The following is a 70,238-nucleotide window of genomic DNA, read 5'->3' on the forward strand; positions in this document are numbered from 1 at the left end:
AGATGCTTCACAGAGATAAGTAAGGAACTCATCTGCAAAGTTAGAAGAAAGAACAAAGAGAGAAAAAGAAAATAAAAGCAGCCCAGGCAAAGGGGTATATGTTTTTAAATGAGGTTTAACAATAGAGAGCTAATGAATTGGAGAAACATAGGAAAAATGTTCCAGAATGCTGCAGAAGACAGGAAGAAGAATCCAACCTGGAACTCTCCTCCAGTTAACAACCCATCTCCCAGAGTTACTATTTTTATGGTGCTATGTCTTAAGATCGTGTCAGTCCTAGAACGATATTCCAGAACTTTTGAATATGAGAACAAAGCCCTTGAGCCCAAGAGAACCAAGATTTTGCCCTCCCACTTCAGGACCACTATGACGGGCCTCATCTGGCATGCCAGAAAAGACAGAAGAGCAAATTCTACAGCCTGCAAAGCACAGGAGGCATCTAGTACCCCACAGGCCAGTGGCTGCATGTTTTTTCATGCACAAAATGCACCATGAGTATCAATCACTGTATGGTGACATTCTTTTATTAGCAGTAATGGCTATTAAAATCAGTAGTTAAGCAGATACTGATCTTCCTGCAAGAGAAAAAGAAAAAACAAGAGAGAAACCGAGGGATTTGATTACTAAGTGAAAACCTACATCAGTTGTTCACACGCAGATTCAACTGTTCCTGGCACTGAATTCAGCTACCTGAATCCCCAAATTAAAGGTGTGCATCAAAAAGATATCTGGCTTGACCTACCTTAGTAGAAGTCTTTTATATTTTACAACATCAAAATATTACTTGACAAAATATATAATATCTAATATATAATATTGCACAGCAGGGACCAAACCATGATCTCTCGGCTTCTGATCTGTAGGACTGTAAGTTTACAGCTGGGAAGGACAGAAGGATCTGTTGTCAGCTAAAGTTCTGTAATAAAGACATCACACCCCTCAATTTCCCTTGGGCCCTCAAACACACTGGCTTAAATCATTTGGAAATTATTGATAATCAAATACGTATGTACTGACATGAGCTACACAAGCATACGACAAATGGCATGATTTCTTAACTATTATTAATACATGTTATTATCTTCAATTCACAGTTTCCTGGTATTGCAGTAACTGTCGACCTAAAGAAGTCAGGAGCGGGAGGGGAGAAAGCAGACTTCTGCTTTGTTTGCCGTTGGCATTTTAACCAAGAGCTCGCTTTGCACCGTCAATAATGGAATTGTACTTACCAAGAGCATAACAGCCGACTCTCTGGTATGACACGAATGTGCACTTCTTGTTGACAAAGCCTTGTCACAACATACCAAAGCTGTGTCACTTTCGGGTTACAAAGGCTCAGGAAGATTAATGTTACTCTAAAACTAAGCAAATGTTTAGTTCCCTTGGTTATCCCTTTTCAAAGCAACTCAGAAAATTAATGCCTCTTGTACAACCAGGTCACACCGTGCCAGTAAGAGGAGTTGCCAGTTGTAGGTAAGACCATTCTGAACCTCCATGCTCTTTACGAATAGGCATGTGCCTTCTTTCAAATTAAGACTTAGGGCCTCTAATTCAGTCCCTTAGTCTATAAATAGTATATAGAGCTCAATACTGGTAAAGAAGTCAGCTGCATCCACAAATGGATTCTTGAGGAAAAAAATCAGAATACTCCTATGCCCTGTAAAAATATGTCCGTAATTACATTAAAAATCATAATTCAGCATAATTTGGCAAGTCATTTCCATGTTAAATCTTTCTTTCAGGACAGAGCTGCAAACTCTGAAACTATATAAGGACAGATTAATGGCCAAGAACTCTCCTGTCCACGTTTTTTTTTTTTACACTTTATTCAGGATCAGCAGTAAGTCAGCCATACCAGAATTTGAGAGTAATCAGTTTCTTTTGCTTCTGCAAATTTGCTTTTCCTAATATCCAGTAAAATAAAAAGAGATAAAGTGGAAACTTGGTAAACTAGCAAAGTTGTCACTTATGAATTTGAATTACACAAGCTGAAAGGAAAGATGCTTTTAATGAAGGAATGCATGAAGACTGCTGAGACCGCTCATTAAACTTGACTGTGAAGATGCAGTCACAGCTCTTATCAGCAAGCTAGAGCTATCAGTCATCGCTATCTCCAGTTCAGTACTGCATAAATAAGGTTTGCTGGTTGAAGTGTTAAAGCTACCGTAACAAATCCTGCTCCCTGAACTCACTTTGGGACTCTCACCGATTTCAACTCATTTCTTACAGACCATAAGGACAAAGCATCAAATGCTCTTTAGCCTTGCTCACATGAGGATACGAATTGGAAGCAACTCCTCATGTTGTGCATTGGCAGATCATTAAGGATGATTACCTGGAACTGAAACTGTCCTTGAAAACATTTAATATGCTTACTTCTGCCCTTGGCCTTAACACATTTAAAAAACAAACTCCATTTTCCCATCTTCTCACAGAACCAAGAAGCACCCGCAGACACCACAGAGAAGAAATAATTGTAATTGTTGCTGTAATTGCACCTTTATCTACTGCTCTGGTCTCTATCACCAAGAAACCTCCTGTTTTTTCCTCTCTTCTCCATGTCTCATAGCAAAAGCAGTTGTTCAGAGCATCTGCCAATCTTTTAGGAGAAATAAAAATCTTCCATTATCATAGTATATAATTTATGACGTCCTCTTCCTACACCAAGATCAAGCTGCAAAGAGCACTTGATCACACAGGAGGAGAAAATATCATGCTGTGACCTCAGTGGTACGCTTGCTTCTATAGCTATTTGCAACTCTTCTCCAAATTGCATTACTTTACCCACAATATTCTTCTAAACAGGGAATAATAAAGAACACATTAACACATAAGCAAGCATGAATAACAAGTTTTTTATTGAATGAGCAATGCTGATGACATTCAACCTTAGCTGCTAATTTTAAGAGTTGAAATTTAAGAGGCCCTTCATGCATTCTTTCTTGAATGAGATGTATTATGCACACAATAATACAAAAATGATCTATAGAGATGTTGATTATATTTTGAAAGAAACCTTTCAGTTGCAGGAAGGTAAACAAATTTTCCTAATCCTTCTGTGTCATGGGTGCAGCAGTATGCCTAATCTACACTTTAGTATGATTTATGCAAACAGCATCATAGCTACTAATGTACCCCTGAAAGACAAAGGCAGAGCCCGATTAGAAAAAAGGTACGTCCGCCTCCATGCTGGTGGAGCAGTGGTCACGATCAGCATTGCCAGCCCAAGGGGACTGCAAGCCACAGCTAGCCTGCTGTTTGCTTTGTTGAAAACGCAGGTCACAGTACCAAGTTGACAGTAACGCTACCAAGCAGGCGTTGGGCTCCGGTCACCCGAAAACTCGAAAGAAGAGGGAGTATCCTCATTCCTTCACGTTAGCTGGTGACATGTTAGAAAGCTGCTCTCCTCAAGCTCATGGAGGGAGCCTAGAGCACTCTTGGGGGCCACGTTAGAGCACCCAGACCGAGGCCTTGCCGAGGACGGCCCTCACCCTTGCCCAGCACGGATGCTTCGCCTCCGGGAGACACCGCAGCCCGCAGCGCGGCCCAGCCAGCGCCACCGCCGCGGCCCCGCACGCCCCCCGCCAGCCGCCTCGGCGAGGGGCCAGCCGAGCCACCGCCACCGCCCCCCCTCGCAGCCGAGATGCGGCCACCCGGCCGTTACCGCGGGCGCTTGCCCTCCAGCCCCTCGCTCCGCAGGGCCGGCTGCCGCCCCACACGGCCCGCGAAGAGAGGGCACCCGGGACCCTCCCGCAGGGCCGACAGGTGCGGAACGAGGGCGGGGGCAGCCGCTCCCGCTCCCGCCGCCCTGCCGCGGCCAGCGCCCCGCTCCGCTCCGCTCCGCTCCCCGCCGCCGCCGCAGGCGCGCGTGCGCACGCCGCCTCCTCCCGCCGACCCGGCACCGCCCCCCGGAAACGCGGGCGCCGCGCCGTGACGTCACGCGCTAATGGCGGCGCCCGCAAGCGCACGAGGCGGGCGGCGGCGTTAGCGGTGGCGGCTGCCGGGGCCCCGCGGTCGCTCCCTGTCCCGCGGCTGCAGAGCGCGGTAAGCGCCGGGGGGAGCCCCTCGCCCCGGGGACGGCAGGCCGGAGGGGCCCCTCGGGCCTCCTGCCGCTCCCGGCAGGTGCCCGGAGCTCCCCGGAGTTGCCGTGTGCGGCGGCGGAGGCCGTGTTGGGCCTTGGGCGGGTGGCAGCCGGGGTAGGCAGGGGCGGGAGCGCTTCGCGGCCTGCGGGGGCTTATTCCGGCGATTTTAGTTTTATCCCCGGAGCTGCTGGAGGAGCGAGGCTGTAGGCCTGGCCTGCTGTCGTTATATTTAAGGCCATTCATGTTATTTCCCCCAAAGGAAGAGAATTATGCCTTGCGTTCCCGCCTGTTTGAATATCAGCAATGTAACCCTCGTTCTTTTGATCTGACATCCTGTTTTTTTACCCCCCATTCTTTTTAGGTAAAAATGAAGGCCAAAAAAGGAGGGAGATTTAAGTCTTCCTTTAAACTGAAACAAAAAGGTATTGAAGTAATAGGAAAATGGAAAACTGTACAAATCGACCCCAATCTATTTGCTGATGAGGAGTTTGGAGATATAGTGTGCTTGGAGGAACTTACGGAGTACAAACTGGTAAGTTCCTCCAAAGTGGGGAAAGTAAAAGAGAAAAAGAGAAAAGCTGAGAGTGTTTCAGAAGAAGGCCATGAGGAGGAGGAAGAACCTGTCGTCCCTCCCAAAAAGAAAAAGAGAAAAAAAGATTTGAGAAGCAAAACAGATAAAAGCGGTGGTCCTAATGCAACAGAAATTGATGTGCTGGTTGATAAAGAGGCAAAGTGTAACAAAATAATTGAAGCGGCAGATTGTGAGGACCATGGACATGTGGCTGAGAGCACTTCAAGCATAAAAGATGCTCCAAAGAAAAAGAAAAAGAAAGTACCTAAAAATAAGACTTCTCAAGGTCAAGAACCTCTTCCATCAGTAACTACTTCTAAAAAAGTTAAAAACTGGACAACAGAAGTTTTATCTTCATCAGCGGATCACAAAGCTGATGTGTCTGCGTGGAAAGACCTGTTTGTACCCGAACCAGTGTTGCGGGCCTTGAGCTACCTGGGGTTTAGTGCTCCAACTCCTATTCAGGCCTTAGCCTTGCCTTCTGCCATCCGGGATAATATGGATGTTCTTGGTGCTGCAGAAACAGGTACAAATCTGTTAAACTGGTTGTATATGCTGGGAGCTTCCCCTCTTTAAATGCAGCTTATTGTTCTGAGGTTTTGTATGTAGCAGAAGAAGCATTTATATCGAGAAGAGCTTCTATTTTCTGCATATCCAATATATTAGTAATGATTCATTGTGAAGTGTTAAAACTTTGTAACTTACAAACACAGGACATTCCATCTTTACAAAGTACAGTGTGCAAAGCTTTGAAGTCTCAATGAGTTTTTATGCTTTTGACAAGTCTCTTTTTCTGTTGTTTCTCAAATTGTTTCCTATTTTGGGAACGGTAAGGTGATATGCAATAAAGGGCAGAATTATTGAAACAGAGTCATGTTCCAACAGCCTAACTTCCATGGGTGTCCCTGTGCCAAGGCAAAGCAGAGAACTACGTTCCTCTGAAGATGATTCAGTACTAGCTTGGAGTGGTAAATAAGTACTAGGCAAAGTGTTGGGCATTGTGAGTATGGCCTAGGCCTTTATTGTAGCAAAACAGGCCTACGCTGTGCCCTGTCTCTGGGCTTGTCCTGTATGTTGTCACCAGCCCTTCTCACTGCTTGTGCTTGAAGTATTATGTTGATCCATTAACTGGAGAGGTACCGTCTCTTCTTTAGCTTGTGATCAGCTCATGCCTTTGTCTTTGAGCATTGCTACCCTTTGTGAAATCTGTTATATCTTCCTTTACTTAAACAATGATGTGAAGTCTCAGAGCATTACTTTCCCTCTAACTTTTTTTGCTCCTCATACCTTTGAAGTTTTGTCTTCTCTAGCAGTGAAGCATTTTTTCCCCCATAAAAACTAAAAATAGGAAGCACAATTGGAAGCTGTGTTGGTTTAAAGGCTTCCATTGCATTCATTTCATCTGTTCCAGTTGCCTTATCTCACTGCTTGTGTTTAAAGCCATTTACTGCTCTCAAGCATAAAGGTATAGTAACTAATAAGATATGCAGTCATTTGCATTTTTGTTTTAATTAGAAGCTAGGCTGTTGCTATTAGCTTTAATAAGATTAGAAAACCCTGCAGGGAGTGTTTTTGAAAATGGAACTGAAAATTTAAATGGTGTTTTTCTGCTGCAAAAAAAGTGCCATTTTGGCAGTGCTGGAAAGCAGATCCCTCTCTAGCTGCAGAATGGAAAGCAGGGTTGGTGGCAGGTTGTGTTGTTGCTGTCTAATTTTGCATAATCCTGAGGTAGTAGAACTGTATTTTGCTCATTTATTTTCTTCTTTATGAAAGAAAGCCAGGTTCTCTCAGAGAGCCCAGTGGCTCATCAGTGTTCCTGTAGAAACTTGAGAGAGGAGGTGGACAATTGTCTGTTAGGAAGTGCTGCAGCTGGGAGAGGCTGAAACTCTCCAGTTCTTTTTTCTACGTCCTACAGCTTCCCATAGCATTGGGCCTGAGGGAAGGAAGGTGACAGGTGAAACAACTTGTGGTGGGTTGACCCTGGCTGGATGCCAGGTACCCACCAAAGCTGCTCTATCACTCCCCTCCTCAGCTGGGCAGGGGAGAGAAAATATAAAGAAAGGCTTGTGGGTCGAGATAAGGGCAGGGAGAGATCACTCACCAATTACTGTCATGGGCAAAACAGACTCAATTTGGGGAAATTAGTTTAATTTATTACCAATCAAATCAGAGTAGGATAATGAGAAATAAAACCAAATCTTAAAACACCTTCCCCCCACCCTTCCCTTCTTCCCAGGCTTAACTTCAGTCCTGATTTCTCTGCCTCCTCCCCCTCAGTGCCGCAGGGGTACAGGGAATGGGGGTTGTGGTCAGTTCATCAGATATTGTCTCTGCCACTCCTTTCTCCTCAGGGGAGGACTCCTCACACTCTTCCCCTGCTCCAGCGTGGGGTCCCTCCCATGGGAGACAGTCCTCCACGAACTTCTCCAACATGAGCTCCTCCCACAGACTGCAGTTGTTCACAAACTGCTCCAGCATGGGTCCCTTCCATGGGGTGCAGTCCTTCAGGAGCAGACTGCTCCAGTGTGGGTCCCCTTTGGGGTCACAAGTTCTGCTAGCAAACCTGCTCCAGTGTGGGCTTCTCTCTCCACGGGTCCTGCCAGGAGCCTGCTGCAGTGTGGGCTCACAGCCTCCTTCAGGCATCCACCTGCTCTGGCATGGAGTCCTCCATGGGCTGCAGGTGGGTTATCTGCTCCACCGTTACCCTTCATGGGCTGCAGGGGGACAGCCTGCCCTCATCATTGTCTTCACCATGAGCTGCAGGGGAATCTGCTCCTGTGCCTGGAGCACCTCCTCCCCGCCTTCTTCACCAACCTTGGCATCTGCAAGGTTGTTCCTTTTACATATTCTCACTCCTCTCTCTGGCTGCAGTTGCACAGGTTTTTTTCCCCCTTCTTAAATATGTTATCCCTGAGGCGCTACCATGGTCACTGATGGGCTTGGCCTTGGCCAGCACTGGGTCCATTTTGGAGCTGGCTGACATTGGCTCTATCAGACACAGGGGAAGCTTCTAGCAGCTTCTCGCAGAAGCCACCCCTGTAGCCCCTCCGCTTCCAAAACCTTGCCACAGAAACCCAATACACAACTATTCATCTTCCCTTTTTGGTAGCAACATAGGGGAGAATGGTAAGATTTTGGTATGGCAGTAGATCCCTGTGGAGATCAGATGCAGAGAATGTTAAGGCTTGTTGTTTTTGCAGTGGATCTAACAAGTTCTGTTAATTACCATGTAGAACTAGTGAAGTTAAGGAACCAAATTTTATCTCTGTAAAATCTAAAACTTTAAAAGAGCATGAATTAGCTTGAGCTGTAGTATGTGGGGGTACCAAGATACACTTTTCTCCTGGTTTTGCAGGCCTGGCTATGGTATATGATCTGTGTGTTGTGAAGATAACGTGCCCTGTGAGGTGATTATTTGTTTAATTTGTGAGTGAATCTAGTGCCTGCAGAATAGTCCTGGTTATCACAGACATAATCTAGCTGGGTGCAGTACTGACATTTGCACCAGCCAAACTGCATTACATTTAATTCAAGATCAGCAGTGTTCACCTTAAAAACAGATGTTCTGGTAATACAGAATCTTATTGTATAAGTGCTCTGCAAATGCAGATTATAACGTTTTCTGCTTCAAGTGCAGAAGTCAGAAGAGACCTCCCAGACATGCAGAAAGGTGGGGAAGTGGATACGAGGAGACTTTGCAGCTGTATGGGTCAGGATACTGAGGTTAGCTGTTTATTAACTAATATTAAGATTCTCCCCTAAATAGGCAAAATTCTGTGTTACTGAATTTGGCAAACCATTACGGGTTTGTGATATGGAGAAACGATGCTCAAGGAATTGAGATGAGATTTCCAGAGGACTGCTTCCCAGCTGTGGCATATTACAGGAATGGTGTAATAGGGTTTTGTGCTCTGGATGCTGCTTTTGTGATCAATGAACTGATATTTATGAGAACCTCAACTGGGGCGGCTGTGCTACCAGTCTTCTCCTAGTATCTTCATTAGTGACAGATAGTTCCAAAGGGAATATGTGGCAGGGATGTGACTTGCAGTTTGGTACAGTGAACCCCTGAAATTAAAGTTAGGGGAGCATTTTTGTATTTGACAATCACCTCTCCAAAGTGGATTATCTGTTCTAAATCAGATTTATGTGTTTTGATTATAAAAATGTGAGCTGGTGATAGATCAGGAAATTAGACAGCGGACTACTTCAAAATACAGTTTCATAGAAAGTTGTAAACACAGTACTGTAAATTGAAGCTGGAAGTGAATCCTTCAAGTACATTCCAGTTTGTCCTTGGCCTCATTTGCTATTCCCTTATTTGGAGAACATTGATCAGAACTGTCAATTAGGGCATGGTATTCTCCTTACGGGCATACAGTTCTTTAAAAATATCTTGGCTGCAACTGCAGCTTTTAAAAACCACTTTCAGAGCAAGTGAATCTGCCTGACCTGCTAGAGATTGGAAAAATACCTGTTCCCCAGGAAGTATGCTATTGGTGATGTCAAGGAGATGTGTAAAGGGAACAGGAGAAAAGATGCTATTGCTGCAAGTTTCTGGTCTTCTAAAGATCACGAGTTTGTGTCTGTTACAACTGTATGTTTTAAGAACGATGTGTGATTGGCTGTTGCTTTTCTCATCTTTTAAAATAAATGACTTGTCGGTCTGTATTCTTGTTTGTTTTTTTAGGAAGCGGCAAAACGCTGGCATTTGCAATTCCAATGATTCACTCTGTGCTGCAGTGGCAAAAATCAAATAGCTCAACAACCAGAAATGACAGTGTTTCTAAAGAGTCCCATCAGCATCGTGATGAAACAAGATGGGAAAATGAGGATGAAGCAGAAAAACTAACCCATCAGCAGGCTGAAGATAGTGGAGATGAAGATGATGCATCTTTCACAACAGGCTGTGTGAAGGTGCTGGAAGAATTTGAATTTGATTCCAGTGACGAGACACATACTGTTGGCTCCCATAAAAAGAAACCTCTTTTAGGACTGGTCCTTACTCCCACAAGAGAATTAGCTGTACAAGTAAAACACCACATTGATGCAGTTGCAAAGTTTACGGGTAGGTAGACCCCTCGGGCCATGTTCCAGATTATGCTGGGTTTGGATCTTGACATTGGTGTTGAGCCAGAATGTGTGCCACAGTTTCTTCTGCATCATAAAATTGGGGTGACTTTTGAAGGGTTGGGGTTTGTAGTCACTAATATTTGAGAAATGCATTAAGATTCTTCATTGAGATCCATGTGGAACTAAACAGTTAATGTGGGATATTTTGCTTTAAAATGTTTCTTCCTTCAAATAGCTATTGACTCGTGCTTTAGCAACACAGAATCAGTACTAGATACCCAGCCACAGCTAACTTTGTCCTGGTTTTGGATGATGTAGGTAATACATAAAGAATAATTTCATTATATATATATATATAGTTATACATATATTTCATAGTTTCTTTTTTTGACAGACATATCAATCAATATAGATAACATATATATATATCTATATATATAATTTTGGTCTATCTATCAAAAAAAATAGGGCCATAAATTTTAAGGGTAGAAGGCATCGCTGGATTCTCTGACTTACCTCTTACAGTAGTCAGGCCACAGCATATTGCTGGGTAACATGCATGATGAAAGCAATTCTATCCTGTTCCTTCCTCTTCCAAACAAGAGGTCAGCACATCTGTTGAGTGAATGATTGAGGATGTGAAACTGTTGAAGATGGGGAGAATTGGGAAACTACTCCCCACTTCTCCAATAGTAGTAATTGTTTATTTATTGAAGACGATATGTAGTGCAGTGAACTGCTTTTAAGCACATCTTCCTTTTGTGTCTATATGTCCTGCTGTGCTCGTCAGTCGACAGCTGATTACAAGGCTAATTTTAACTCCTAGCCTGAAATAATCAATTTATATCAGTACGGTTCTGATAGGAGCAGTGCTATTTGGGTGTAAAAATCTGCTGCCCAAGTGATGTATAGTTGCTGCAGCAGGAAAGAAAACATGTTTTGATGTGGGCTTTCTTTATTGTCTCAAACTCACTTTGAAAAAAATCCCCACCTGGAAGCATGCGGTTCCACAAGTAGGGAAGAGAGACCTGTGGTAGCTTGAATACTGGAGGAATCTTGCACAGTAGCATTGAGTTTGTCACGGGCCAGTGTATTCTTTGAAGAAGTAGGGTGAAATAAGCCATATGTGGAGTCTGTGCTTCCAAAGCTAAATTCCTTTTAGTACCTGAGCAAATTGCTTAAAGCTAACATAGGGTCTCTGCGCTACTGTGCAGTCCAGAGAACCATTCATTGGGAGGGAGCATTCTTGTTAGGATTATTGTATAGCAAATGAGCAGTTATTAGCAAGACAAGCATTTCTGAGTCTTATTTTTGGAGGAGCCTTCTGGTTACTCGTAACAGGAACGTGCTTGTTCATGCAGATACAATTGACAAAACATGAGATTCTGAAGTACAGGTAAACAAAGCTAACAGCTATGGGGGACATACATGATTCTTCCTGCTATTGGAAGACAGGTGTACTAAAAGAAAGACTACTTTATTTTTGGCATCTAACTATAATGAGGATTTTTCTGCAAAATTGAGGGCATTGCTGCATGTTCGATGTTATATAAAACCCCTGAAGTTTCCTTGCTGAAAGTTGTGGTATAGACTTTTTGTAATACTTCTTTGAGTGGATGCATGTAAAGACATTCACTGATAAATTAGTGAGATAAAAACTATTATTTATATGTTCTAGGCATTAAGACTGCAATTCTAGTTGGAGGCATGGCTGCACAGAAGCAAGAACGTGTACTGAATCGAAAGCCAGAAATTGTAATTGCAACCCCAGGCCGTCTGTGGGAGTTAGTTAAAGAGAGACACCCACATCTTTCAAATCTTCGGCAGCTCAGGTAAAGGTGCCTTTTAGACTAACTGCTGGATACTGACCTGGGTGTCACTGCATACTGATTAAGTTTACTAACTGAGTAAATAATTTAGACTATGTAAGATCACTTATTTTTTTTGCCAGAGTGTTTTATGGAAATGCACAATAGTTATATTGATGGAAGGAAATGTCAAGTAAAGCCAGTAGCAAAACCCTCATTCTTCCTCTAGAAACTTGATTTTTCAAAAAGAAATGTGGAAGACTGCTGTAGCTACCCCAGCATAGCTGGTGTTCCTTTGGGTTTTACATGCAGAACTTCCCTTATGTGTTTAGCAGGAAAAGTTCTTTTGAAGTGTATCAGATTTGTATTTATCTGCACAAGTGTATTTTTACTGTCTGTTTTCTATTTGACAGGTGCCTTGTGATTGATGAAGCAGATCGAATGGTTGAGAAAGGTCACTTCTTAGAGCTGTCTCAGTTGCTGGAAATCTTAAATGATTCACAGTATAACCCTCAACGACAGACTTTTGTGTTTTCTGCCACTTTGACTTTAGTCCATCAGACTCCCACAAGAGTTTTACAGAAAAAGAATGCTAAAAAGATGGACAAGAAGACCAAACTAGAATTGTTAATGGAAAAAGTAGGAATAAAGGGCAAACCCAAGGTGATAGACTTAACAAGGAAAGAGGCTACTGTTGAGACTCTGACAGAAACCAGAATCCACTGTAATACAAATGAGAAGGACTATTATCTCTACTACTTTCTTCTCCAGTATCCAGGAAGAACCATGGTCTTTGCAAACAGCATAGACTGTGTAAAGCGCCTCAGTTCTCTCCTCACAATCTTAAATTGCGATCCTCTTCCTTTGCATGCCAACATGCACCAAAAGCAAAGGCTGAAAAACCTAGAAAGGTTTGCTGAGCGAGAGAGGTGAGTTGATTTTCTGCTTCTTAGTAGAGAAGAAAAGAAATGGTGTAAAGGGTAGTGAGGAGAGGAAACAGCTCTGTTAGAGTAGGAGCAGGTTGGGGGAGTTAGCTGGGGATGCAAGTGCCCCATTCGTGAGCCCAGGTTATTAATGATTAAGGATGAGGTTTCAGAGGATGGTTGAGGTGGTCAACTGGAGCAAGTTCAGTGGAAGGCCACCAAGATGGTCAAGAAGCACTTGCTCTGCAAGGGGAGAAGTTGAGGGTACTGGGTTTATATCACCTGGGAAAAAGACTTTGTGGGGACCTAATGGCAGCCTTCCAATATCTTAAAAGAAGGTTATCAAGAAGATGGAGCCAGGCTCTTCACAGTGGTGTGTGGTAGGTGTTTGAGGGCTAACAGGTGCAAGCTGAAATGAGAGATTGAGGCTGGATATAAGAAGGAAGTTTTTCTCTGTGAGGACAGTCAGGCATTGGAACAGGCTGCTTGTTCTTGGAGGTTTTTGAGGCTCAGTTGGATAAAGCCCTGAGCAACCTGGTCCAACCTTATAGCTAATCCTGCTTTGAGGAGGAGGTTGGACTAGAGACCTCCTGAGGTCCCTTGGAGCCTGAATTATCCTGTGGTCTGGCAGCTCATTGCTGCTGAAGGGGCTTTCACTTGCCCTGTTTTCAGCCATATGCTTTTATAACCATCCTGCACACCTCTCTGCCCCTGTGCCCTGGCTCTGCAGCTCATTTGATCCTTCTGTAAGTTGGTTCATCTCACTAAGCCATCAGAAAACTAACCACTTTTTGCTGGGTTAGGGTTTTGCGGGTTTAGTTAGATGAATTAGCTTCCTGATGGTAAAGGTGTCCTAGAGCAATGCAAGAGAAGGGGCAGTTGTGCCTTTCAGCAGTAGTGGGCAGTCAGGTTTACTAAGGCAGGCCTGTCCTGCCATTTTAAGAATTATTGTCTCCTGCTGGCTTTGGGATGGCCTTTGGGAGGAGGTTGGTGGTCTCAGTGCTTCCATAATCCAGAAGCCTCACAGTTTAGTCCTGCTGTGAAGTGCTGCGTGCTGTCTGACTGCATGGAAATTTGTACCTTGGTAATAGACTCAGGCAGGGAGAACAGAGGGTGAATTGCTGTGATAGATCTGCGGTATCCCTTGGCAAAATGTAGTATCGATAGCATTGGCCTAGGCCAGACGGGGCACTTTCAGAGACTGCAGATTTTCAAAGCAAGAAGAAATCTATGAGACCATCTATCACGGCCTCCTGCAGATTGCAAACCGTAGAATTTTCTCTGTTTATTTCTGCTTTGAACCTTGTAACAATAGAGTGTGCAGTCAGATGCCATAAAATCTTAACAAATTCCTATTACCTACAAGTAACTCGTTTCAGTTGCTGGGAGATTTTAAAACTAATTGTTCCATACCCTAGGGAAACTTTCATCTCTGTAGTAAACTGTTTATATAAAAGAATGACTTGTTTGAGTAGTTCTTCATTTCTAGGGGTAAGGAGAAATACTAATTGTCAGAACAGAATCTCTCCTCTTTATATTTCTAGCTTTTAATTTACTGAGAGAACTTATTTGAGTGCAACTTGGTAGAAGGTATTTCAGCCCCAAAAAGCTGCTAATTAAATCTGTAATGTTAATAATGTGATTTTTCTCAACTGGTGAAACTTGTAATAACCTTTCTGTCCTGCCAAAAGATCAACTGTGTTGTTAATGGTATGGTCCTATCTAGCTAACGATATTTTTAAACCCAGCCTGGGCAGAGCACTGAGAAATGTGATGAAGGGGAGCATACCCCCTTGCCAAGTGGTTGGATTAGGTCATTGAATAGCGATTGGCACTAGCATTCCTGTGAATTGGGAGAGAATAAAAGCGTAGGAAAACAGGATCCAGCAAGGTAGTGAATTTCTTTATTGGGAACAGAATAGACCTGCTGAAGGTAACATTTGCATTTTTTTCTTTTACTTTAAGAATTGCTGTTTCAAGACTGTCTCTGATGTAATATTTGGTATTGTTTTCTGCAAGGGCAAACAAATAGCATATTTCCAGCAGATGATATAGTAAAAGTCTGTTCCTTAAATTGCTGTGGTAGAATTCTAGGTCGCTGTATTTTATGTTCATTGGCAGATGGTTTACTCTTCAATTTTATGTTTATTAATTGTTATCACTTTCTCAGCTGTGTCCTCCTGACAACAGATGTTGCAGCTCGTGGTCTTGATATTCCCAATGTGCAGCATGTCATCCACTACCAGGTTAAATATTTTTAATGTTTTTGCTTTTAATGTTTTGGTTTTTAAATAAGCTTTTGCTGATCCAAACCCTGAACACTATAAAGCTGTAATTCTTAGTCCTGTGTCTAGTATAGTCCCAAGTATAGAGATTTAATCATTATTAATGTAACTGTCCTGTAGTGCTTTGTACTTAAGGATCTCATTGCTGCAGTGCCTGACTGTGGTAGGTAGCACTGCATGAATGTGTGATTATATATGAGAAATGACAACAGATATGATTCTCCTTGCTTTTTGCTTAACTTTGATATCCAAAGTTGTCACATGACTCAGCCTTATAACTCTTCCTTGAGGACAGATACAATTTTTTCCTTGTTTGCAAATGAAATGGCAGAGGGTCAGAAGTTAGGAGAGACTCGCAAAAGATTATGGAAGGAAGAATACTGGACAGAGAACAAGAAGTGTCTCTAGACATGATCTTTTACTTTACCTTCAGCTGTATTACATGCAATGTACCATGTGTACATAAAAAACAATATTCTCTGGCAACCTCTCAGCGAAAGCATGACAGGCTGCTGCTAGCTTTCCATGGCCAGCTTCATGGTTTTTCTGAATATTTGCAGGTCCCTCGAACTTCTGAGTTGTACGTACACAGAAGTGGCAGAACAGCCCGAGCTGCCAATGAAGGCCTTAGTCTATTGCTGATCGGCCCTGATGACTTGATCAATTTTAGGAAAATCTATAAAACGTTGGAGAAGAGTGAAGAGCTGCCATTTTTCCCTGTTGAAACCAAGTGCATGACTTCTATCAAGGTAAAGAAACAACAATCTTTTCAGCCTGAGTAGTTGCTTGCATACTTATATTACTGCATTACTCATCACATTCTTTCCACATTTCAGATTAAATTTACCCTTCAGGATGTGGATTTGAAAATGAAGTTAATCACACTTTATCTTTTTTTAAGCAATATTTGTGATGTCTCCTCAATAACTGGCCCAAGAAGGGTGTTGAAACATAAACATTACTTACATTTTTCTTGCACGTTGTTATGTAGAGTTTCTCATGACTAGATTCCCCAAAACAGTGCAGGGAAGTGAGTATGTTTTGTGACTGGGGAGCTGGGATGGCTTTGTTAAGTACATTGCTTAAAGCCTCTTGTGTTAGGACTAGAGAACAGTAGCAGGTCCAGGGATCTTCACTGGTCTTCATCTGCCTCTTCTCAGTTGAAATAATGAGTTGTCTGCTTTTCTAAAAGTTCCTATACTGTGAGGCCACAGCTGCCACTGAACCCTGTCAAACCAGGTATGTTTCCTTTTTCTAGGTTATTGCCCATTTTAAGGAGAATTCAGTCATTCACTAACTCACAAGACAGCCACTGGTTAGGATTTACAAAATGATATATTTTAGAAAGCATCTAGTCACCACAGTACTTCTCAAATAAGAGGCCATTTCATGTCTTAGCATTCTCTTAACAGTTTGTGTGACATCAGCCATGTACAAATGGGACATATTTAAATACTGCATTTGAAAGGAATCCAGCTGGGGTTGGAGTGTCTGTATGCTGCACAGTCATTGAGAACAGGAGAAAAATGCAAGCAGTCAGATAATGCAACAGATACCTTCCTTAAGGTATTCTGGTTTGTGCTTATCCAGTTGGCTTGGACTGAGCCCAGGGTTTACCCCAGTGGCAACAGCAGTATCCTCACCTTACAAATGTCAGCAAGTTTCAAAGCCCAGGCTTGCTGCAAATGGGGTATTTAGTGTGAGTCTTTCAGGAGATGCAGCTTTCTGGAAGAGGGAGAAAATCTAAGAAATGCTTCCACAGACTCATTTTTCTCCTCTTGGTAGTAACAAAGAGAATTTGATTTTTCCCTCCCCCCCCCACATCTTTCCCCCCGCCCCCCTCCACCCGCCAAATGTTTCTGGTTACTGAAAGAAATCTGTTGTTTTTAGAGTGTTTCTTCAGAGGTCCCTTCTGTGTTTCTTGATGAGTAGTTCTTGGCTCTTATCATGCTCTGTCAATTAATGGGCAAATAAATATTGTTTACACACTTAAATTTTCCTGCCATCATCTCACGATCTTCTTTCCTATCCGTAATAGTGCTCCTCCCTCCAGAAAATGTATCTTTGTAATTGTAATTACAGAACTCCAGCCTCCTAGGCCCTTCACATGGTCAGGTCTTATTTACGCTTTGCCCTGGGCTTAATCACAAAGCTGTTGTAGTTCGGACTAATAGTGCTGCTGGTTCTGTATCTGTCCCTTTGGCACGCTCCTTCCCTGGTTCTGCATGCCTTCATTCAAGTTCAGGAAAAGTCTGAAGGTATTTCACACTTGGGAGGAATAGAATTGGTGAACCAGGGTAGAGAAGAGACCAAAAGAGGACTCAAGTTTTACAAAGATGGAAAAACTATTTAAAATTTCTTCTAATGATTTAGGGAGAAGTGACTGACTTGGTTGTTTTAGTCAGCTACAAGTTTAATTTCGTGTCTCTCTGTGTTTTAATTATCCTGGCAGTTCTGGCTGGTGCTGTTACTGTGTAGCAGCAGACTATTCTGTTGGGGTGGTAGGGTGTCAAGCACTGGGTTTGTTTTGTGCAACCACAGGCACATTCCAAACAGCAGAACTTGCTGCTGGGTTCATTTTATTATTTACTGTCAGTGCAGATTTTCTTTCCATAATGAATTAGGTATTTAAGACAGCTTGACGCAGCTGGAAGGCTGCAGGTCAGGTTAGGTTTGCTGGACATCTTCGTTCCACCTGTGTGTGGCTGGGAAGAAGGACAGGACATTTTGTCCTGTGCCTAAACAAGATCAGGTGCACTTCTGAAAACATGAGTAGCTCCTTCCACATGGCTTGCAGGAGCTTAGTTCTTCATAGTTGGACAAAGCTAGCAGGTGCCCCTTATTGCTGAGAGTAGTAACTTTAAGATCCAGCTGTACTGCGTAAATATGTGACTTGGAAATAATTGGTATCTGAATCATGATTTGTCCTTGATGTCTCCAAAGTGTTTGTAATGATTTGTTTAAAGAATGAGGAGTTAACATTCAGGCATGTTTAGTAGTTGAGATGTTTTAGAAGTCAGATTCTGTCATGGATCTGAAGAAGGAAAACACTTTAGCAAACAGTGACATGTCTTTATTACATGGGGCATCTGCTGGGACAGCAGTAGGGAACAAAAGCATGTCTGCGCCTCAGTTGCATTGTAATGCATGCTCTCAAACACTGATTCTGCTAAAGTGCCCCACATTTAAACCTGATCACGTCTAAAATGTTCTTTTGTTGCAGGAGCGGATGAATTTGGCACGGCAGATTGAGAAAGCAGAATTTTTCAACAGCCGGGCAAAGCAACACAACTCCTGGCTCCAGCAAGCTGCAGAGGCGCTTGAGATTGATCTTGATGATGACATGTTAATGGGCAAGTAGAAGTGCTTGTTTATGGGTATGCTCAGCTGGTCCCATAGCAGTGGTGTCCAGAAGAAGCCCCACCATTACAGAGGAACTCTTAAAACCTGTAGGGCAGAAGGAGAAGGAAAGGAGTGTCGTTACTTAGTACGGTGTGTTGCTGGTGTTTTCAGGATGATTGTGCAGTAGATAGTGCTGGAGCTTAGGGATTGAGGTGTGGCAATTCTGGCAAGTCGCAGACAAGTCCACATGTCATAGGACAAGAACTGTTTAGCTTCTGGCAAACGTTTTAGGGTAATCTAACAGGCCAGTACGTCCTGCTTGAGTCTTGTCCCCTCTGTGTCAAAGTAAAAACTGTTTCTCCACTTCTGCCTCTCTCTCTTATGCCCCTGTAGTCAGGCAGCAGGACAGGAGCCTGACAGCTCTGTGTGGGAACACCCAGGAAACACTAGCAAACACCAAAAATTATGTGAGCCTTATGTAGGTTGAGTTGTGTGGGCTAAATGGCCAATACTTGTTGCTGAGGTTTGTGGTGGTATGTTAGAAGTAAGTAATTTCTTCTATTTTTAAAATTAAATGTTCTGCAGGCTGTGCCTGAGAGAACATGTAGGGCCATGCAACTACAGATGCCTATTAGTTCAATGCCATGAAGCTTTGCACTGCTTAGATGCACTGCAAAATGCCACATTTTGTTCAAATTTTAGGAGCTGAAGGTATGATTTCCTACCAGTTCTTTGAAGGCATGCTGAATAGGGGTGCTGCCTGGGTCACTTCAGCTGTCTCTAACCTGTTAGCTGCTAAATATGCAGATGCCTTAATTTCGAAGCATGTTCAGATTAATGTTTTTTCTTTTCTTTATTCATGACTGGACTAGCTTGTTCTCAACCACTTTGCAAGCAAGCACTAATCGTCTCTGTCCAAACTGTTCAGGAGAGCTCTCAGATAATTAGCACTCTGCTGTCTTGTTTTGACATAATCTGAGTATGCTGTGCTTTGAAATGAATTTCAAAACAGCACATCCAGTCCAAGTAAGTTGTGGCTCCCGAGTGAAGCACTTTGTAATTGCCACCCAGAATCTTTCCAGATTCATGCTTTAAAATGTATTCACTCTCTGATTTCTTCTGTAGCTTATTGGAGACCAATTAAAATCTCAGTCATTCCTCCCATACATGAAATTCCTCTTGCACTGTTACAAAGGATTTAGTAATGTCCTTTCAATTTACATTACAGCAACCTTGATTTCATTTATTCTCCCCAGTTCAGGCCTCTGACCATATTAACTATCTCCAGTCTTTTCTATGCCCTTCTTTCTCCTGTGTTATTAAATCTGAGCATCTCATTGGTTTTTATGTATAAGGAGGAAAGGGCTTCTTGTTTTACAGATGCTGAAATGAGGCATGCATAAAGTAACGAAATACACAGAAGAAGATTCTGCCTGAGCTAGGAGCCCTGGGTTACCTTATCCTGGGCCCTCTTTCCTCTTGTTCGAGTTTGTTCTGGGTTGAGAGCCAACTGAATGATTTAGCAGAATGATACCTGGGGCATAGTTACTCAATAATCAGGATTCTTCTTGATCTTGTTATCTGGGTGATCTGGAAGACTGTATGGGAGTTGAGTGACCTTGTTAGAAAGACGAGATTAGCATCTGCCCCTAGCACTACAAAAGCCTGGTGACAGAGGTCAATGCAAGTTCTTATCTTGTTGTAACATTCTGTATCTTTGATTTCTGCCCCAAGGAAGAAAAGCTAGTGAGGAAGAAGAAAGCCAGAAGCAAAAGATGCTGAAGGGGATGAAAAAGCAGCTAAAACATATGTTGTCCCAGCCACTGTTTAAAGTCCTTATGAAAACTAAGTACCCAACACAGTCTGGAAAACTACTGCTGCCTCAGCCATCAGTGGGTATTTCAGAATCTGCTCTGGGTACCGTGTCCAAACAACAAGCCAAGAAGAAGAAATCAATAAAATTAAATTAGATAACTGAGCAAGATCACTCAGTGCGACAGCAGCAAGGACAATCCTTATCAAGGCTGTCAGTGTTTATGGAGGAACTCAGCTAGAAGACACGTAGTATCAGAGGATGTTGCCTGTGTCTTGGTTGTGCAGGCACAAAGCAAAATGTTGATTTAAAGGGCTCTGTTAACACGCGTTTAGTTACTGTTGAATCTTGCCTTGGATCTTGTTTCCTTATGTTCTTACTTATTTTTTCTTAGTCTCTGTATTAATAGAAGTTAATTAATTTTGAAATAGTTCTGTTTATTACTCCTTTTTGTGAGATGGGTAAAAGTTATTGGGTAAAATTCACTGTGGGTGTACTCTAATGATAAAACTTGATTTGAATTTTAGTGTCCTTAAAGGAACAGGGAAGGTAGGCTGTATACAGTCTGAGTACAATCTGAGCTGGTGGTAACGGGAGATTTGGCTTTTATGGGAGCCAGCTCAGTGAGAAGGGCAGCAAATATAGCTAGTGCTACCAGCAGATCTCCAATTCTGGTTATGGAAATCTCTCCCAGTTTTCTTTCTCCTCTGATAATATTTCTCTTTTCTGTTCTCCACTGGGTCCAATTCCCTTAGTCCTGTGTTAATATGTTTTAGAACGTGCAAAAAAAGTGAAGGTGGCAATGGGCCAGGACTGATCTTTGGAGATGTGTAGATTTTTGAGGAATAAGTGTTGCTACTCAGTGTTTTCTTAATTCATATTTGGCGTTAAGTTTGTATTTGAAAACATGTTAGAACCATGACCTTTGCTTTAATGGAAAAGATGATGATGATGTTGTGAAATGTCACTTTTGAAGAGTGCTTCCTGATAATTATGCTTTTAAATCATTTTAACCTGACTTGGGCAAATAATTTTTAAAACTATTTTTAAAGATATGTCAGAAAAATATATTTTGAATTTTTGTTAAATTATATCTGCTATAAAACCCAAAGCCTGTGTCCGTTTTCAATCACTTGAGATTTCTAAATTCCTCATAGCTGATGCCCTTTGCACTTAACATGCGAGGAGGGGGGAAAAGCACCCAAAAGGTAAGACATAGCAGTGGGATCTGTATTGTTGGGAGCACAAGGAACGTTCACCTGCCGGCTCTAGATTGTGCTGAGGTTTTGTGTCTCATACAGTATAGAATCAGTGTCACGGCAGTGACAGGAAGCATCGGTTTACTCAGCTAGTCAAAGAGAAATCTCTCTATGGAGTTGAATGCCCCCTCCAACCACTTGCTGGTTGTGTGAGAATTGCAAACTCTTTGATCTGTGTAAATAATTGAAGGCCTCCCCTACTCCCCCATCTCTGGAGGGCTTTTCCCTTGCTTCCTTGCATTACTGAAGAAGAGCTGTGACAATTTGATCATAAGCATACAGAGCTTATCAATTACATATGAAGCATTCCTTGCAACGCACTGTTTGTCTCATGCCCTTTGGTGTAGAGGGGGGAAGTTTTGGGGAGGAAGAGATGGTAAGGTGCTGCTTCCTCACGGATGTGAGAACACGACACATCTTTGGAGTTAATGTGACATCTGAAAAAGAAAAACAAGAATTTAAAGAAAGTTCCTTGTAAGGAAAGCTGAAAAAAGGACCTGAGCAAAGGCAAGCATGCCCTCTTTCCTTTTCTGTGCTATTTTAATCACATTCTTACATTATGAAAAGGAAACTTGCATTGATTTTGCATCCCTGAAGGGACTGAAGACCAGGTGGGCCTTTTCTGCATCTTGTGATGTATTTCTGCTTAGAATTCATCAGCAAAATCGAGGCTGGATCCTGACACTAGAGCTCTGCATCTCCTCCCTTGTCTGAAAACCTGCATGAGGTAGGACAGTTTTGGCAATTTCTAATTCCATGTGATCGTGAGGAGAACTGAATTAGGGGACTGAAGAGTATTGTTGTTTCCTCTGCATCATTGCTGTGAAGTTTTTCAGCTGCTTCTGTTTCCCTGTGTTTAACAGTCTAGTTCTCACACTCCCACCCCACTATCTTGCTAAGTCTCCCAAAGATGGAGCATGACAGTTCTGCCCTCCTCCTCGCCTTCTTCATGCTCGCCTGTGGCATGCTCTGCTGCTGGTTTTCTCCTGCAGCCTCTGATGTGCTCAGCATGAGCTCTCAATGCTTAATCTACTGATGCTGCACCCCCACAGGAGCTCAAGCTGAGCCTGGACCCTAAAAATATCTCAATGTCTTAAAAAGAATACTTGTCTAGCGCTCTCAAAGCTCTCTTGTGGCTGCCTGCTTTGCCTTGTCTTTCCCTTACCAGGATACCCTGAATCTTCTACCTGGAGGAAAAGCCTTATGCTTGTTTTAGCTAATTTAAATGAATTATTATGCAGTAACTGGAAAATATTACCACTTAGCTGCCCTCCTCCAATGTGAACTAGGTTACTGCAGGAAAAGAGGAAGGCAAAGGATGTTGTTTTCTCCAGCTCTGATTATTTGCATGTGTATCACTGGTGCAAATTGGACATGAAGAGTTTTACATCAAGTGCATATGGGCAATTTAATTTTAGTATTTAATGAAATATGTAGTATCGAATGGTTTCTGTAATGCTCTACTGGCACAGCAGTTACACTGAGGCCTCAAACAAGTAATCTTGTGTTTTGTGGCAGCTTATGTCTGCTAAAGTACCCATTAATTAAAGGACTAATTAAGTCTATTTTGGCTGTAACAGCAACTTCTAAGTAGATTAATAAAAGCATGAGTTCAGCAGAGTGTTGGTAGGAGCTAAGTTGCTACAGAGCAACCAGTACTACATAACAGAGAACTGAAACCCTAATAGCTACTGAGCCTTCATTTTTATTTTGTGAACACGTGGGGCCAGTTGACCTTATCCTTGCCACAGAGTTCCTGAACTGTCATATGCCTATCAAGAGAAGAAAGAAGCCCTGTAGTTTAAGACATCTGCTGAGGAGATAGTTTGGACAGGATCTCACATATTGGACAACAAAGTTTCCTGACATTCCCCTAGCCATTTCTTTCTCTCCTCCCCTGCACGTTAATAAAACAGCAAGTTAGCAAAGCAGAAGCTGGAGCGCTGCCTTGCCACATGCCCGCAGCCCGGGCACACGGCTGGCCATGTGGCACAGGGGAGGTAATTTGCACCTAACGCACGCTTACTGCAGTCAGTCCGTGTATCCAGGTCCATAAAGGGGAAAGAGGGAAGGAAAAGCACGCTTTCTGATAATCTCACCTCATACTGCCTGATCCCAGGGGGAAAATCTGGTAAGAAACACTGCTTTCTTGGGTGTTAAAACACCCGCTGCTTTGTCCTGTGCTAGCAGGGTGTGTTTTGAGTGCCTGAGCGATTACAGATTGTTTGATGAATGGCTTGGTGAAGGAAGGAGCTCAGAAGACCATGAGTTGAGTGACCAGTAACAGACTGATAATGTAGCAAGCAACAATATGTAAGTGATATCCAATAGTCCTTTCAGAAAAGTGGGATGTTGTCAGAGGTCATAGGACTGGGGAGAAGGGAGGCACCAGACAGAAAGGCTCTCTTTTCGGAAAGGGCCCTGATCCTGTAACCCTCTATAGATCCCTTCCACGCCCCCTTCTCATACTCAGGCAGATGTTGTCTGATATTTTTCTGGCCCGTGTGAGATTTCCTATTCCAGCTGCCTTTTGTGAAAGGTACTTCAGGGCTTCGGTGTTTTCTCAAGTCAATCAAAAGCTCCTCATGGGGTTGGCCTCACAGAGTGGATAAGAAAGAGGAAAATAATCTGTGACTCCTGAGGCAAGTTCATCGGCCTGGGGAAGCAAGTGAACAAATAGAGCTGCTACACTTGTTTGTCTTGGAGTTCAGCAGCTCTTGCTGTGAAGCTGGAAGAAATTGTAGCCTGTTTCCAGAGCAACCAACTTTAGAAGGTACAAATTGCCAAATTTCTGTACGTGAGCGCTGCAGTAACAGAACACAGACCCAAATCCTGGGTTGGAAAAGGAGAAAGGGCACTGCGAAGTACACACAGGCTTTGGTACTACTGGGCTAATTAGAGGTCTGATGTTCTTGTATTATTGATGTAATTATATCAGTCTAATCAGTAGTGTGGATGCTTTTACAGGAGTAGAGTTTATTTTCCTTTCCTCATGGGAATACTTACACGAGTATAAGCAATTTTAGTACTGAGAGGTGTTACAGATTTATGTCTGCCAGCCACCATAACAGGGCCTGACCCTGGGATCCCGCTGATTAATGTGAAGTCCGAGTGAAGGTTTCCAATTCCGCTTTTCATAGAATCATAGAATACCAGGTTGGAAGGGACCTCGAGGATCATCTGGTCCAACCTTTCTAGCACAGTCTAGATGAGATGGCCCAGCACCATGTCCAGCTGAGTATTAAACGTGTTCAGCATAGCGGAGTCAACCACTTCCCTGGGGGGATTATTCCAATGATTGACTGTTCTCGTTGTGAAAAATTTACTTCTCGTGTCCCATCGGAATCTCCCTGGGAGTAACTTGTACGTGTTACCCCTTGTCCTCACCATGTGACTTCTTGTAAAAAGGGAGTCCCCATCTTCTTTGTAACTACCCTTTAAGTACTGGGACATGGTGATGAGATCACCTTTTCTTCTTTTATTAGTTCTCATTGTACAGCTCGAGCTGGGTGCCTCTGGAGAGGGACCCCTACCCCAGATCACGCCCTTCCATTATACCCATTCCACCCATCACCCGATCCCCAAGTCCAGTCACTTAATTCTGGTCAGTGGTCTCTTGATTTCTTATTGGTTTTCACTGTGGCTGGGCTGGCCTTCTTCTGAAGGTACCTCATTCTCTTGGGATTGTTTCCCTGGTCCTTACCTTCTTCATTCCACTCGTACCTGCCTGATTCAGCTAGTTCTGTGTTAGCAGCATTAGTTTTATCAAAAAGTTTACTCTCCGTTAGCTCTTGCGGCCTAAGGCTTCAACTACTTTAGCTGCTAGTGCTAAGCTACTAATGCTAAACGAGGCTATCCAGAGAGAAGATAATAGTTAATCAAATTTCTTCTATAACAGTCCTCCTTTTGGTTTTGGTTTTTTTTTGTTTTTTTTTCTCCAGGCATACCTGCCCATCTATAGTCGGTCTTGAATGTGGACTCTTCGATACCCTTGTACAGATTTCATAAGCATATTCTGTAAACAATTCTGAATACAAGAAAAGCTCAGCAGGCTGTCAGAAGCATAACCACAGGTAAAAGACTATTTAGCAATGAACTAAACAAACTACTAAACCATGGTAATAATCCCCATCCAGGGAACAAGTTTTGTAACCAGTCACTTTCAGGGGGGTTGTATGCACTTTGGGCTCCTTTGCGGGCATGTGTCACTTCCTTGAAATGCCAGGAGATTACCTAAGGCTAACCTATTTTGGAGGGAAAAGATTCTTACTTGCTGCATCTCCTTGCTGAGTGATTCAATGGCTGTTACTAGATCATTGATAGAGTCTTCAAGTTCTAAAGCAACCTTTTCTGAGACCATTTGTAGACTGATGGTATATCGGTCTACACAAGCAACGGCAGGGCTAGTCACTGACAGAATTATTCCTGAAATGGAACACCCTATGAGTTTTCCCTCTGTTAGTGGATTTCTCCATGTGCTATCTAGTGCCCTTTCTAGTCTTTAAAGAGTTTGTTCTCAAGTTTCAGTGAGGGAAGTTTCTCTGATGTTTCTAATTGTTCCCTGAGGTAATTTAGAAGCAATGTGAAAATATGGCACCCCACAGGCTATATAACAACTGTCTGTCCAGTTGGTCAGTAGTATTTTATAAGCTTTTCGGCCACGGACAAAATAATGGCCTTCTAAGGCCCAAAATGGGGAGTAATGTCTACATGTTAGTACACTGGTATGTAAGATTAAAATCCCACATCTTCCCAATGGAAGGTCAAAACCGTCTTCACCCTCAGATACCCGAGTTCCATTTAGACTACATTGTCCTTTACCTTTCCACCACTGGTGGAATCGATCATTCTGGTGTCATATGCTGAGATGTTACTGCAATTATTCCTCTGTGGCCTGAAGCTTCCAGTTTCAAAAAACGGGATTTGACCTTTACAGAAAGTACAGGTGTTCTTTAAACCAGTAACCATCTCTCCACTAGTTTATGAGGCATGAGCATGGGTAGGTATATTGGTCAGATTGGTTACGAGTAAAACAGAAAGTTCCTTCTGTTAACACGGTGGTTGTATATTCCCAATCCTGATGTTTGGTCTGAGTTAAGAGTCTTATTCCAGATAGGTGAATTGGAGAGGTTATTATAAGTATAGTTCTCTGTCGCTTCCAATTCAACTAAAGTCAAAGGAATCATGATAAGAGGTATACCTGTTCTGGGAGTTAATGGGGTATGGGTGCGTCCCCAACAGTCTGGTTAGTTAGGTTGGCCACATGATGGGCCAACGACACAAAGGAATTGTGTTCCTTATAACTAAGAGGAGGGGGTGTTAGTAAAAGCAGTAAAGAAAGGTATTGTGCTAACACAGTTTTGGGAATAACCCTCATAGAATGGAGTTGTCAATGCATGGCTGAGCCCGTTTTGGTGATGGCTTGTCCATTGTTTTCAATCAAATATACAAAAGAAAAAGAGCCAAAACATCTATACAAAGAAGGGTTAATACCACAACTAGGGTAACCACTCTACTCCTATCTTAAGGTATAGAAGATAATCTAATAATGAAACATTGAGTCTCGTGGCTAACTCTTCTTCACTGGGTGGTTGGTGCCACCTGCATACACAGCACCATTTTATGTACCCAGCTGCGCCTCTTCTGGTTGTACTTCCCCAGCTCCAGTTATCCTTTTCTCCAACCTTTACAGGAAAGTAAGAGGTTAATAACACAGTATACAGACCCTCCATTTAGGATCCAACTTTGTTTTGCAAGAGTGGACTTCTATCATTACTGCATCTCTAGACTGGGTATCATGTACTTGCATTCCAGCTGGTACTGGTTGAAACCATCTGGCTTGTGCCTTGTTTTCTTGTAGATGTTTTTTTTATCCCCAATACAAATTTGGTAACTCGTTCATCTCCATCTAAGAGGCTGGTCCTAGCGGGGACAAAGGTCCCAGGTACAGCTAAGTGCCTGCCAAACACTGTTTTTGCTGGTGACAACCCTAGAGGTTGGTGAGGAGTATTTCTCCCATAGCACTATTCCTAAAACTTCAGGCCACTTCAAACCTACCTGACTACAAGTTCAAGCAATTTTATTTTTGAGAGTCCTGTTCATTCTTTCCACCTGTCCTGAAGACTGTGGATGATATGGGACATGTAGTTGTCACTGTATTCCTAAACATTTATAGATATTGTTTAGTATTCCTGCTGAAAAATGAGAACCCCGATTGGATTCTATGGTTTCAGGTATTTTGTACCTGGAATGATTTCCCACAAGAGTGCTTTGACCACTCCTGCAGTATCAGCTTTCCTGGTGGGAAGATCTTCTACCCATCCTGAGAGTTGATCCATGATTACCACCAGGTGCTTAAATTTGCTCTCAGGAGACATGTCAGCATAATCAATCTGAAGTCTGTGGAATGGGAAGCATGCTCATGGTCATCCTCCAACCTTCCAACATTTGGGACAAGAACTCACAATCCTTTTTACTGCCATAGGTGTTCTGAGGACTGCCCACATTTTTTCAATCTGGTTAACAATTGCTGTCATCCCTCCATGTGTTTTATCATGAAACCACCTAGACAAAGTCATTCAATATTTTCTTGGTAAAACAGGTTTTCCCCCAATAGTCCAAATTCCAGTTTCATCTTTCACAGCCTCCCAACTTACCCATCGAGCCCATTCTTCCTGATTAACTTCTGCATATATTTGGGCTGAATTATTGATCTCTGGCCAGTCATCATCAGAGGGAGTTGTTACAGTGGTACATTCATATATAGGTGGGTGGGCAGCAGCTTTAGCTGCTTTATCTGCCAATTCATTATTTCTTTCAATTTTGGTGGATCCTTTGGTATGAGCTGGACAGCGTACTACAGCAATTTCCCTTGGAAGCTTAAAAGCTTCCAACAGCATTCAAATTTCAGTTCCATTAGAAATATTCTTTCCTGCTGAGGTAAGGAACCCTTGTTCTTTCCATGGCGTACCTGTTGCACGACATGCTCCAAAAGTGTATTTAGAATCAGTATAAATAGTTACCCGCTGATTACATCCCCACCAGGCTGCTCTTGCTAATGCAGCTAATTCAGCCCCTTGGGCACTCACCGAGGGTTGTAGAGGTTCTGCTTCAAGTACCTTTAAGTTTCTCACCACTGCATAACCCGTGTGTCATTTTCCATTCACGTAGTATGAAGATCCATTGGTGAAAAGGGGTTAGATCTGAGTTCTTTAGAGGTCAGTCCTGCAGATCTTCCCATAGGCAGCTGGAGTGAAACACTACCTTAGCACAATCATGATGCGGCTCACCGTCAGAGGGAACAGGCAGTAAAGTTGCTGGGTTCAAAACGTTACATCTTTTTAAAGTAATATTATCCGCATTTAAAATCGTTAATTCATAACGATGCACTCTTTGTGGGGACAATGCTTGTGTAGGATGTTGCTTAAGAATCAATTCTACTTCATGCGGGACGTACACGGTTGTGGAGTGACCCAGGACTAATGGTCGGCTTCTGTCCATGAGAGTCGCCGTGGCTGCTGCCGCTGTCACGCAGGGATTGCTCCCTGCCGCTGCGGGATCCAGCCGAGTGGAGTAATGAGCCACAGGGCGGCGGTGTGGACCCAGCTTTTGAGTAAGGACTCCGCTGGCTACTCCTTTCTTCTCATGCACAAATAGTTCAAAGGGCTTGAAGTAGTCCAGCAATCCGAGTGCCAGAGCAGAAGCTAAAGCTCCTTTTACAGCTTGGAAAGCCTTTTCTCTCTCTGGACCCCAAAGTATAGGCTCCCCTTCCTCTGCCTTGGTAGCTTCTGTCAACGGCTCACTTAACTCCCCCAGCCCTGGTATCCAGGGTCTGCAGTATCCTACTGTGCCTAAAAATCCTCACAATTGTTTCTGTTACTGGACGAGGTGTTTCTACAATAGCCTGGACCTGTTCTGGGTCTACTAATCTTTGTCCTTCTTTTAATATAAATCCTAAATATTTTACTTCCTGCTGACACAGCTGAAGCTTAGAAAGAGATGCACAGTGACCTTTTTCTGCTAAAGCAGTACATAGACAAATAGTATCTTTCAAGCAATCTTCATATGTCTTACTGGCAAGTAACAAATCATCTACATATTGTACAAGTATAGAATGTCCAGGTAATATAATATCTTTCAAGTCATCTTTAAGCAAACAGGAGAATATCATAGGAGACCCAGTGAACCCTTGGGGCAAGCGGGTCCACGTTAGTTGTTGGCCTTTCCATGTAAATGCAAATAGATGCTGGCTGTCTCCTGCTATAGGAATACTAAAAAAATGCAGCTGTTAAATCAATAACAGTAAAGTATTTTGCCTAAGGTGGAATTTGTAATAATATTGTTGATGGGTCCGGAACCACCGGATGACGTACAATCACATGTTGATTTATTGCTCTGAGATCCTGTACAAACCAATATTCTGGATCTCCTCCTTTGTCTAACCTATTTTTGCTGACAGGTAAAATAGGGGTATTACATGGGGAACTGCATTATCATAAAACCCACTTTTTTCAGATATTGGTCGATTTGTTTCTGAATACTTTTTTCTGTTTCCCTGGGAATTTGGTACTGCTTAATTGCTACAGGCTTTCCTCCCTTTGTTTTTATGGAGACCAATGTGCTGATTTCAATAAAATCACATCCATTCCGGAGAGCTTCACAATTTTGAAGGTATTTTAGTAAGTTCAGGTGGAACCCCAGGAATTTTGAGCAAGTTTTCAGCAATGAGAGAGCCCCCTGCTACTATAAGTAAGTTCTACCCTTTCTGGGGACAGACAAATCTGGGCATTTAGGGATTGTAATAGGTCTCATCCCAACAAACACATAGGTGATTCTTCTGCAATCACAAATCTTCCCCGTATCCCCGGCCACCTATCCATAGCAACACTGGCTGGCTAAGCAATTGTTCCTTTTTTCCTGTGACTCTTTGAACCAATATTCTGTTGGTTGAGCCCCTTAGGCTTGAAATTCAAAAGTGATATAGTGGCTCCTGTGTCCACTAGGAACGGTATTTCGTTGTCTTCTATTTTTCTCACAATTTGACCCTTATTATTCAGTTTAGTACTCCAAATCCCATTTATACCCTGAGATTTGCCTGAGTTTCCCTCCTCCTGTCATTGCTGTCATTGCTGCACATCTCCCAGGTGGGGTCAAATGCCCATAGTATTCCCTTCATGACTTGTAATACTTTCTCTGCGTCCTCTTTAAGTTTGCAAGTCTGTTGACTCCAAGCAATCAAACCCTGGGGACGCCAAGGTCAGTAGACCCTTGTATTGGCTACCTGGGGCGTCCCACCTGGACCAGGCGAAGCTGTCCCTGGTACTGGCACCACCGGTAAGGGGGTCTGGAAAATAGGAGTAGATGAGAGCGGGGGGGATAGAGAAGCCAAAGTACAGAGCGGAGCATAGGGTGGAGCAGATTCCACATGCATTTTAGCAGATGATAATACTTGTGGTATTTCTAAAGGAACTTTTTCCACTTTTTCTTGGCTTTTCTTTTTGCCTAGCGAATACCCAATTATCCCACACATACCAATAATCCATTTGTCCAGGGAACCTGTCCTCCAAATGTTGATATAGGAAGGTTAATTTCTGTTGGTCAAAGGTTCCCTGTGGTGACCACCTTTTGCTGGATTGCCCTCTTGTGTAAGGAGTAGCCAGTCCTCTTGGTATAATGTTACTAACCTCTTTCCCTGTTCCTTTGGTACCATTGATTTTACCCCAGTTTTCCAGTACTTCGTCTAAGGGCATCCCCTTTTCTATGCTAAAAGTGTTTCCCATTCTAAAATTCTGTGTCTTATGCTAATCAGCCCACACAATTTTTCTTGAGTGCACTCTTTTACCAGAATTTAAAATTTTGAGGCAAGAATTTAAGACTGACCAGGTTCGGTGCCTCCCGGCACCAAAGATGCCAGTTGAACTCACCCATTGGCACCGATTGGACGTTTGGAGATGAGAGGTTCTGACAGTGGTCACCTAGTGTCCCATCTGGGTCACCAGACTGTTACGGATTTATGCATGCTGGCTACCATAACAGGGGCTGACCCTAGGATGCCACTGATTAATGTAAAGTCTGAGTGAAGGTTTCCAGTTCCTTTTTTATTATTTCTCAGGTTACAACTCGAGCTGGGTGCCTCTGGAGAGGGACCCCCTACCCCAGATCACGCCCTTCCATTATACGCACCACCCATCACCTGATCCCAAGTCCAGTCACTTAATTCTGGTCAGTGGTCTCTTGATTTCTTATTGGTTTTCACTGTGGCTGGGCTGGCCTTCTTCTGAAGGTACCTCATTCTCTTGGGATTGTTTCCCTGGTCCTTACCTTCTTCATTCCACTCGTACCTGCCCGATTCAGCTAGTTCTGTGTTAGCAGCATTAGTTTTATCAAAAAGTTTACTCTCAGTCAGCGATTGTGGCGTAAGGCTTCGACTACTTTAGCTACTAGTACTAAGCTACTAATGCAAAACAAGGCTATCCAGAGAGAAGATAATAGTTAATCAAATTTCTTCCATAACACAGGAATATAACCCTATTACATTTCTGTACCAGTATTGGTAATAAGAGAGCTGTAAGGTGCAAGGTATAAGGTGCAGTCATTTCAGACTGTTTTTTATAGTGTTACTTCTAAGCTGGCTCAAGTGAGGTAATTTCCATCCTCTCAGTTCTGAGATGACCTCACAGTGTGGTTTTCCTGGCAAGTTAAAAAATTCGTGAGAATTAAATTTGCTGAAATATTTCTCACTATTTTTCTTCTTAGTTTTCCTAGGTTCTCAAAATCTCCTAAGTTCCATCTGGGAAAACAGTTTATTCTTGCACATATATACGTGTATAAACATGATTGGAAAGTATGTCCCTTTCATCATAGAAGGTTTCAAAAGCCTCTTTTCTAGTACATCATTCAATTATATATGTGTATACACCTACACACAATGTGACCTAGCTTTTAGCTAATATAACTATATATTTTTATATAAGAACAAAATACTGTCATTTGCTCCCCTGCCAGCAGTTGTTTGTCTCATTCATTAAAGAAATTAAGTATACATTTACCAAATGATAAATAAATGCAAGCTGGAAAAAATGTTGTCAGCACACATTTGAAAAGAAACAGCAAAATCTCAGCCAAAAAAATGCACCTTCGTTTAAGCCCTGAAACAGGATACCTGATACTGACTTATCTTTCTTCTTCCTATTTCCACCCAAGGACAACAAAAATGACATTGGTTCATTGGCAAAAAAAGGAAAAGAAGGGAATCAAGACCTGATATTTGGAGCATAAAAACGAGGACAGCTTTATCAAGTTGAAATTCCATGTTGTTTTCTCCTATTTAAAATATGATCAATGACAGCACAAAAATAAACCTTGAGAAACATTTGTCAGGAACTGTTTTATTAGAAAAGGGTACCATCATTTATCCCAGCACTTTTCTGTATGCAAAAGTCTGGGTGTTACCAATAGCCACGGGCAGCTTTCTGCTTGCAATGAAGAAAATGTTTGCATTTCGTTATACTGCAATGCCTTATTATTAAAAAAAACAGACAAACAAACAAAAAAAAACAAAAAACAAAACCAAGCCAAAAACCTAGACTGGGAAAACTGCCTCTTGTAAGGCATCAGTGACTGAGAAAGGTTTATCTACTGTATGTCAATGGAAGCTGGTTTTGTTATTCCTGCATTTTAATTAAACTGTTCCTCATATACAGAGGGTGAAACCAGAATTCAGTTCACGATGAATTACAGCCTCCCAGATCTGGGTTACGGGTGCAAGAACAAACAGCCATAAGACACTGGTTCCACCACTGGGCAAACAATGCCATAAATAAACATTCCTGCTCTTTAGCGTACTTATATTTATGACCATTTTATATGCTCTGAAAAGCAAGTCAGGCTCCTGAATATATGGCATCGTTTCCCCAACAGAGGACTAATGCACAGGTACATGCAGGGTTGGTAAATGTGCTTTGCTCTAGCAAACTGCCAAAGCGGAGGAGTTAGGGAGGAGGGAGTTCAAGAAAAAAATGTTCTGTGACCTTGCAGTTGCTAAAACTACATGTTCTCCCTCTCTGTTTTTAAGCTATCAGCATAACTTTGCAGATGAGTTAATGTGAAAAGTAAACACTCATTTAGGAAAATTGATTAAATGAAATACCTTAGAGTGTTTGGGGCGGGGGGGAACTGGATTCAAGTGACAGCTTTACAAGTGGTGCTTGCCAATTCCTGACAGCTCTCATTAGTTAGTGATCTAATACTATTAATATAGCCAGAACTGCCAGGTGCAGACCGGGCTCCTGTGTGCTGGTTGCTTAACAAGGATTGAGCAAAAGATTGCCCAAGTCCCATAAGCCTGAGCCCATTTGGGTGTCAAATCATTTGTCATTTTAAAACCGAGAGTTCAGCAGGCTGCGTTGTGTCTGGGGGATAGACAGGCATCCTTCGCAATTAAAACATTAAAAGATTCTGGCTTTATCTGGTGAATGGTGAATATCAGGGATTGTATTTGTGTGCCCCTTGCACAAAAAATTCCATGATCATTCAAAACTTTTCTCAGGTTCTGGAAGGAAACCTTCAAATTCAAAAGGCTGCTGCTGTTGTGAGAAGTAAAAAGGTTTTCTCTCTGCTTTAGTCATTGGTTTATCCACCCTGGCAAATCTGATAGTACGTTTTTCCCTAGCCAGCACTGAATTTTAAGTAAATAAATTTACTTTGTTGTTGGATTATAAAGTGCACGGCACGTTACAGCCGTGGATACATTGAGGGATAAGCTGGTACAGTGATAACCTCCACTATTAGTTTCACGCAGAGGCCTCTTATGGAGATACTGTTTTTTCCCATGTACAAAACTTAACCAGAGCGATGCTGCTGCACGAGCAGTGGTTATTCTCCTGTGGAATCCTACCTGCTCCTTGCGAGAGGGAAATAAAATACAGTAAGATGAAAGGAAGAGCCTTGCTCTCCTCTCAATTCTGCTTCAGCATCTTACACCTCAAAGTCGCTCACCACTAGCTGTAGTTACCACCCCACCTTTCTGCCCTGCTTCTCTAGGCATTATTACAATAACAGAGCATGAGTTGTTACTCTGTCTCTTGTTGGCTCTTAGCACGGCTGAATAGAAATCCCTATCAATCCCTCTCTTCTTTTTACATTTGCAGCTTTCCCCATATTTATTTGTTCAGCTATTGCACCAAAACCAACTCTTGCCAGGTGTAGTTGCATTGCAGTGATTGAGAAGACAAGGAGCTAAAAGATGATAAATACTTGTCGTAACTACATTCCTGATAATTCATGTTGTGAATAACAGAGCAAACATCTAAGTTGTTAAAATGTCTCTTGTTAATATGATTTAGTTAAAAAGATTCACAATAGGACAGTGCTGTTTGAATTTAAGCCACTAAAGCTAGGGGATTCCTAGTCTGGGTGATGCATTTCCCTTCAGTGTCTTCCTCTTCCAAGTAAAATCCTCTGTACCTGCCTGTCAGCTCGTCTCTGGAAAGAGCCTCTTGAATGGCCCGTTTCCCAAGCACATAGGAGCATGTTAAGGGGAGTTAAGAGAAGCCCTAAGCTTAGCCTTTCTTCCTGTTAATCCGGCGTTAACGCAATAGCTGTTTATATTGATGAAACCTGCCACATTTCTTCCCCTGTAGAGCTAGCATACCTTGCTGCTGAGTGGAGCAAGACTCCGATGGTAGCTCCCGTCACCCTCCTGCTGGCAATAGCTGTGTGTCTGAGCTGGCCTCCGCACTGGTGGCTGCTGGCCTCTGCCGGCACCCACTCCACCTCACCCGCGGGGAAGAGGGTCAGAACTGGGGGAAGACTTGGGACAGACCAAAACATTAACAGAAGAAGAGAGAGGAGGGGCTTTTCTGGGACGCTTGGGTTTGTTTCAGCTCCGTATCGTGCTCCACTGGCCACAGTTGTAGTATAAGCAGGAAAGTTTCCTGGAGTCTTGCTGATTTCTGCCCCTAAACCAGCTGCAGCATCGCCTGGAGGCGCATCAGGCAGAGGGCTCATCTTCAGCACCTCTGCTGCACGCTACTCACTGCCTCAAAGACACATTCAGCTGCTCTGTCCCTAAACACAGCAGCCTGGCTGTGCTGTCTGGTGGCTTTTTCAGCCATACTAAAAGTATCACGTGGCATTAAAGATGTTTCAGGCTGTTGCATGTAGCGGCTTTGATATGCTTTTTAGGTTCCCATCAAAATGTCAGTGCTGTTTCCAGGAGTTTTACTTTAGCAAGTGACTCTTCTGTTCTGCGTACGCCAGGCAGAGCTCAAGGACAGCTTGTCTGGCCAGATCAAAGGCCCGCCTAGGTCAGTACCCTGTCTCCTGCAGGAGACAGCAGGCCCCGTATTTGAGAGCGTACTGATCTTCTGCAAAGATATATCATCCTTAAGCCTTTTTGTGTCTTCTGAAGCAGTACAGATCCAATCTCAGATAAAATACTATTATTCCCATTGGCTTGGAAAAAAATTTCAAGAATCTGCTGTCTGTCTTAAACACAGTAAAATTCAGGCTAGCCATAATTGGTGGGTTTGGGGGGTTATTTAGTTTTTTGGGGGTTTTTTTTGCCTTCCTCTGTGTTGTGGAGTGCGGTGACTTCTAGATGAAAACATCTAGATGACCCTTACAAAATTCTCTGCTACAGCAGGAACCACCAACACCGAAGATGCCTTATTTCCTTTGCTCTTTTCTGGTCACGTGTAGTTTTGGCATCTTGTACTGAAGATCTTAAGTTTGCTGCAAATATGACAGTAATGGGTTTGTGGTCTCTGATAAGCAGAGACCATCTTGCTCTTCCAGACCTGTCTGAATAGAGGCTTACAAAAGCTGTGATTAAGTAGGGGCATATTAATTAGAGAGACAGCAAACACAATATTAAGGCATTTCATGCTTGATTTACCTCTGGAAAAACAACTCCGTTTTAATGCATCTTTGTGTTTTCTCTCCAGAGGGAAATATCCAAATGCTTTGAAGCGCTTAAAAAGACATTGAGGGAGTTTTGAACGCCTTCTGAGTTGAATTTCATTGCGTAGTTCCCAGAGGGCAAAACTGCAGCACTTTCTTCTTCACAGGTACCAGGAAAAGAGATGGGCAGAATAACTTACCTGTGTTCATCTCTCCTTGGTGTTTAATGACTCGACGATTGTGTGCCTATGGATGCAACAGAGTTTGTGCGTCTTCTGTCTCAGGTATATCTTTACCCACCTGAAGTTATTAGCAATTAGCCAACTAATTACTTTCCAGAATGTCTTTATCACAGCAGTAGGCTGCTCCAAGTAGGACATTTTGGTAGTGAGGCAGAAGAGACGCTAGATGGCACAGATGCACTCGCAAAGGAGGAGGAAGGCCGGGCTGGGCTGGGCTGGGCTGGGCTGGGCTGGGCTGGGCTGGGCTGAGCTGGGCTGGACTGAGCCTCGGGCATCCTCCCCTCTCCCGCCGGCCAAACCTGGGCCTCTGCAGCGAAAGCACCTGGGTGGGAAACATAAGGGACTGTGACCAGAGTTAATTATGAACCGCCAGTGCAAGACACTCTGCTTCCTTAGCCTCGGCATGAGGTGTCACAGGCCAAGTTTATATATCTGTAAACATTCCTGTTTGTGGCTTGTGAGTGAAATTATGAGAACTGGATATTTGCATTGCCCCTTTTATTTGCCCAAACTTACCTTTTTTTGGTAACTCATTTATATCTCAGCAACAGAGAACATGAAGCAGACTAGACGTTAGCCTCACTTAAATCCTCAGCATTTTGCGTCCATTTTGTTCTTGTGCACTCACGTTGATCTGTGCATGTTTAGTCCCGGAGATGAAGGTGATCACAGTTGTCCTTTAAGTCTACCCTAGCAAGGCAGGGCAAAGGAAGCTGGAAAACTTCTAGACAAAATGGTAGTGTGAAGCAAGTGGATGGATGTGGGTCTTGACAGCGAGGACCGGCGTTTGTAATCAGATGAACAAACCCCTGTTACTGTTCCACAGCTGTCTGGACGCAGCAGTTCAGGATTGTTTTTTCCATGTGCCTCCTGCCTGAAACAAGGATATTTTGACTCTCCACACTTTTGTTGGTAAATGGCCTCAGCAGACATCTCTTGTGGGTTTCTCTTTAGGGGAATTCTTGCTCAGATGCTTCACTCATTGGTACTTTCACTCTATAGACCCCTAAGTGCGGTGGTCACACAGGCTGAGGCCAGGTCTCCATTTATGCTGGTTAGCTGCCTGCAGATCTTGCATGGGGCAGCAGTAGGGCCATGCGAGTTTGGGTGCATGCAATGGGGCTGTTTGCCAAGCACATCTTGGGGGTGGACATCCACAGGCACAACCCAGAGCTGACATTGCTACCCTCTGTTGGGCTTCCCTCAAGAAGCTGGAGCAGCTGGATCCCAGTTTGCTCAAGTTCTGTTGGTGCCTGCAAAAGTACAAACCCAGGGAAAAGTCATAGGGATGGGCTCTCCAGCCATGCCCCCATGTCCCTCTGGGGCATTGGGCACAGCCATGAAAGACAGCAGGGGATGCTGCCCACAGCACCTGCCCTCTCCTGGCTTTAGTTTCTTGCCCTAAACGCCGATGGTAAAGAAACCCAATCCAGAAGCCAGACTATAAAAAGCATGAAACAAATGGAGCAAGTACAGCGTCTGCTTGCACCTGGTAAATCCTCCCATTTTTCAGCAAACAATGATTTAGGGATTCCCACTTCTTCACTTATTCTCACATTGCAATCCTGGAAAGCCTGTTCAAGAGTTGCAAAAACCCTTTTGTGGGATGACTGAGCCAAAGCAAGGTTGCAGAAATATGGGAGTCTACTAGATTCAAATCATGACTGTTACAAATATGGGGGATATTAAATTTAAGAGGAATCTACCAGTCACTTGGTCTTAATTTTTACTTTTGAGCTTCATAGGTTTTTATACAGTCAGTGTTCATACTCAGTTTTATGTACTTCTGTTGCCTGAGAGTAAGTCAGTCAGTACTTTTTTACTGTCAGTATTCAATGTTTTCAGTAATTTTCCCAGTTCTTAGGGCAGAAGCCCTACTTAAAGTTTACAATTCCTCCTCAGGTTCCTATGAAGGAGGGAGAGTATGAATCAAAAGTAGGCTGGATTTAATTCAATCCATAACATCAAACACTATCCAGATTTAATTCTCTCTAACACTGAGAGCGAGACATTAACTGACTGACAGTCAAGTAACACAAAGATGCTTCTTCAGCTAGGAAAGTGAACTGAACTACGATTGTGCATGTTTAATCCTATAATGTTGATGGGCCAAGTATCTTGTTTTAATGAGATACGCATGTACCAATTCTGTAGCTGCTGAGGGCATGCAGACGTTTGGCAATAGGCTGATTTGTGAAATGTAGGGATTGCCATTGTGGATTGCAGCAGCAGACCAGCTTCCATCTCTGACAGCAGTCAGAAGCAGCTGTTGAGAAGAAATATTGCAAAAAAACCAACAACTGGCGACAGGCAGATGTGGGTTAATCAGTCCTCCGTAGAGGTCTCGTACTGATCCCAGAAATTAGAGATTGGAGTAATCTTTGAAACACAACATTCTTAGCATCTGGTGTACTTCATGAGAGAGTGATTTTTATCCTATTCTCTTCCCATTCTTTTCCTTCTCTTTCCCTTTTCCCTGGAGAATATGTTTTGGGTGGACAGGATATGGCTGTTCTACACAGAACACGGTATGTGATGGGAAAAATCTCTCTTGAGTATGACGATCTTACTTCATGAATACGACCTTTTTGTTTTAAAGCAGATAGGTTTGGAAATAGGTACAGCTCCATCAGATTGCTATCCCACCAGTTGATGCCTTTTTATTAGTGTAAAAATAAAACACAGTCTTCTTGCTGCCTTTTCCATTAAATAGTTAAATTGATAGACACTATTCAAAATCTCGTTTAGGATTTTAATATTCTTGATGGCTTCTTATATTCATATAACAAAATCAGTCTTGCTTAAAAAGTATAAAACTTCAGGTGTTTGACCCCATTGCTCTGAGTGAGCTTCAGATAAAGTTTCAAAAGTATAAAACAAGATTTGAATTGCTCGGTTTGAGGCAAATCTGTATTTGTCCCTGTCTTGGATCTTGGGCTTGGTATTCTGTATATTATTGTATGCCTTTGACCTCTCTCCAGGGTAGGGTCCCTGCATGAAGCATGATGCGTGCAGGTAGTAAGCAGAACCAACCAAAAAGTCAAAGATCATGGGAAATTTTTGGATTTTTTTTAAAAAGCTGGTTTTGATCCAAATTGGGTGGAAACCAACATTTTTCTGAATTTCCAGCAAACCAAAACCTCCGCAGTCCGTGGCATGGCTGTCTGGAACTGATACACTTGTAGTTCCACTGCTAACAGCATCTGTCAGTGCCCCAAGCAGCTGCAGGAGGCTCCTGAAATCCCCACGCTGCGGCAGATCCGCTGGCACGTCGGGGTCCATCAGCCCCAGAGTGGGTGTCAGGAGCACCTATGCTGCGGCCGCAACCTGTCAAACTGCCTCAGCTTCAGGAAAAATTTACCGATTAGAACATTGCCTCTATTGCCAGTAAACGCATTATTTTGTTCTGCCTTAATCTGGCTGATCTGAAGTTAACTGAAGTTCCTGTCCAGGCTTTCTAGTCCTCTAGCAATACAGTCCTTAGAACCATGGTATTTGCTGTTCTCATCGTCTCGCTGCTATTCTCCGGGATATCCAAAAAGCACACCACCTGGCTATTCTGGGCACCTTGGAAGCTGGCGATGCCACCACCTGTGTGGAGGAGTCCTCTTCCTGCGACCAGTTTTACTAAGCAGGCAGGCTTCTGAGGCAGTGGTGTGAACTTACCATTACTAGCAGTCTGGTTACTCCAAGTGTCTTAACTGCAAAGCTTCTGCAGTTTTTCAGAAGGGTGGATTAGCCTTAGTACCATTAATATTCTTTTACACTTTTTCCTTTTGTGCTGTTGCTGTGACCACTTAATGTCTTTGAACATAAGATTTTTTTTAACTTGTAGTTGTTATTCAGTTTGTGCAACAGTTTAAATATGACCAGAGTCGATTAGCTCTCTAAATCAGCAGCTTTAGGTCAGCACAATTGCTTCCACTGTATTAGGCAGTAAGTACATTCTGTTGAAATATGGATACCTATGTGATTTAAGAAGTACTTTGTAAGTAACACACCTGCTTTGTGTTTCTGTATAATGCATTTTTATCCCAATGTATTCCAAGTCACCAATATGTCCTAAACTGAACCATGCAAGCTATTGTTCTTAAGGAAGGGAAGACCACATCTTTTGTCATGGCAATCATCTTGACTTTTGGGGGAAAGAGTCAGTTCAAAGCATCCATCCAGCTGTAACCCATCTGGAATGGTATTGATGCCCAATTAAATCCCCATTTCACTGAACTAGTAAAGCTAGCATTCAAACAGTGGTTTCTTAATAGCATCGTTAAACACTTCTCCGATTCAGAAGTGTATTGATTCCTGTGTATCAACTTGGAACGTAGCTACCGTTCATTGTAAAACATGGTTAATTCTGGAAATAGGCTCGGTAGCAGTGGCATGGAAGGGAACCTACACGACATTAGAGCACCTGAAGAGCAGCACAAAGGAATTCCAGCCACTCCAGCCAGTCAGCTTCATCAGGGGCCCAACTTAAATGCCTTATGGAAACGCACGTAGCACCGGGAATAAACAAGAGGAGTTAGAGATGTGTGCACGCCTGCAGGGCTATGATCTCATTGGCATCATGGAGACATGGTGGGATGGCTCCTATGACTGGAGTGTTGGAATGGAAGGGTACAGGCTCTTTAGGAAGGACGCCTGTACGGAGATGAGGAGGAGGTGTCGCCCTCTATGTCAATGACCAGCTGGCGTGCATGGAGCTCTGCCTGGGGATGGATGAGGAGATGACCGAGAGTTTATGGGTCAGGATTAAGGGAGGGCAGGGACAGGTGACATTATAGTGAGGGTCTGCTACAAGCCACCCAACCAAGAAGACTGAGCGGATGAGACCCTTTATAGACAGATAGGAGCAGCCTTACATTCACAAGCCCTGGTCCTCATGGGGGACTTCAACCACACCGATATCTGTTGGAGGGACAGCACAGCAGAGCATAAGCAATCCAGGAGATTCCTGGAATGCTTTGATGATAATTTCCTTCCTCAAGTGAAGGAGGAGCCAACAAGGAGAGGTGCTATGCTGGACCTTTTTCTCACCAACAAGGAGGAACTGGTGGGGAATGTGAAGCTCAAGGACAGTCTTGGCTGCAGTGACCATGAAAGCAAGCTCACTACCCTAGACTTCAGGAGAGCAGACCTTGGCCTCTTCAGGGATCTGCTTGGTAGAATACCATCGGATAAAGCCCTGGAGGGAAGAGGGGCCCAAGAAAGCTGGTTAATATTCAAGGATCACCTCCTCCAAGCTCAGGAGCAATGCATCCCAACAAAGAGGAAGTCAGGCAAAAATGCCAGGAGGCCTGCATGAATGAACAAGGAGCTCCTCACCAAAGTCAAACACAAAAAGGAAGCCTACAGAGGGTAGAAGCAAGGACAGGTAGCCTGGGAGGAATACAGAGAAATTGTCTGAGCAGCCAGGGATCAGGTTAGGAAAGCTAAAGCCCTGATTGATAGAGTTAAATCTGGCCAGGGACATCAAGGGCAGCAAGAAAAGCTTCTATAGGTATGTTGGTGATAAAAGGAAGACTAGGGAAAATGTGAGCCCTCTCTGGAAGGAAACGGGAGACCTGGTTACCCAGGATGTGGAGAAGGCTGAGGTACTCAATGACTTTTTTGCCTCAGTCTTCAGCAGCAAGTGCTCAAGCCACACCACCCAAGTTGCAGAAGGCAAAGGCAGGGACTGGGAGAATGAAGAACCTCCCACTGTAGGAGAAGATCAGGTTTGAGACCATCTAAGGAACCTGAAGGTGCACAAGTCTATGGGACCTAATGAGATGCATCCACGGGTCCTGAGGGAACTGGCGGGTGAAGTTGCTAAGCTACCACCCATCATATTTGAGAAGTTGTGGCAATCTGGTGAAGTTCCCACTGACTGGAAAAAGGGGAAACATAACCCATATTTTTAAAAAGGAAAAAAAGGAAGACCTGGGGAACTACAGGCCAGTCAGTCTCACCTCTGTGCCCAGAAAGATCATGGAGCAGATCCTCCTGGAAACTATGCTAAGGCACATGGAAAATAAGAAGGTGATTGGTGACAGCCAGTGTGGCTTCACTAAGGGCAAATCATGCCTGATAGATTTTGTGGCCTCCTACAATGGGGTTACTGCATTGGTGGATAAAGGAAGAGCAACTGATGTCATCTACCTGGACTTGTGCAAAGCATTTGACACTGTCCCGCACAACATCCTTGTCTCTAAATTGGAGAGACATGGACCACTCAGTGGATAAGGAATTGGCTGGATGGTTGCACGCAAAGAGTTGCAGTCAATGACTTGATGTCCAAGTGGAGACCAGTGATGAGTGGCGTTCCTCAGGGGTCAGTATTGGGACTGGCAGCTGTTTAACATCTTTGTTGATGACATGGACAGTAGGACTGAGTGCATCTTCAGCAAGTTTGCCGACAATGCCAAGCTGTGTGGTGCGGTCAACATGCTGGAGGGTAGGGATGCCATCCAGAGGGACCTTGACAGGCTAAAGAGGTGGGCCCGTGTGAGCCTCATGAAGTTCAACAAGGCTAAGTGCAAGGTCCTGCACATGGGTTGGGGCAATCCCAAGCACAAATACAGGTTGGGCAGAGAATGGATTGAAAGCTGCCCTGAGGAGAAGGACTTGGGGGTATTGGTTGATGAGAAGCTCAACATGACCTGGCAATGTGCACTTACAGCCCAGAAAGCCAATCGTATCCTGGGCTGCATCAAAAGAAGCGTGACCAGCAGGTCGAGGGAGGTGATTCTGCCCCTCTACTCTGCTCTTGTGAGATCCTACTTGGAGTACTGTGTCCAGCTGTCGGGCCCCCAATATAAGAAGGACATGGACCTGTTGGAGCAAGTCCAGAGGAGGGCCACAAAGACGATCAGGGGCTTGGAGCACCTCTCCTATGAGGACAGGCTGAGAGAGTTGGGGTTGTTCAGCCTGGAGAAGAGAAGGCTCCCGGGAGACCTTATAGCAGCCTTCCAGTACCTGAAGGGGGCCTACAAGAAAGCTGGAGAGGGACTTTTTACAAGGGCTTGCAGTGATAGGACAAGGCGTAATGGCTTTAAAATGAAAGAGAGTAGATTTAGATTAGATACAAGGAAGAAATTCTTCACTATGAGGGTGGTGAGGCACTGGAACAGGTTGCCCAGAGAAGTTGTGGATGCCCCATCCCTGGAAGTGTTCAAGGCCAGGCTGGATGGGGCTTTGAGCAACCTGGTCTAGTGGAAGGTGCCCCTGCCCATGGCAGGGGGGTGGAACCAGATGATCTTTAAGGTCCCTTCTAACCCAAACCATTCTATGATTCTATGATTAACACAAGCTTTCTACAAATAACCTTGCCATTCTCCTGAGGCCCACACTGAAAACAAACAAACAGCTTTGCCAGAGCCCGGAAAAGTCTGATTCTTCTTTTAACTTGTGTGTTTTCACATCATAAAGCAGTCTGGAGATTTCAGGCCTACCAGCTTCTGCTAATAATCCATTAAAGGAGAAACAGCCCCTTTGTGTAGAAAGCAGAAAATGAGCTGTTGCTTGCACAATGTTGTTTCGGGGAATGAAGATCAAAATGATGTGGCATAATCAGTCAGATAAACTTAGCTGCCCAAGCTTTGGTTACTGCTTTCTTCCATTGCCTGAGATGTGAAATTTTGATACTGAGAAAGGTCTTTTCTGAGTTCCCAGCAAAGCTGTTTGTTCCCTGTAGAGAGGCCAGTCATAAGTTCAGGATCCAGATGGTCCTGCTCTCCCCATCCCTCTCTCATCCTTCCTCCTTTCTTCTTATCAAGTCAACAACAAAAAGCCTCAGTAGGGTCACCTTTACTGTCTCTCTACAGATTCTGGCTGGCTGCTGGAGAAAAACTATGGCTCTAAACTGACTGTAACCAATGATAAATCAAGTAGTGTGTCTTCTTTTCAGTTGTGCTGAATGTGCTTTGAATTACTCCAGTGGCAAATGCACCTGCTGTATGTCCTTTCTGAGAGGGGTTTTCCATGATGGGTAGAGCTGCAGAACCACCTCTCCCGCTGGGGGATGCCTGGTGGGGAAGGGGAGCAGAGGGCTGGGAGTCTGGTCATCCCTCTTCAGTACAGATGAGCTGGGCTAGGATCCATGGCATGTCCATGCAGCAGGCAACGATGAGCAGCTGAAGGCAGAAGACTCCATGGGAGCTGGAAGAAGATGGTGGGGAACTGCAAGTAAGGAATAGCAGTGCTTGGTTGCTGTTGGCCTGCACACAGAGCTGCTTGGGACCAGTGCAATTTGGTTGCATTTTACTCTCTGAACAGGTCAAACAAAGGTGCAAAGAGGAGGAATGAGGCATTTCCAAGTTTTGTCCATATAATTGTCAGGACTTTTGATTTATGCCAGAGGAACCAAGTCCAGCCTGGCCACCATTCTGCCCTCATAGCCCTGTCACGGAAACAAAGACCACAGTAACTCCAAACATTTGGTTTTCTTATAGAAAAGGGACTTAGGGTCGCCTAAAGAAAATAATAAGGAAACAAAAATGATACGCAGCAGTTTACAGTTTTGGTTGAAATCCTTTGAAGCATTTTGGTAGGAGAGGGGAAGCAAGGGAAATTGTTGCTGAAATGGAAATGTTTCATTTAGTGGAAAATTCTGACTTAATTTTCAAAAACATAAAAGACTGCAGCCAAAACAGGAGCTGTAATGCCTCTTAAAAGTTGCATTTTACATTTGCAGCTGTCATTCTCATCTCAAGGCTGGGATTCCAAGATGACCCCTCAGCCTTCTCGCCGTGGGAGACCCTGGCCTCACTCCCTGGGGGCAGAGGGAGTGATCCTGGCCTCTACAAAACCTGAAGGATAGAGGGAGCAAAGTGCAAGTCTAAAGACCCCATGACTTTCATTTTTCAGGTATTTACATATCTGTTGTAGTATCTCAAAGGGCAGTTACATTGTCTATCAAAAAACATGTTTTTGAAAAGTCTTGTTTTCATTCAGAAGCAGTTTCAGCATTAGCAGTGACTATTGGCAGTGGTTCTGTTAATGAAATTCGCTCCAGGACTGGTGCACGACAGCCTTCTCTGTGTGACTGGTGCTTTGTCCTTTCACCTGCACGAAGCTGGCTTTGTCCACAGTGATAAATACGGGAGGTGAGACCCATGCAGCAGTCTTGGGCAAGGACACTCGGAGAAGAGAGAGGGCACCAGGAGATGGGCAGAGGCAACCAGAATGAGTAGGATGTATCCACTCACCTCTAAATCCTAGTTTTCAAGTCCCAGTGAAGCTGATCACATAAGATACTACCCACGGTAAGTTAAACCTTGTGGAGCTCTGCGGTGCTGACTGTCCCTTCCGTCGGCAGAGCATGCTGCCCTCAGCTGACTGACCTGGACAGAGTTACTGGGATCATGTTTTCACACACATAAACTGTTCTTCGATCATTTCTCTTAACACATCAGCAACAAAAACACTTGCCTTCCTCAGGCCTTTAAATGCATTCTTATTTTCTTCTTTATCTTACTTACAACTTAGTTTGCTGTCGGTTGTTTTCTGACTTTGTCCTGGGTTGGTTGTACAGTAGTTCATTGAAAAGGGGATGTCTTTTAAAGGTTTCTAAGCTGTGAACTGAGCTTTGATAATTCCTGTTTATCAAACAGTATCAGCTTCCAAATACTATTGAATTGAGCCTTCAACACCAGAGGAAAATCCATGTCCTTCTTCAAATGTGAACACAGGTGGGGTGGTTTTCGTGGGTTTGTTTTGGGTTTTTTAAATATCTATACAGCCCACAGGGGTACTGGTTCATTCTGGGTCTTTAACTATACAGCAGCACTATCAGTAGCAACTATAGTATCAGAAAATCATTAGAAAATCTGAAATGTGGAACTTAGCAGAATCTGGGGTGACTGAGTCAGTGAACTGTTACATCACACTTTTCTGAAAGAAGAAGCAATTGCTATTTGTTTTCCAATGGACTGACTGGACATGGGGCTGTGGTACCAGCTGGAGAAAAGGTCTTTCTCTCATCCTCTGTGTGATCAGAAGGCAATTTTCATACATAACATCAGTGAGCTGCCCAGTCCTATCCAGCCCACTGTCCCGTGCTTTCGGTGAAGAGCTATCACTACCTAACCCTCACTGGAGAGCATGGGGCAACCAGCGACAAGCCTCTCACCAGCAAGTGCCTACCCAGGTACTTGGCACCATGGGGCCCCATATCCATGTGACTTTCAGGGACAGTCACATTGATATGAAGGTGGGATTATGCTGTTTTGGGCAATGGTATTGCTTTGCTCCCTGCTAGTGGCTTTTCAAGTTGAGAGGGGTTTTCAAATGCATGTGATGATACAGTGCCTTCTGTGAGAGGAACTGAGAAATGCAGGTTCAAGTCCCCGATGTCCCAAGTCAGCTATTTAGCACTATTTAGCAAAAAAAAAAAGAAAAGGCCTGGGAAGTGGGACACAATCCCAGACCTGGATATTTACTTCCCTTTGCTCAAAAACCCCACACTCACTGTAAGGCATTACCTAAAGATTGCTGCTAGGGATATTATGGAAAGAGTTCCCTTACCTTCCTGTAGCTTTGGCGGCGGATTTGGGATTCAAGGGATGTGGTGTTTCCACCAAGGAGCCAGGGCCACCGGTGCCCAGCCCTGCATGCAGCCTGCCCCAGAACAGAGCAGCAGCACTGATTTTTTTTAAAGCACTGCAGCACAGGGACAGTGTTCATCTCTTATCAATGGCACGGTGATTAGAAATGAATTTGAGGCTCTTTCCCTGTCCTCAGGTTGAGACGTCCAAATTACATCTCATGGCAGTGCCTGGGCAAGAGCGAGGTGGAGGGAGTACCAAGCCCTGCTTCGGCAGCTGCCCAGGGTGCAGCTTGGGATTCACAAGACGAGAAAGGAGCAGGATCTGCAGCACAGTGGTGGGATGTTTTGGAGACCATGTGTGAATCTGCTCCCCTGGGCTCTGGGCCCAGCTCCACACCTGCCAGCCAAGGCACCAGTGCTAGCTCTTACCACTGCTTGCCTACCTGTCCTAAAGGTTAGCATCCTTGGCACCAGGACCACTCCTTGCTGAGTTTGGCAATAAGCACAGGGCATGAACAGTCCTCAGCTGCTGTCCCACAGGGCTTTTACTAGCTGGATAATTCTTGGTGACTCAAGGAGGGCTGGTCTTGAGGAGTGGTTTGATGCCAGAGCTATTAAAACTGATGCTACCTTTGGACTAAGACAAAAGACAAGGAGTTTCAGGCTAGATCTGAAAGAACTTGATGCTGCCTGCAGTGAGTGCCTCTGGCTTCATCAGCTGGTGAGTCACTTAGGAGTGTCCAATTCAGTGACTCTTGGGAAACAAAACTTCAGCAACCAGCTCTCCTATTTAGACTGGTGTGAGGGAGAAGTCAAGGGCTTGGTTCACTGCAGCCTGGTGCAAAGCAGTGTCAGATGCTTCCTTTCCAATTTGGTAATGTTTTCCAGCAAGCTTGCTCTAGTATAGAGATTTGGCAGCCTGCAGGAAAGCTGTGAATGGAACATGCTGTTACAACATTGGAAAACTTAGGCAAGACGTTCACCAGGCATAAGTCAGTAGAGTCCCTGTGTTTTATAGGTAATGAATCACCTCTCGTACAGAGTGGCGGATGCTGTGATAACACAGTGCAGCATGTGTGTTACTGACCAGTACCAAAGTACAGCTATGGTATCATGGGATCTGCGATGCTGGGTTCACATCCTGCCCTTTCTTGCTCCTCCATTCCTGCTCACATCATCTGGCCCTGGAGAGCCTCTGCTCCTGATGCCCTGATGCCCTTCTCTTTCTCTTCCACCCCAGAGCTGAAGAGCCCCCCAGGGCTGGATTGCCACTGGGGAGGGAGTGTAGGAAGGAGAATGAGTGGAAGAGAATTGCACCTCGCTCTCCTCTTTTGGCTGCTGGTGCTCTTGGAGCTGTTGGGTGGTCTCAGCCCTTGAATAATGGACTGGGGAGGGGGCTGTGTGCACTGAGGGGAGGGGCTGAGGGCCAGACTCAGCACAGCCTTGTTCGACTCCAGGTTCAGGGGGAATTTCGAGGGACTAGTGTAAACCCCATGGGCAAAGTGAGCTGGATAGAGCGAGGAGCTAGCGTGAGGAGAGCAAGAGGCCAAATGCCTCTGATCCCCACTGGCCTCACACTGAAAACGCTCTGAAGTATCATGATATGGTTTTGGCACTGTGAGTGATTCCAGTAGCATCACTCATCACTGTTCCCACGGTGATCCGGTATGTAATACTCTGTCCATTTTGTAACGCCTTCTTTCTCCCAGAGAAGGAAATAAAATGAGGGGTTCTGCACTAATTTCAAAATGGATGCCCTGAACCAGAGTGCACCAAAATATACATTGATCCCACTCATTCCCAGCACAACAAATGTAATGTCAATGTTTTTTATTAACAGTGTGTTTCCATTATGCAGCAGTTACATCTATTTTTATCAAGCTTGGATATGCAGGGAGAAGAAATAAAAAAGAGCATTAGAAGAAGAATTAGTTAAGGAAAATCAGCTAGCCTGATGCTGAGTTTTGCAATTTTAATCTGTTGAAGCAGCAGTACATTAATCTAAAATAGTGCCATGTGGATGCTTTCCACTTTTTCTCACCACATTGTATTATTCCACCACTGCCCACCAGTAGCTTGTTTTGTGCCTTCTTCGTAGCATCTTGCACTGAGTCAGGTCTCCAAAACCAGATTGCAACTTTCCGGATGCATTAGGCTCTGTTGCCAAGTGTATGATATGAATTTTTACAGAAGCGAATCCGGGTGATGAAAAGGAGATGATTCCTCTGCAGGAAACCATTAATTGCCTCAAGTCCCCTCCTAACCTACAGGATTTGACTCTACAGCTCTGCTCTCCTCAGCCTGTGCCCTCACTGTAGTCTCGTTGTGGGGCTGTGTTGCTCCTTGCAGGCACACGCTATAGCCAGGAATGCGGGCACAGTGGACCAGAAAAAGTGAAGAAAGGAGTCTGTTTCTGTACCCCATTAACTAGTCTTGGACAGTACTGGGATTATTTATTGTTATTAACATATCCTACCTTCAGGATTTCCTGCCCTCGCTATAAAACATATATAGATACAGTCTAAGTCCATGATCTGGGTTTTGAGACCATAAGCTGAACTGATTTCCTCCTTCCTCTTTATTTTTGCAAGGTGAAATAATTTGTCTTGTCTCAATAGGGCCAGGATTTCTACTGAAGATTGAGAGAGCTGAGGCAAGGTTCAGAGTTAGACCCAAAGCTGTAACAGCTTGGGAACTGTCTTTGGACACTATTCTTGGTCCTTTCCCTGGCTCCTCCTCTGACCAAGCACTTCTCTGTGTCTCTGTTATCTCTCTGTTAAGACAGGATTATTCTGCTAAACCACTTTAATACAGGGCTTTGGGAGAGGCTGGAGAAAGCCCTTGAAATATTGATGGAAAAAACATTTCATTTCTAGAAATGTCCATATATAGCTAAACTTAGGCAGTCTCCAAGTGGATTTATTTATCCTAGCAGACTGCATGCTCTGTGGCTTTCTCCAACGATACTCTGCTCCTCAGGTTTACATTCCCAGGGGCTGAATCCTGAAAAGATGAACTTTGAAGAACATGTTGTGACATATCTTGGCCAAGAAGTACAAGTCTCCCTGTCCTGGCTTTATATCTTCTCTGTTGTCAGATCGCCTAAAAGGAGCCTAATCCACCACCGTTAGTGTTACAGACTGGCAGCAAGATGAGACTAGCAATGCTTTTTGCAATGTGCATACCACACATGCATAGGTGCATGTGCAGATGATATATAGCCCTTTTTAGCACCTTTCCCCCCAGTATTTCACTTGTTTAGTGTATCTATTAACTTTCAGAGAAAAAGTGAGAGGTGAAGAAATATTGTTCTTTGTGGGAAAATTGAAGCATGGTGTTATGTGACTTTTTCCCAGTCTCTTTGTAACTCACTGGTAGAGCTGAGGGACAGTTTGAATCTCCTTGTTCCCGGCTGTTTGTGCAAGACACTGCCCGCTGCTGCGATAGTCCTGATCTCATCGGTAATGCTGCTAGTCTGGGCGGTACTCTGTTTACCAGAGTGCTTTGGTGAGCACTGACCGTGGTTTAGCTGACCATGGGGGTGTGCGTGCTCCTCATGGTGGAGTGCCAGACACATGCCATGCTCAAAATGTGTTTGTCACTTACCTGCCTCGTGCCCAGGCCTGATAGCAATCCCACCTCCTGCTAGGGCCACATACGATGGGGTGGCTGACAGCAGCCTGCCTTGTTCCTGGCTCTGCCCTGGCACAAAAGCCCTGCATGAATTTCTGCCCCTGCAGCGAGTCTAGGATTGCCAAGTTCCCAGAAAAGGCCATTCCTCCCACAGTGACAGAGGAGGGCTCCAGCCCAGCACAAATCCCTTTGGAAGATCCTCTTTTTCTTTTGGGAGCTTCCCAATGACACTGCTGCTTTTGTCCCTGTCCCTGTTTCCTCCCTGTGACTCTGGCTGGCCTCTGTGCAACCTGCTCACCTGCTGTCTGAAGTGGCCTTTCTCCTGGGTGATGTGTAGCTCCAGCTCTTTGTTTTTTTCCATGAGCTGTTGCCCATTGTCTGAAGCGGGAAAAGCTCACTCATCAGCATCTGGACGAAGAAAGCGGAAAGCTCGCCTGCTGTTGTGCTTCTCACTTGCAGAGAGGTGGCCAGCTGTGATGGCTTCCAGTTACCAAATGGCTTTCCAAGTGACTATAAGTGTCTTTTTGCAAATTTACCAAGCCTGCTTCTGGGGCTGCGCCGGGACAACTGTAGGCTAGGCTGGTCCATCAGCACCAAGGCTCTGCAAGGGGCTGTGCAGCTCTGCCTTTGCTGGCAGGGCCACCTTCTTCTCTTACCACCAACGCCAAGGTAAACCTCGAGCAGCTCTGGCATCAGCACTCAGCCGTTGCTGAGCAGAAAGGTCGGCACCGGGATGAGTGCCGCCCGGGCACAGCCCAAGCCTGGTGGGCACCACTTGAGCCTCCTTGGGACCTGGCCTGGAGTATTGGATCCCAGGCGATGATCTGAGGAGACAGGCTTTTGTAGGACTGCTTTCTTTTCCCATTAAGGCCATGGTTTCTCAATCAATCCCAATTAAAATAACAAATAAGGATCATTGATTTAACCAAAAATATCAGGAGTAATCTTTTAACCATAGAAATCGGCTTCAGTAGCAACATTTTGTAAACATGGCTCAAAATTAGCCTTCAGTCACCACGTCTGTGTATCGCCATGGCCTGGATTGCACTTGGCCCCCCTCCAGGAACCCACTTGATATCCATGAGAGACTTCCAACACGGAGGGAATCCAGGCTGTGCAGTGGTCACTGACACCACTCATTTGACAACAGGGATTTTTTTTCTAGCCTGTTCAAATGAGGGGGATATATTTTATATTTACAGTCAGCAATAACTGGAGAAACGTTCCCCTCTTCAGCTGTTATATGTGAGTCTGTGCCCTAAGGATTTCTTGCAAGAAGATGGCATTCAGCACCACGAAGAATTTGATTTTTAGGTGGTGTGACTCTGTTGACCTAAATACCGCCCTATAAACCATAAATAACATGCTTAATAACAGTATGATTTTTGTGGTATCATGTTCCCATAGCAAGGCTTCAAGGTCATGCTGGCTTTTTTTGTAGTCATCTGACAGGATGACTAAATTCTTTATCAAGTTCTGGTTTGTAGCTGAGAGAGTCTCGTGCTTCCTGGTGATAGCTCTCACCACAGGGTCCCCACCGTGTTCCAAATAATCGGTAGAAGGGCACAAGGGAAATGGACCACAAGGCAGATATAGGTGCCACCTGCCATCTATCACATATACCTTATTGTCCTTTCTTTGCATGGTAGGGGCCAAATCCTGCTAATGTACAGATTTCTTCCTGCAGGATATGTTATTCTGACTGCTCATGGACCTCTGAGGAAGTGCCTGCACCTTACAAAATCCATGAAGGACCAGGACTTCTGCATAACAGCCTAATCTCACTGCTGGGGAGTGTGTCTAGCAGCGGGAATCGATTCAAGGTGACTAGTTAGGAGCATTCGTATCTCAGCACTCAGCTTGCTCCCCTCTGCTGCATCTGGAGGTCATCTCAACAATCATGGATTCCAAAAATAGAAATTGGGAGTTCTTTGTGCTTGCCAGTTTTTAAATGTAGGAGGTTTTTTCCCTGCAACTTTGAAGCGACTTGAAACAGACTCCTTAGGAAAAAACCACACCATGCCTCCTTCCCCACCCCTGCCTGAACAGTGGAGACCGCTGCTTAATCTTCTGAGTCCAAAGCATCAATAGTCTGAAGTGTGAGAAAATTATGTAAAGTGCCTCTGCTGGTGGATGTCTGACAAAAGGAAACAACGCTGTTTTACTCAGAGAATGTGGAAAGGTAAGAAAACAAGACAGCTGAAGTGATTTCATGTCAAGGTTTTGTCAGCGAAATGTATTGGACTTCATACCTCTACTACTGAGGGCTTTAAGCTTCTAATCTCAGGGAATGTAATTTCTGGAAAACATGATGATAAGGATGGAAAGGAGGAAAACTCTTCACCAAGTAAGGTGTTGCTCCATGAATAGAGAATGAACAAAACCAAAGTCTGTAGTGACCCAACAAGGAAATTAATCCAGTGTGAGGCTTCACACCAATGAGTGAAATGGGTTTTTAAGAGAGCCTGTTTGGTTTGGGGTTTGGGTTGGTTTTTGTGAGTTTTGTTTTGTTTTGTTTTGGTGGTTTGTTTTTTTTTTTTTTAAAGTCTGCATGGGGACTTCTGTGTCCTTTAAACAGGCTATTCCTTCAAACAGGCTTGACCTCATAGTGAAAGCAAGCCAGTGACTTTTCATGGCTCAAGGTCTAAATGTTGCCAAGAGATAAACTATTTATAGGCTTAACACCTGACTAGGTGTCAAATAGCTCTTGCTGATAAACCCTTTGGTGCAGAATTATCACTTCAGACCGAGATTGGACTGAAAACCCAAAGACCTGGAATGCTTGAAAGGATTCACGTAGGATTTAAGATGCATTTAAGAAAGTGCATTTATGCATCTTCTGTAAGGTATGTGTAACTCAGTAGGATTACAGACTTTGGTAATGACAGACAGGTCCTTTACCTGTATGTAAGCAACACATCAGTGAATTTACTTAAAACAAAATCACCTAAAAGTGTTTAAATACAGCATTAAAACACAAATGGGTTTATCTACACCAAATGAGCCTCCTGCAAGGTGGATCTATGTTTAACAGCCTCCACTGGGTGGTGGCCCCCCTCATTCTAACACAAATATTCCCTTGACCCTAGTATATTTGTTATAAAAGCAAGAGAAAAAAGTATCAAAGCTTGTTGGACTGACTTGCTTGTTTGGAGAAGCTGACAGAGCATAGTTGACCTTAGACATGTGGGGGGGGTCAGGGAGCAGGACTGTATTAATTTTATAGTGTAATAAATGTTTCAACATGTCACAGCCCTCTTGGTTGCCTTGCATGGGGCTACAGGGGTCACAACCAATTTTCTGAAAAACATTGAGCTATAAAACAGTCTGGAGCCTCTTCTACTGGAACTCTGATCCTCTAATAAATAAGTGGAGAAAACAGACTGTATCACTCACAAAAGGGTGGAAGCAGAAGTTCAGAGCTGTCTCCCATCTACACTGCTGCCATGCAAGCATGTGCTCTGGAGCCATTTTAGGGCAAGGTCCACAGTCACCTGGAGGGAGAGAAGCCAACCATGGTCAAAACCTAAGCCCTGGGGGCCAAGGATGTGCCTGTGTGGTCTGAGAAAAGAGCTAAGCAAGGCCAATAGGCTGCAATTTGTCCAGGCAGGTTTCTTCAGGTTGGCTGTACCCAAGCGTTCTACGGTTGTATGGAGCCAGGAGCACAACAGAGCTAACAGCCAACAATGGAAATGGGAAGCAAGGGGGTCAGGAGGCTCAGGGTGCTTATAGCTACTTTCAGTCCAGTCTGTGCTTGCAGTGATAGTGTGGTGGAGCCATCCAGGCATCACTGCCCTCTTCCTCAGGCACAGCAGCCCTGCTGGCTGCAGTACATGGTTGGAGTCTGCAGGTCTAAGAGCTCCCTGTGCAAGAGGCATGCTTTAGACCCCACCTTCAATAGCAAACAAGCTCAGCAAGGCAGAAATGAAACACATACTTTGTGAATCCTTTCAGCAACTTCATGTCATCTTGGCCTAACCCAGTTCCCGAGTGGACAACATCATCAATGAATTGCTGTGACGCTGCTAAGCTGCACTGTGCAGTCCTGACACTTTCTTCCCAAGCACAGTTGTATTGGTAAGTTGAAGAAGATTTCTGTCCCTTGTGCTGTTATCATCTGGAGAAGTGTGTGCTCCTAGTTCCCAGCCATAAGGCTGTGCAGATCCCACAGTCAAACTGGGATGCAGCTATTATAGAAGGGATCTGGCTCCCTTGTCTTCTACCTACAGCTTGACAGTGCTGACCGGGCACACAGGCTCAGCCCCAGGAAAGTGGGTCTGACTCACTCCCTGCTGCTCCTGCCATCAGCTGCCAGCTCCACCACCAGCACCCCTCTCTGCACAGCTGACTGCTGGTGACTGCATTTACCGGACCACAGCTCAGGAGCAAAGGGAGGCAATGACAGTTGCTGTTATTACAGTAAAAGAGCCAGCAGGTGCCTTAGAGTAACACTGTCAGGAAATTTGTCACGGGTTTTCACTAGGAAATCCTCATATACTTTGTATTTAGCAGCTTTCCTCTCTAGCTTTTTCTGCCTGCAAAGAAAATGAAGAAATACACAAGACTATTTTAGAAGAGTTTTAGTTCAAACAGTGAGAATGAAATATGTTGTTAAAGGGATCCTTTGGTATCAAAGGAGCTTTTAATTGTGCTATGCCACACAAAGAGGATTTCCATGATGTTGGAAGAGTATCTAAAAGCAACTATCCTTTGAATATGGGAAATCTGGCAGTTCTGACAGTTCAGCCTCCAAATGGCCTCCTGAAATAATAGGAATGCTAGTAATCATAATACTTAATAATAGCAAGCATTAACATCACGTAGTACTAGGCATTAATAAGATCTACTCCGAAATACTGTATGCAGTGTACACGAAAGGCAGACTCAAACCAGACAGGTGCAGGCACAGAGAGCTGAGCAGAGCAGGGGAACCGAGAGCCTGTCTGGGACACGGGGAACTTGGCTGACTTAATGCTAGCGAGAAAGTATCCCAGAGTGGAAATCAGTGCTTTCTATAAATAGAGCAAGGGCATAACACCAGGGAGAACGAAGAGCCAGTTAAGCTAAAGGACAGAGTTGGCAGCAAAAGAAATAAAGGGCCATGAATCAATTAGAAGAAAGTTTGTAATCAAAGGAGAGGGGTCTAAAACAATATATCACTGGGTGTAATGGGAGCTGGGGCTAGAGCCATGTTAGACACCATCTCTTTGCATACTGTTATTGCAAGCTACAGCCTCTTGAAAGCCCTCTGATGCTGGAGGGGACTAAATCGCTTAGCGCTCTCCCATAGGCATTGAGAGCCTCCCGGGAGCTGCAAGCTTTGTGTCACCACGCACCCGGCACTGCTCAGGCTGAGCAGCTCCATGCTTTTGCTGAGCCCCGTCAGAAGTGGCTGATCAGCAGCTGATGTCCTGGGGGTTAAACCTGGAGGGCTCCTCACTGTGGGGCTGCAGCAGGCTGTCGGGTCCAAGCCCCTAGCCATATTCATCAAGAGCCACTGTATTTTAAACATGACTAGAGGAGGGGGAGGCGGTGCTCCACTACCCACATTTTTACACAGCTTCTCTATTGACAGCCAGGCTGAATAACAGGGACTAATCCTCACTGACTGCAGAAGGAACCTGAGCTCCCAAACCTCGAGTGCCCTTTGGCTATAAACCAGGATTTGCATTGCCCAGCTCAGCAGTTCGTGCAGCCCCTTACTGTGTCTAGCCCAGATTTCCTTGCTCGTTTTTGATCGGTCTCGTTATATGCTGAATGAAGACTGCACATAATGATGTTTACTAACAACAGCAGGGGACATGACTTAAAGATGTAATGGGTCCCTTTTAGTACCTTGCTCCTATTACCAATACTGTACTATCATGCTAATTTGTTTTATTAAGTGAATAATTGGAACAATGGAGATACATGAAGTTGGATGAGACCACGTGCAGACAGAGGCAGCTCTGTGTTACACAGTCTGATTTTGTGGCAGGGGGAGCTTAGCCCTTACCTGGCTCTCAATTTTTCAAGTTCTGCTACCAGTTTATTTTTCTCTCCCTCTGTCATTTCATTCAACTCTACTTCTGCTCAGTAGTTTGATTGCTCATTTCCTCTTCACACCGTTAGCCTTAAAAAAACGTATCAAACTTAAGAGCTTGATTTCTGTTCTGGAACAAAAGAAATGAAATGGTGCATGTAACAGGTGGGTGAGGCACCCCATTCAGGGACTTGGTAAACTACCGGATTATCCAATGTCCTGGATAGATTTATTGGCTTCTAGCAGATCAAGTCCCAAACTATTGAAGTGTCCGCACTGGGAATGGAGCATGGGGGAAGACACTCATGTAATAACTGGCTCCAGTGTCATTGCTGAACCTAACCCAAAGGATTTTACAGCACAAGCAAAGACCTAGGCTTCAGTCTATGCAGGGTGCAGCACTGACTCACAGGTCGTGGTAAGACAGGAAAGTCACTCCTGCCACCGCATGTGGGATGTGCACTGGTGAGAAAGGGAGAGAGACAGCGAGCACACTACTGTCCCTTGGAGAAAGGCTGTCATTTGCAGCTCTTCCCTTGCTCTAATGGACTATGCCTGCTGCTTAAATTTCATACTGATTGCAACATGTGTGAATGTGCAAACACTCCCCATGAACAGCCAGAAGAGCGTCACCGAGGGATGAAGGAGGACTAAACCCTGACACCAGGGCTCTCTCTCCTAGCACAGAGTGAGAAGGATGCTTACATCTTGTTGCGCTTGGCGGCCAGCTCTGCTCTCTGCTGGGACACAGCTTCCATCCTCACTTTAATTTCTTGCCTCTTGGGAGCGAGCTCTGCTGTGACACGATTGATTTCAACCTCTCTCTTTAGAAACAGAGTCTTCTGGAGCGTGTTTGCACTGCTTTCCAGCATCTTGCTGGGGGCCTACAAACAGAACTGGCTTTGCAAGTCAGTAAAGGCACACAGCAAATCCCTTTGTGCTTGCATAAAGCCAAGTCAGAGTACAATAACCCTTTGTCCTAAAGCTGGCCAAACTCTCGAGTTCCACTCCTTCACCCTCGCAGTACAGGCATACACTTTACATGGTGACCTCAAACCAGAACAGGAGTGTGACAGTTTTAAGAAGTTCCCATTTTGTCAAAATAAACCATGAGACTTCCTCAGGCCATGCTAGGAGCCATCATGACCCAGGGTCCCATCCTGCCACAGCCCCCAAGAAGCATAAAGTGGGAACAGACCCTTCAATCCAGGGCGCAGCTGAGTAGCAGCAAAGGGGTGGGCTGGGCTGTACTTGCACCATTATGACCGGTGAGGCTGGTGGGACATTACCATGTGGGTCTGAGCAGCCCTTGGAGTCTCTGACATCCATGGAACTGGCTGGGTCAAGCTGGAAAATGCCCAGACTGTAGCCAAGACTCACTCAGTGCTGTCTTTTTGCTGGTTTCGGTGCACGTTGATTTAAATGAATAGAAAGTTGTCGCACAATGGCTGGTGTGGGGCAAACTTGCTAAATATGGGTCTAACCTCCAGAAAGATGTAACCTTCTGTGGTGTTTCTAATTGAGTAGAGGGCATCATAGTTATCTCTAGGCGTTTCAAAGAGGTGCCAAAGTTAGAAGATTAACCAACTCTGAAGCTAATGAACAAAAATAAGCATCCTGAGAGGTCAGTGCAGTCCATCCAAGCTCTGCAGTGCCCAAGGAGGTACCACCTCTCTCTCTCATGATTCAGAGGGGTGTAAAGTGATAAGACTGTGGAGCATCACTCAGTGCCTACAGTTATGTGAGATCAATCTGGACAAAGGAGCTGGGCAGGTGCCAAGGCATGTTTCACTTTCTGCACACAGGAGGGAGTACCTGAGGTAGGACTTGAAACATGTCATGAACCAAACAGGAGTTGTCCGTAACTATAGATGCTATTGTTGAAGACTTGGAACTAAGATTTATTTCCTTAACACAGTGTGGTTTTCTTTCTTCATTGCATTCCTGATTTGTTACCTTTGTCTCATAAAGAATAACTGGTTTTGGGTTGCTGTATGTATTAAAAAAATGCATAATTTTTTATGTGTGATTTTCTTTGAGGGAAGTCCCCATAGAAAAATATGGCCCAGCTCAAATTTGAATAGACACTTTGAATCTACTGTATGCTTGGCTTCCTGCAGTCATGACACCTCCTCACCTCAGCTGTCAATACACTGTACTAAGGTAATTTTCCTGAAGAACAGAGTGTCATGCGCTCATTTCTCTAGGGGCCCAAACTTGGATCCAAATGACAGCAGACAAATAGCTGGAAACATCTGGGGTGAGCTTGGCTGACACACACGCTGTGCACTGAGAGGGCAGCGGTTTATTTAAGAGTTTGCTTTGATTTAAGGAGAGAATGCAGTTCCCCGAGATTCTCTGACGAAAGGGCAGTCAGGCATTGGAACAGGCTGCCCAGGAAAGTGGTTGAGTCTCCATCCCTGGAGGTATTTAAAAGAAGGGTAGATGTGGTGCTCGAGGACACGGTTTAGTGGTGGACTTGGCAGTGATAGGTGAACGGTTGGACTTGATGATCTTAAGGGTCTTTTCCGACCTTAATGATTCTATGATTCTATGATTCTGTGACATACACATGAATAGGCAAAAAGAGATTTGTCCGACCTCATGGGTGATGGGGACATGAGTGACACCTTTGTCCTCCTCTTCCCTGGGAAAATACACAACAGTCAATCAAATCAACCAAAGCATCACCCAAATCACTAATTTCTTACTTGGTGTTGACTTGTCTGTACATGGTGAAATGGCCTTTATCTTCAGCAGGCATTTTGCCCTTAGAAAAGATTTCATAGCTGATCTTCTCTATGTAAAGCTGTTAAAGAAGAGAGTCATCCAAGGACATGCAGAAAAAGCTGAATGTCACGCAGGACTGCCAATCTTTCTGGCCTCATGCCCACACTATGAGAGTAAGGAGAGCAAGACCCATCCCTCATCTCTCAGAGAGGGTTGGAGGTGACCATTTCTCCTCCCCTCCCCTGGGGACCAGAGGAAGAGACTGACCACATGTTAGTACCGACGATGCTGTCTATCACCTAGGCCATGCAAGGCATGATTGTAGGTCACCTTGGTTATCTTCATTCCAGACTTGGACTCTCTCTGCTGGCAGGTAACACCACTAATGTGGGACAAGGTGTTTGCACCAGCCAGGAAATTACTCAAATTGACATGTTTTTAAAAAATTAGCATTACTTATTTGCCAGCAAAGACTAGTCAGGCAACAACTTTCATCAGGTTTCTTTTGATAATATTTCTAGTTACTGATTTTCAGTTGTGACACAATTATTTAATTCTTTGGCCAAGTCATAAGCTCAATGATGCTGATGTAAATTGAAAGGGAATCAGTTGTATTCATTTGTGTTATAATCAGGTAAGTTAGAAGAGCTGAGGGCAGGATGCATCTCCTTGTCTCTAGGAGATTTGTCATCAGCATACTGAATGCAGTGATGGTTTGAAAAGTTCTTTAAAAATTTATGAATTAATGACAGGGGAAGTTTAATATTCTGATTTTTATAAAGCTTGATTGGTTTCAAAAGCAATTACACTACTTGGAAAATTTTATTCTATGAAGCAAGGTCATTTCAGTAATTTTTGTTATTTCAACATTTCTTTTACGTTCAATATTAAGTTAAATGGAAATGTAACAAGAAATTTGATGCATTTTATTAGATTTTGCTTTTTAAAGAAAGACTACACTGCATGTTTACAAACAGATCAAGAATTTGCTTCTGGAATCAGACCTTGTATGACAAATATCAGCTTGCAGTGATGAGATTTATTTCCTAATACATTTCTTAACCCATAATAGTAATGATATGTGGTGCATTGTCATGGCATACAATCACACAGCTCTGCTCGGTAGTGCATGACAGCAAAGATGGGAAAGGGTTGTGCTGAGACAGAGAAAAGAGTCTCTTTCATTGCTCTGGCATCAGCGCTTTCAATGCCAAAGGGGTTTTGGTCTGAGTGTTTACAGAGATGACTGTACTTTGAAATGTTCTGCGTACAAAATGAATGGGTGTTTTTATGAATATATATATGTATATGGGCAGGGCTCCTTATGAGGACAAAGTGGACTAAATACAGACTGAGGGAATATAAAACAGACCTGTCCAACTTCTTGACAAGTTGGAGTAAAGATTATACTTTAGTACTGCACTTAGGGGCCAGGCAACAAATACATTGCATCGTATTGCACAATGGAGAAAGGCATTCAGGAGGCAGGCAGGTTTTCCAACAGGAAGATTCAACCAAGAAGTTACCAACATGACAGCCTTTATATCACACTTCTCTTTTAAGTTTAACATCAATGTTTCATTCCAAAGCTTTGAAATTTTATAAATCTGTGAGCCCAGATCCTGATAGGCAAGACTGACATATATTTAACGGTATAATTCAGAGTGCGATGGTCTCTTGAATGGATCCTTCTGTATGGATGGGTGCTAAACAGATCCTGAGGATTTTCTTCAGATGAAATGTTTGTCCTGCCACCTCTGCAGAGATTAATTCGGTGGATATGACTGCTGGAGTCTTGGAGAAAGTACCTGGTCTCAGAGGTTTTACAAATTGGAAAATGAGATATGGTCCCTAGCTACTAATTTTCCACTGGGCACAGAATAAGCCTGGCAGATATGGGATGAAAAATGAGGCTTCTGTTCCAGGATTAGTCCCATTCAAAATGTCTTAAGTGATCTTATGCATTTGATTTGTTTATGGTTATAAATTTTGGAAGTCTAGAGTCTTTTATTACTGGGGGTGGAGGTCTTTGAGGGCAAGCTGCAAGAGAATGGCCTTGAAATGTGCAAAACTAATGGGCATGTCCGGTATGTTGCTGATTCTTTTGAAGAGATACTCTATTGGAAAGAAATGCTGCCAACACACATGGGAAGGACTGTGCCCCCCGGATCTTTTGCACCGTTTTGAGAAGGCCAATGGGTAAGTCAGCTAGATGTAGGCAGCTAGGAAAATAGGTTTGGGCAGCAATTTCGATAAAGCAGGTCAATGCATGTACGTGTCTGAGCTCTGCGGTATGTAAATAGATACCACAGTGGTGGGCACGTTATAGTTGAGGGATAGATTAGATGGACTCACGCATGAGTAGCAGCTGCACATACTCAGTTTCCCAGATCTGTCCTAGGCTTTTCTGGGGCTGAGTCAACCAGTTGTGCACATATGTGTCATATTATGCATGGCGTTCTGTCTTTTTATTTTTATTGACTCCATATTATCTGCTATAAATTCTTATTTTGCAACGATGAATCATCTCACTGCCTTCTACAATCTCCCTTCCCTATGTTGCAAGACAGATTTAAATTCATTCAGTGCCTACTGACATCATCCCAGTTTGTTTTTATTTTCTGGGATGCCAGCCTTAAATGCATAGCACTAAGTTTACAGATAGAGCTGTTTTACATGTACAGGAAAGTTACTACTCTGTCATTCTTCATTTTTGTCCTAAATTCTTTAGAAACACTGCTGTTTCTGAAAATCTCCAACCAGCATGGTCCCCATAAAGGTTTCTTCTTTTAAATTCAAGGGTATGGTGGGGTTTTAAATAAAGTCAGCTACCTGTATTCACCCAGCTGGGTCAGCAAAACATTTCTTTCGCTGTTCTGCAGCTGCAGAAAATAGCTCATGTGAGACTGCTGGGGACCCCCAGTTACTCATGATGAGCTGGGAGCGCGGTAGGTGTCCTTCCTGACACGCAGTGCTCGATGCACTAAGCCACATGTATTTTGATGACTACTCACGCAAAGCGAGAGAGTGGAGTTGGGGAAGAAAAGTTTTTAACAGCCTGCATCAACACAATCCAACGTCCTTTGTTTTAATTATACCAAACTATGATTTGGAGCAATACAAATTTCAAGATGGCTGCAAATCTCCTGCCCATCTCCGCTGAGCAGAGGGCTGTGGGGAGCTACGTTCCTGGCCACGGCCGCAGCCCCTGTTCCCCTAGCAGCCTTGGCCATGTCCTGCCAGAGATGGTGGGGCAGGGGATCACAGGCCTCGAGGCTTGCCCTGGCAAATATTTATTTCTTCTGTATGCCACTATGCAAAGATCTGCCAAGTCATTTTACCACTCTTATCTGGCAAATGTCACTTCCTTGCCAGACGTAACACCTTGGGGAAAATTTCAGCCTGAAAGCTTCAACAACAACTGCAAAAAATTCAATATAATCAGTTCCCAGGATACCTCCAAAATAGAAATGCTGCAAACAGAATTGGAGGGTTAGGGTTAGATTTCTTTGATTTTTCAGAAGCTGCTCGACTTGCTTGGTGCTGTCCTTTTTTACACACAATTCCCAGTCCTCTCTTTGCATCTGTATGTACATGTATCTGTGTATGCATCTCCTGCAGCGTATGCAGAGATATACAAATTTTATCTTTTTTTGTCTGCCTCCAAACTGCAGTTCTCTCAGCAGTATTTTGTTTGATTTGCACGGCAGAGTGTGTTTTTCCTCTATGAAATAAGCAGAAGAGGTGCAGAGTCCCATGCTTATATCTGGGTTATGCCATTTTAGTTATATGTAATTGTAGCTTTATTTTTATGTAATTTCTTTTGGTTCTCTGCTAATATGTATACTGTTCTGCTAACCTTTATGATGATTTTTTCCTGAGGATGCTTAGCCAGTGCAGAACTCTGACCTGTCCACCCACAATAATAAAGACATATACTTCCTAAGACAAACTTCTTTTTCTGCTTGCTCCAATTCAGCCTAACCATCTGCATAATGCACACCTATTTTTTATATTGATGCTGTGCTCAGAGTGGTGGACTCTGTGCACAAGCACATCATCAGGTTCTTTCCAGGTCTATCTGCAGTTGTGGTTGTCAGCCTATTACCCTGAACCATATGGGATCAGCACAGAGCTTTTCACCCATCTCCAAAGAAAGAGCCTGAAGTCTTATTCTTTGTTTCTTATCAGACATAGGATATCACTCTGGAGCTCAAAAAGGGAAAGTGTTAATGTGTCACGAGAACTTCATATGGCAAGCCAGTGTATGCCATTTGCATGTCACATTATTTCACAGATGTGAGAGACAATTTTAAAAATCTCTTGATGGAACGTACATGCCTCTCCCTGAAGCGCTTTTTGTGCTCCTCAGCCTGAGCTGCATCTTCTTTGGACACAAGTACAGTTCCACTAAAATAAACAGGGATATACTGATTTCTAGTAGCTAAAGATCTTCTCATTCTTTACATAAATAAATGCAAAAGACTGCATTCCCTGGCCTCATCTGTCAATTTTGCAGCATATGCTGAAGAATTTAAGGATGGATGGAAGGCATCTGGAAGTAGAGTTTTAGCTATATGAAGGAATTCTTTATCAGAAGAAAGCTGGAGAAAGCCCGCACCTTCTGCTATGTTTTGCCCAGCTACTCTCTTGCCACACTAATTTGTACTTGTGATGGATATCTCACGTAAAGGACTTCACCCTCTTCACCCAAGCACAGCAGATTTCCAGTAAGATATCTGTACATGTGCACATATACATGTGAAGAGAGAGAGAGAGAGTGCTTATTCATGTGTGTGTTTTACATGACAGGACGGTCAGAAGAGACGATAATAGTTTGTCATAAATAATAAAGTACAATTACACTAGGGAAAGAAAAGGTTGGTAATGCCTGGTTGATCTATTCTTTCTTTGCATATTTATGCATGTTATTTCCAGTGTGTTATGAGACCTTAGTGGGTTTCGACTGATTGCTTTGTCCTCACTTACTCCAGTGTGACTCCATCAGCTTCTCTGGTACTGAACCAATATACCTGTGCATACCACTAAACGAATATTGGATCCCCTGCTTTGTTATACAGATGTGATGCAGAGCAGAAACAAACTGATCCTGAGGCCAAACATGTGGTAGGGCTTGTGGTTACAAAGATCAGTGATGAGGAGAGCACCCTCCAATTACTCCAGTGGTTTCTGGTAAATCTTTCCTTTTTTTCCGCTTTTTAAAGAAATGTATTTATTAGTAAAATGATTATGAAACACTCCATTCCTATTCACATCCTAAGCAGTGAACCAATAACCAGAGGCATTTCATAACACTGGTGAAAATTTAAACTATCAATCACTTTTTTGTGATAGGAGTGTTTTGGGTCTTGCCAGACACGAACGTGCCTAAAGCTCTGCTGGTGCCATGTGCTGCACAGGCTGCCCCAGTGAGTGTGCTGGCAAGTTCATCAAGAGCTGCTGCCTGCGAAAGTGAAGGCTTGATGTATGTATATGGTTTGGGATTTTTTTTTTCTTTGACTCTGTTTTAAAGCTAGCCACAGTTTCCTGTGCAACTTGAACATCATGTTTGCAGCATGCCCCAATGTCATTTCTGTGTGACTCAATGTGTCGAAAGCTAGGCTGGTGTGTGCAGCCTTGCTTTCCCCCAGTGCCTGGCATCCATCGGTGATGGAGGTCCCTGCTCCTGGTGTTCAAAGCCACATGTGGGTCTCTGCTGGTACACAGCAAGAGGTTGTCAGAAGTTTGACAACAATAGCACAGAAATGTGCTATTTGCGGCTCTGGGACTCGTTGCTTCAAAATGTCATGGAGATAAAGAATTAAGCAAGATTCAAATTTGGGTTCAGCATTACATGAAAACGGGACTGTTGAGAAGTAAATAATCAGAAAAATATTTTGAAAGGTTGCAAAGTGCCAAGTTTTGAAGATTTAAACCAGTCTTTATGAGCTGGCAGGATGTCTCTAAGGGGAACAATTTATCCTGCCAGAAGTTTCTTGCAAATACTCCTAAACCACCACTGTCAGAGTCAGCCTATGGGGTCTACTTAAGATGACCACTGGCCTGATTGATTTTTAGGTACCAAACAACAGAAAATAAGATTATGTCAGAGATTAATCCATGATATATAACTGTGACCACAACCGATGTGACAGACGTGATGTACAATCTCAGCAGAGAAAGCAAAATCATTTTCGTGAAAAATAGAACGTGCCAACTAAGAAATGACTCAGTCTTTGCAGCATTTCAATAAAAATGCCTTTGACAGTCTGCATGCACCCACCTACACTCATATATAGTGTCAGTAGCTTAAGTTGTCTAAACTTGTCTCACAATCTTGGGTCAAAAGGAAATCACTCATTAAAGGAAAAAATGTTAAACATGATTTAAGCACTTTTGAAAGACGTTGTGCTGGCATGCCCTCATAGCAAAGTGCCTTGGTATCTGGAGAGCAAGCACAAAGTGGATGGATAGATTTCCCTACACTGACACGGTAACGTGCCTCGCTCTGGTCCCAAAAGACTGTCCCACCTGAGGGTGAGAGCTTTTTGGCTGAGGAGACCAGGCAGTACCCACTGTAGCCCACGATGTGATCGATCACCCAGACTGAGCCCACACATGCTCCCATCAGCTACTGGGCAACTGTCAGGCATCAGCCCCCTCCATTTGGGCTGGACCAGCTTTAGCCTAGTGACCCAGAGCTGTTTGTATCCTGTTTCTAATGCCTTGAAACAAAACCCTCTCCTTGCTCAGCTGCCACAGGAGCGTCAGTTCCCCGCACTCCCCCGGTGCTTGCTCAGCAGCACTGCACGCTGCCTCGGTGCTCTCAGTGCACCCTGATAACGAGTTGATTTGCACATGACAGCCTCTGGCCCCTTCCTTTGATGGCCAGCAGCATTCAGCATTTTCCATGTCATCCTGGTGACCCTCCCTCTGCTAGGCTGTAGCTCCAGGGTCACGGGTGGACGGGGACCCTGCGCACCAGCTGGGGACCTACGAGGATGTTTCCGCACCAAGGAGCCACGGAGGCTGCCAGCTCCTTGCACCAGAGGAGAGCTCAGCATTGATGTCTATCAGCCACACGTGGCCAGAGTGCCTACAGCCCCACCATCCAAGGCCTGGTGAAAACACCCTAACCTTTCCTTATCAGCAAGGTGGGCCTAGATAAATGCCAAAGGACAGAAGCAGGCAGCAGCTCAAATGGAGAAAATACATCCTGCTTGTCATTACATCTCTAGGTAACATCAAGGCAGCTTGGCTGAAGTTCAGCACTTTACTCCAGCCTTCATCTGTGCTGTCGTGCTTGTTCTCATCTTATCCGTAAAGGTGTTAAACAGATTTTCCATCTCACTTTGTGGTTTTGACACTTGTATAACAGCTTTTTTCCTGTGCTCAGGTTTTCTCTGGAGCTATAATCTCCAAACACAGTTCAGGAAGCTAATGATGCTTAGTTTGGACATCTGGGTCTCCCTGCCTCAGCCATGCTGACTGGTGTCATCTAGCCTTGTTGTAGCTGAGGAAATCATGTATGTAGTAAGCTACTTCTTAACTGTGAAAGAATCTGTCCTCTTCTAGGCTTAGGGTGGGAATTTTAACAGCCATTTAACTCTGCTCTTGAGGGATCAGAGATCTCTCCCTTTGGTGGGAAAGAGCTCTCCAATTCTTTTCACAATTCCACTCTAATTTACCTATTCATGTCCTTTTTTAACGTAATCTAGACTGTCATACATAAATTACTATGGGACAGTAATTACTACTTGGTACAAAAAAAAGAGAGAACAAATGCAGAAAAAGATTCTTTTTCTGTCTTCTTGCTTTTAGTGATGTCTCTTCCCTCAGTATACTTGGGACTCTTGTTATTGCACTGTCTGCTTACCAACTCAGTAGACAGAGTCCAGAAGCCTGCTGAATTAGGTAAGTGTATGGTTATTTTTAACCAAGTTGAATGTTACATGTTTGTATGGCATGTTGTGCAACAGATATACACCGGTGTCATATGACATTCTGTCCAGACACTTGTCCTAAATTTAGCTCTAAATTTATCCTGAGAGATGTAGGGCAAATAATAAAATGTCAGTCCCGCAAAACAAACCTGTTGAATTGTGATTTGAACTTAAAGGAGGCATAAACCTCTGGTCCTCTCTCATGCATGCTCAAAGCACTAAGTGCAGGACAACGAAGCTTTCTCAGTGGTAGTATAAAGGACAATTCATTTGATCAGGGCTTCAGATATTGTATTTATTACATATGAATTTGACTACACAGCAAAACCAGCACTGGGTAAATACAGATGATGGTGCAGTATCCTTTAGCACAGTCTATTCTGATTCTTTCGCTGCTCTTGTCTGCACAGCAACCGATGATGTCCCAGGCCTGGCCATCTCATCAGGGGGAGCAGGCCAGAGTAGCATGGCAGGAGTCAATGTGGATGACAGCTAGTCCTCCTGCTTTGCACTTCTGAGCCCCATGGCAGCAAACCCACTTCCAGTTGGGGTGGCCAGAAGCCACCTTCAGCATTCATCCCAAGTCAGGCTGGAGCCCATCTCTCAGGGACCAAAACCACCCATTTCTCCCTGGGGCTGTGCACAGGAGGGTCCTGCTCTGCCTTGCCACTCCAGTAGCACCTGCTAGCCTTAGTTTAACTCCAAGCATATAGAAAGTCGTAATTCCTTGAACTTCATTGTGCTCAAAGTTATGGACATTTCTCAAGCTGCTGAATTTAGGTAGGGGCATCTTTTATTTTTCGAGGACTGTTTATCTGTGGCAATAGTAAAGCAAAGACAGATCCGTATCTAGAAAGCCTGTTGTTCTCACGTCATTGAGGGAAGGGAAGGAAAGCAATGCAACAGGTCTTATTGCATACAGCAGGCACAACAGTTAGAAACAAATCAGTCTTAAAGGAATTAGAAGGTACCAGAGAAATGATCAAAAGAGACTTTGTTCATAAACTAGCCTAAGGGATCGAATGGAGAGGTGTATTTCCAAAGACTTTTAAAAAAACTGTGGAAAGGTTGTTTCCCATCAAAATCAATTTCATTTTTCCATCATTGCTGGTTTGGAGTCACCGTTTTTCCCAGGACCTTTGCTATCGACAGCAGCTTGTGTCTCTTGTTGCCATTCTCATCCTCCTGCTCCCCTGCAAGAACCTCAGAGCAATGGGGTTGCAGCAACATCTCTGTAGTTTGTGGATTTTGTAAAGGTCAAGAAAAAGACAAGTCTTTCATTAGAATTCTTACTAACATACATTATAACATAAGATAAATGCTATTTGCACAGCAAAGAGTAACTAAAAGATAATGTTTATGCTTTCCCTCTTCCTCCAAGGAACATATATTTGCTTACATAGTCTTCAGGTTGTGTTCGCTTCGTATTAGCATTTCATGTTCCCTCTGACTGATTCCTCTTTCAGTTTGAGTCAGTGGATGTGACCTTATGATGACATTTGCAGAGAGGCAGTGACTGCAGTAGCTGCACGCTCTTCCAAAGCTCACTGGCAGGGCAGGTCCGGGCTGAGTCATCAGATACTTGAAATGGGGCTTAGGACCCTGGATACTGGGTGTTCCCCTTTCTGCTCATGTCATATTTCCAGAGGAGTGAGGACTCCGCTTTGTTTGTATCTGAAAGGTAAAAATTTTCTGTGAGGAGCCACTGTGCAGAGGTGGAAGTTGTACACTGAGCTGAAGTCCACCCTGCCTCAGGGGTGTGAGTCAGGAGCCCTTAGCGTGGGATAAATTCCTCCAGAAAGGGGAATTATGTTCTGAGTAGAGTGATCTTGAAACACCTACTTCTTTGCAGCACTGAAGTCTTTAGGCAGCAGAGTCAGCAAGAAGTAGTGTATATTGTATTCCCTACCCCTGGGCATGTGTGACATCCTGCACCTTTTCCCATACAAGTGCCTCTGGCTCCTTGCCTTTCTCAGGGTACGGGGGCCAAAGCAATCATTAGTTCTTGCAAAGGAAATTGAAACCATCTTCCCCTGTGGGAGTTTCTGTCTTCTTGTTGTTTGAATGTGGGTTGTATAGCAGGAGGCACAGGAGGGTTGCTTTTGGTTCTGGTGTTTGCATTTAATCTTTGGGAGTGTCTGATGGAAGCACAGCATGGCAACACTGAATGCAAAGCTCTGCTCACTGGAATACGATTGTGAAAAGTAGAGAGATGTGTGCCCTAGGTCTATGCTCTCAGTGAAATATGCCACCCAAAGCATCTTGCTGTCTTTGTACAGTAAAAAAATTCAGACAAGATATAAGTAACAAGGGAACAGTTCCAAGCAGTATGCTGTTCTGTGGCGAAGTATTATGAGGATTTTCTGTCCAGGGACTGTTGCTGTCACAACTAATCAGTATTTTCTTTCTTTCAGAACAGCCACCCATGAGCCAAGTGTTTAGGTGCAGTAGAGGTACTCATTGTTGGTAGTTATAGGCTATGGACAAGAACACGCTTTGTGCTAATGTCCATTCTCACCTGCATTTCATCATGTGATGGCACGTCTGTGGCAGCTCTGCACACAGAATGAGTCTGTAACAAGCTCATCTGTCGCCCAGGATGCACAAATGAACTTTGTTTCTTCACCAACCTCAGTTGCCTGATTCAGTTTTGTCTTAAAACAAAACAGCACTTAGTAGAGCTGCAGGGCTACTTAATTCAACTAATGGAAGTAGAGACTCTGAACAAACCCAAAAATTAAGGAAATGTTAAATGTGCTTTCTTAACCTGACTTCTGCTCGCTATTTCAAGGAAACATGAAGAATAAAGCAAATCTTGCTGTTTATTTCACCATTTGTTATTTTCACGTGGTCATCCTTCTTTGTCTTCTCTCAGATTCAAATCTCTTTTATTGCACCCTGTTTGTGAGACCCTAGCTGACTCCCCCATCAGCATGAGTTGGCTATTTCCATCATTTTCTATTTAAAGAGAAAGCAAACAGATCTAATATGCAGTGTCTGAGTTTGAAATCTGTCCCAGAAAATGGCGTAAATTTATGTATTTATTTTTACAGGTGACATTTTGTAATGTCTTGGAATGT

General features: G+C 43.9%; 1 protein-coding gene across 1 annotated transcript; it reads left to right on the forward strand.

Annotated features, from left to right (window-relative positions):
* Positions 1 to 3,940: 3,940 nt before the first annotated feature.
* Positions 3,941 to 20,952, forward strand: DDX24 (DEAD-box helicase 24). The gene is made up of 9 exons (XM_082317722.1): positions 3,941 to 4,044; positions 4,444 to 5,179; positions 9,344 to 9,721; positions 11,405 to 11,558; positions 11,948 to 12,463; positions 14,628 to 14,703; positions 15,303 to 15,491; positions 17,966 to 18,099; positions 19,823 to 20,952. The coding sequence occupies exons 2-9, from the start codon at positions 4,450 to 4,452 to the stop codon at positions 20,052 to 20,054; spliced, it is 2,409 nt and encodes an 802-aa protein (XP_082173848.1). The 5' UTR covers positions 3,941 to 4,044; positions 4,444 to 4,449; the 3' UTR covers positions 20,055 to 20,952.
* Positions 20,953 to 70,238: the final 49,286 nt, after the last annotated feature.

This window comes from Platalea leucorodia, assembly GCF_965183815.1.
Source record: "Platalea leucorodia genome assembly, chromosome: 7".
NCBI lineage: Eukaryota > Metazoa > Chordata > Aves > Pelecaniformes > Threskiornithidae > Platalea > Platalea leucorodia.

What these genes read in the sequence shown, in the direction of transcription:
- DDX24 (XM_082317722.1), top strand. Translation starts at nt 4,450, where the DNA reads ATGAAGGCCAAAAAAGGAGGGAGATTTAAGTCTTCCTTTAAACTGAAA. An exon ending in TCTTGGTGCTGCAGAAACAG is followed by an intron (nt 5,180 to 9,343) that starts GTACAAATCTGT and finishes TTGTTTTTTTAG; the next exon opens with GAAGCGGCAAAACGCTGGCA. An exon ending in TCAAATCTTCGGCAGCTCAG is followed by an intron (nt 11,559 to 11,947) that starts GTAAAGGTGCCT and finishes TCTATTTGACAG; the next exon opens with GTGCCTTGTGATTGATGAAG.